General features: G+C 40.9%; 2 protein-coding genes and 2 pseudogenes across 3 annotated transcripts; 3 read left to right on the forward strand and 1 right to left on the reverse strand.

The window, feature by feature from the left end:
• Window positions 1-427: 427 nt before the first annotated feature.
• Ceacam11 (carcinoembryonic antigen-related cell adhesion molecule 11) lies at window positions 428-6,817 on the forward strand. The gene is made up of 4 exons (NM_023289.2): window positions 428-573; window positions 1,618-1,977; window positions 3,564-3,923; window positions 6,673-6,817. Exons 1-4 carry the CDS (start codon window positions 510-512, stop codon window positions 6,798-6,800), a joined length of 912 nt encoding a protein of 303 aa, NP_075778.2. The 5' UTR covers window positions 428-509; the 3' UTR covers window positions 6,801-6,817.
• On the reverse strand, window positions 18,066-18,595 carry Gm18125 (predicted gene, 18125; annotated as a pseudogene).
• On the forward strand, window positions 38,150-47,481 carry Ceacam13 (carcinoembryonic antigen-related cell adhesion molecule 13). 2 transcript variants are annotated; one of them, NM_027210.3, is made up of 4 exons: window positions 38,150-38,294; window positions 39,332-39,691; window positions 41,309-41,668; window positions 47,343-47,481. In NM_027210.3, exons 1-4 carry the CDS (start codon window positions 38,231-38,233, stop codon window positions 47,348-47,350), a joined length of 792 nt encoding a protein of 263 aa, NP_081486.1. In that variant the 5' UTR covers window positions 38,150-38,230; the 3' UTR covers window positions 47,351-47,481. The 2 variants fall into 2 exon arrangements, with proteins under 2 accessions (NP_081486.1, NP_082447.1); NM_028171.2 differs by lacking the exon at window positions 47,343-47,481 and having other exon boundaries at window positions 41,309-41,749.
• Window positions 66,737-67,441, forward strand: Gm5322 (predicted gene 5322; annotated as a pseudogene).

The raw sequence follows: 72,089 nt of genomic DNA on the forward strand, positions 1-72,089 counted from the left end.
TATCTTGACTTCCCTCAATGATGGATTTGACCTCTGAGACTGGCCTATAAATTCTTTGCTCTCTTAATCCGCTTTTGGTCAGTGTGTTCATCCTAGCAGCAGAAAACTTGAACAATAAGTTTCTGAGAATTGTATAAAACAGATTCATTTATATTCTACATAATTTTCTGTTTGTATGCAAATCAAATAGCACCATATGTCCATATAAGGCCATATAAGGGCCGGAGGAGACTTTATTGCTCAATGTGCAGTCTGGTGGACTGAGGCATAATGAGAGGAAAGAGGGGAAAGGTAGAGGACAGGAGACAGACGAAAGGGAACTGATGTGTTTTATACATAGGAAATGTTTTCAGTCCATATAATTCTAGGAGGGGCTCCAACCTGGGAGGAGACTGAGATAAAAGGGAGGAAGGACAACAGAACTGACAGGAGAGCAGAGCTTGGAAACGGCAAGGGAGCTAAAGCTTTTCGCAGAGGGAGCATAGAGCACGTGGCAGGTGGCAGAGGTCATGATGGACTCTCTTGCACTTTCCTGCAAAGACTCTACCTCCTGGCAGGGGATCCTGCTCACAGGTAAGGAGGCCATTCTTTGACACTGAGTGGGAGAAGGGAATCCCAGAGCCTTGCTGAAGTTCCTAAAGAAGACAAGACCCTTGGGTAGATTCAGGGATTTCTGGAGTAGACACAGAGAGGAACAGCCACTCCACAACAGGAAGTGACACATGATCATATCATGGAGAAATGGCATCATTGTTTTCTATTCCAAGTTAATCACATGGACAACTATATTCGGAGGTCTGATGTCCCCAACCATGAGTGGGTGAGTGATCAATTAAAAACCAAACTAGGGAGGGCCATTGAGATGATTGAATGGTCATGCTGCTTGCTGCCAAACCTAAGACATCAGTTCAATTCCCAGCAAAGTGTCTGGCTTCTCTATATATGTTGTGTATACATTTACCTATACACACATGCACGAAAGTGCACACATATATATGCATTCACCTTCCCCACACATGCAAACTATACTAAACTCTTGTACTAAAAGTGTCATTAGCATTGTATTTTAGGATATTTTAAGTATAATCCTATATTTGCATAGCCCTGACAAATGCATTCTCCCACTCATCCAAAGGTATCCAAGCCTTTATCAGTTCTGGGCCTTCCAAAGAAGACAGGCTCATCTTGGTTCTAATAACATCCTAGACTAATAAACTGTAAGTTAGACCAAAAAGACCATCTAGAAGTAGAATTGGAGTATTCAGGCCAAAGAGAGAACAGAGAAAAAGAAAAAAAGAAAAAAAAGCAAGCGAAGGTCTCTAGAATAAGAGGTAACAGGAGACATTATCTCAAGTACTCTGATTGTGAGCAGGAAGCTGAGGGCACTTTGCAGATTCCTTAAGATACCCAAGGAGTTAGTTCCATACTTAGATAGGAACATGTTCAGGGCCACTGATGGAGCACAGATTATGTTGCTTACCCCTTCCAAGTACAATGGTCTCTTAACTCCTTACCAGCTAGGCTGATTGATGAGCATATCCACTCTGGACACAGATCTAATCTTTTAATCAAATACAGAGGTCCCAATATTCATCAAATTCCTCTCTTTCCTTCTAGTCTCCCTTTTAACCTGCTGGCTGATTCCAACTACCACCCAGATCACCATTGAATCAGTGCCTCCCATTGCTGTTGAAGGGGAAAATGTTCTTCTGTTTGTGCATAACTTGCCAGAGAATGTTCAAACCCTTTCCTGGTACACAGGAGTTAAACCACTCAAGAATTGTGAAATTGCAAGTCATGTGACAGCTACCAATTCTACTGTGGTGGGACCTGCACACAGTGGTAGAGAGATTGTACTCAAAAATGGATCTCTGCTGATCAAGAGTACCACCAGAAAAGACTCAGGTTATTACACTCTACAAATACTTGATACAACCTCAAGACCTGAATTAATACGTGCAGAATTCTTTGTTCACAGTAAGTCAATATTTTGTGAACTCTGTTGTAGGGTGAGGTTCATTCCATTGTACAGAAGAGTGTCAAGTCTGACCTGGATCTACCTCCCCCCTGAATTGTTTATCCATGTCATTGTTTGAGGTTTAAATGGGAGACACATATTTTGAGGAAAACTGTCATAGACCAGAATCCCTTACTTGACTGCACACGCAGAGAGTTGGGAGTGTCAGCCTCAGCCCAAACCCTGGGGTCTCTCACCATAAACCTGTACCTGAGTTGAGGAAGAGATGAGGAAATTATGGGATCTTCAGTGAGCCTGGATCCAGACCTCTGCCCAAGACTCAGCTCAGAGTGAGGGAAGACAGCAGAGCTGATATTAGAGCAGGCTCAGGGGTACTGGGGGAGGTGAATGTGTTCTCCAAGAGGGAGAACTGAGCAGGCTTCAGAGGTTGTGGAGCTGCCTCCGTAATCTCCAAGCAAATGTACACACAGTGATAGAAAATCCTTCCTCAGGTGCCTATACAATTCTCTATCCATGTGTGGGAGGAGGTTAGCTGAGTGATTGTCTGGATTCTTGTGGAGAGGATAAAGGCTTCAGAAAAGACTCAGGATTTCTGTTTGCAACATGAGATGAGAAAACACAGCAAGGTAGACAGCTCCTCAGCATCTTGAAACTCTAGTGAACAGGAATTGGTAAGATGGGGGAGCAAAAAAAGTTGCATTGTTCATTTATCAAGTTCATTAACTACCTTGGCAAGTATAGTCCAAAGACTAATGTCCCCACCTATGACAAGATGACTCTTCAAATGAAAAGCAAATTATGAGATGACTCAGTGAATATGGGTACTTGCTGTCATCCCTGATGACTTGAGTTCAATCCTCTTATCTCAAATGGTGGAAGGAGAGAACTCAGTCACACAAGCTGTCCTCTGGCCTACACATAGATATTGTGGCATGCACCCACTAAACCATACACTGATATATGCTTGATGCATGTTCCCTTCCTTAATACAGCGTCAATAAAAATACATCAAATTGGGGTATGAAAATTGTAATTAGCTCAGAACCTGAAAATCTGATAACTTACTGCATGGACATAGAATGACCTGGAGCACACATCCATCTATCAATTCAATCCTTTATCCATTGAGCAGTTTCTATTAATTGAGTCTTTCAATATTATCACACTGATCCCAGGCCAAACAGTCTTCTATTGGATGGGAATAGACATGAGAAAGGGCATCAAGAATGCACCATAAAAGTTCCAGTGCAAAATTATGTCAGTGTGTAGACCTAGTTTCTATGGAGGAAGATGCTAGGGGTGTGTACTCTCCTTCACACACAGTGGGACTGAGCATAGATCTGAGGGCAGTGAAGGGTAAGCCATGAAGATAGAGGAGATAGAGCCCCATACAGACTTTCATTGGCACTTCGGGCATAGAATTTTTGTGACTGACCTACACAGAGTAGGATAGACACACCCTTACCCACACACAAAGGCTGAGTAATGGACACTCCTGCTCAGGACTCAGAGATCTTTCTTCCCACCTAATGCAGAGGAATCACTTTTAATGGTTTCCTTCTATTTCTTTTTTTTTTCCATCTAGGCCCACTTTTAGGCTACAAGAAGCATCTTGCCCCTTCTCAACTCACAATTAAGTTGGTGCCATCTAGGGTTGAAGAAAATGACAATATTCTCCTGCAGGTTTATCATCTGCCACAGAAGCTTCAAGGCTTTGCCTGGCACAAAGGAGTACTTCCACTTGACCATTTTAAGATAGCAAGCCATTCATTCCTCACCCATTCAACTATGCTGGGGAGTGCATATCAAGACAGAGTGATAATATGTAATGATGGAACCCTGGTGCTCTTGAATGTCACTCAGAATGACACAGGGCTTTACACCTTCCGAACCATATCTGTGGATTTGAAATCAGAATGGGACATTTTGGACCTCCAAGTAAATAGTAAGTGAATATTTGTGACTCCTGAGTGGTAGTGGAGTTTATTCTTCTCTTTATATGTAAAACATTGAGGCTTGCATTGTACCTTCATCCCATCTGTATTGTGTACACTCACTTAGGTTTGGGCATTTAGTAAAAGACACACATCATGGTGGTGAACTGAAATATATCAGAAACCTTTGACCTGAGTGGAACCTCCAAACAGTAGTATTATAACTCAGACCAAGGATTTCATTCTCAGCTCAGACTCTGGGTTCTCACCCTGAAAATAGTCTTGAGAAAGCTTCCTGACATTGCTTGAATTTTACTACCCAATAGAGCTGACTGGAAGCAATGTATCATTCTGCATCCAAGTCTTGTAGCATGTGGAACAACCCAGTATCTGTCATGACAATTGAGATTAGGCTAAGTCTTTTGGGCATCTCCCTTTCTTGAGATTCAGCATGGACAGACAGCTATACGGGTGACCATGCAACAAACTGACTGATCTGATAGTCCTGAGACTCCACAGGAAAGTTTGGATACCCAAGGAAACATAGATCCTCTTGACAACTGCTTGTCCTCAGGAGTTCAGCCTAGGGAAGTCTCTTCTTTAGACAAATGGTTATATGCACTCCTGATTTTACCAACTCTTCATTCTCAAGTTTAGGACATTAATAATATTCGAATTTCACTGATAGACAGGGAAATGATAATTAGCGTGTGTACTACTGTAGGGAATCTGAGAAACAGCAAATACACTGGTTGAACAAAGGTTACACAGCCCATGGGAGGCAGATCAGAAGCAGAAAATGACTATGGCCACAGCCCCACCTAATCTATCCTAGGAGTCTTTATCAAGTATCTGAGAGTCAGAGGAGTGCTGTGAAATTTTCAGAGGAAATTTTCATCTTAGGCATCAGTGTCTAACAGAGAAAGTCTGGTCAAGTGGAAGCAATAAATAGACAATCAGTTTTGACTTTGTAACAAAGCCTTAATTGAGTTCTGAACCCCCTTCCTGCCTAATTCTCCTACTCCAGTGCTCTGGGATTCAGATTATAATTTTTTTTATTGTGGTGGGTTTACTCCTCTTGAAGCATAGAGAGAAGGCTTTGCCTCATACCTCCATCAAGAGCTGACAAGACACAGTGTCCAGTGTGCAGCTTACTCAATACTTTTATAATAAAGGAAGAAAGGAATTAGTAATGAATGGACAAATGGGTGGTGGTAGATTGGTTTATGGATGAATGGTGGGGGTAGTTAAATGTTTTTATGAATGGATGTTTTAGAACTCTTTCAGAGATTAAAAATTACATGTAGAGTTCTAGTATGTCTGACAGTGCCCACACCCTACTCATCCTGGAGAGTATTACTTTTGACCCATCTCTCTGATCTACTCCTCAGCCAACTAGAAAGACAACTGCATGAGCATCCAAGGGAGAAAGACAAGTACATGAGCATCCTAGGGATGTTGCTGTATGTAGTATTTCTCAGACTGACACTCCTAATATAGTCATTTAGATCTTGCTCCCTGGAGTCTTGGAAGTTATTTTAACTTCTATTGATGCTGCCATTCACATTTCTGCTATTGTTACTCCTTTCCTGCCACTCATCCCCTGTCCATTCATTCAGGAAGTTATGTCCCTGCACTGCCTAGTTCACTGATCCCCTTACATTCCCACCTCAATTGCTGCCTTTCCTGGTTCCTGGTATAGAAATCAAAAGGAAAAAAAAAACACATTTTTCTTAGGCTCTATAAAACACCCACACTCTTTCCCAGATCACCCCACACATAGGCACTGTAAAAGAGAACCCCAAAGTCTTGCATGTTTCAACCTTTTCACTTTTGATGTCATCTTCCTCCTACTGTGGCTCATGCTCCTTCTGTGACTTATGGACCTTCCCAAGAATCCAGTGACACGATCTCTGCCATATAATCCCTTTATCATATGCAACTACATCTCATATTGTCACACGGCCTCAAGTTGACTCCCATGATCCATGATAAGTTCCACTAGCCTGTATAACATGGAAGCATTTGATGAAACTTGCTTTGTGATTCCTGGGTCTTAGGAAAAGGAAGAAAGAAAGCACCTCACACACTGGAGTTGGCTCGGTCCCTCTGTGCCTCACAGTTCATGGAGGCTGGGACAGATTTCTCCTAAATATACTCTATCCTTGGCATTTGACTCTGCTGAAAATTTTGGGTTGTTTCTTATTTTACACAGTAGAGGAACCTTACATTCCCATGCACCCTCTGGCCAGGGCTGTCCTCAACAGGACTCACACACAGGTCTCCCTCTGTTCATGGATTCACCAGCTTCAAGCCAATTTGTAATGTTTACATTTAATCAAATGGGACCCACAGTACTCAGAGATTGATCTAAAGCCTTTCTGTGCTCTCAAAAAATAATCCTTGCAGGAATTGGTCTTATACCCTTGCTGTACCTAACAATTTTTGCATATTATAGCCTACTCAGCAAAAAGGAAGTTATTTTAAGAACTATTTGTATCTCTCAGCACATTAGATGATTGAAACAATGAACGTCCTTCCAAAAAGAGTATCCCTCTAGGTGTCTTATGATGAGAAAAAGAAGAGGCCCTAGCCAAAGGGAAATTTCTCTTTGGAAAGAGAGTTTACTTACCACAGTAGAGGATGGGATTGAACTCAGATAATGATGGGGTTGGGTAGGTGAGTTTATTTATACCTTGGTTAGGACTGCTTAGATGTTCTTATCATTGATTTTCTATTTTAATGTTCATCTCAATTCAGAACCTGGAAATTGGGCTTCACCCAATCTCAGACCAACAAGTAAACCATGGACTTTCTCGAAGAGTCGAAGACGAGCGGCAGACATGTGCGATTCTTCCATTACTTCCGTTACTATTCAAAATAAATAACTTTCTGCTTATCAGTATTCTTTCAGTTACTTTTATTCCCTTATTAAGGATGGGTGACTAATTCCAGCTTGAGACTCATAATTAGAACCCAACCAAGTTCAGTGACAACATGGAGAAATTTCCTGCAACAAATTCCTATTGGTGGAAATAGCCATTTCTTCAAAGCTCCATAATGTGCCAGTGTCCTCCAGTGTGAAGGAGCACCCACTGTATCAATGTTAGGACTCCTGAATTCGACAGGGCTGACATGTCATTAAGTCAAGGATGTTCCAAGCTGGGGTTTCTGATAATTGATGTTTGTTTTGACTGAATGATGCAACTTCTCAATCTGGCCTTCAAGCCCTGATAACAAAATCCTATGCATGACGCATTTTATCCATAAGGCTTCCATAATGGTTTAGACTTGTAGAAATGTTCCTTTTCAGTAGCATTTTTATCAGTGATTCCCTTTTCATTGAATTCTCAAATATTTTCCTGTATTGATTCCTTGATTAGTTTATATTTTGTGCCTTCTTGCAATTATTTTATCAGTTAATCTGTCTCCCTTTTGGTTTGTTTGGATATTCCTATACTCATTCCTTATTTGTTGTAAGATCTCTCTCTCTCTCTCTCTCTCTCTCTCTCTCTCTCTCTCTCTCTCTCTCTTTCTCTCTCTTAGGCTGTCTTGGAATTCACTAGGCTGTCCTTGATATTATACAGATCTGTTTGCTGTTGCCTCCCCAGTGCTGTAGAGGAGGGCAAAGCATGATAGAGCACACTCTCTCTTTGATAACTTTCTGTAGGGTTGTGTCTACTTCCCTGTTATTGGAAGCCATTACTTGGGATAGGTGATTCTCAGAAGAGTCATTACTTTGGTTTTCATGTTCCTTGCTGGTTAAACTCTTTCTTATTTTTCCCTTATTATTGAGAACTTTATACCTGTGCATGATGATATGTGATCTTACATATCTCAATTTTCCTCAGTAAAATCTTCCTGAATCTCAGAAGTATATCTGTTTTCCAACTATATGCCTTTCCTTATACCACTAACACTTCCATCAAAAGAATGAAGATAAAGGATTTCTTCTTTATGAAGAATATAATATCTTCATAATATGATTTTGGTAGAAGAGTTTCTTGTTGTAGAATTGACAACAAATTTAATCTCTAGTGCTTTCATGACAGTATAATATCATCTGTTTAGTGATAGTATTGTTTTGAGTCCCTGCATCGTTCTGTCAGTTCCCAGGAGCCTCTTACTGGAACCTCTTGCAGCACTCTGTGATCCTTTGGGGTATTAGGTCATAGTTTGCACTGGGTTGTGCAATACAGATCATGCTTTGAGTATTGTTCTCATCTAATATAGAGACTTTTCTTGGTGACCTTGTATTCTAGACCCTGAGTGAATTTACTACCTTTAGGATGTTTGTTTCTCAGTGATAGAAGTTGGACAAGGCTAGGAGAGTCCTCTCCCAGCACTAACAGGACTTTTGAACTTTCTGCCTCAGCCTCACAGTCATGAAGACTCAGCTTACCTCTAATATTCTTTCTTTTATCCTTTAAACTTTGGGGATGGGCAGATAAAACGAGGTTTCACTGTGTAGCCCAGGCTGACCTGAAACTTGCTCTGAGACCAGGCTGGTCTTGAACTCAGAGATCTCCCTGACTCTTTCCTCCTTAATGCTTGTATTAAAAATATTCATAACCTTTGCCTGTATGTCCTCTATACATTTTATTTTATGTGTATAAATGTGTAAGAACATGATCTTGTGGATAGACAGGTAATAAGTCTAATGGGAAAACCTAGAACTATTACACTAAATGAACATAGTATTAAACCAACCCCGAATGATTTGTCATTATAACCATAGATCAATGATACCTCTTATTTAATTTATAACTAGGCCAGGCCCTTCTCAGCTTCTAAGATCAGACAAGAGTTGACATTTTCAGGGTAATGTAGCCATAGTAAGATTATTGTATCTCTCGATTCTCATCATTCTGCAGTAAATGGTGACTAAGACAGAAACCCATCCCTGGCCAATGTGTAGAAAATAAGAGACTGTGGAATGCTCAGTCTTAAATGGGACATCAAAATCATGACCCTCCTCCCAAGGCTGAGTGCCTGTTGGGAAATAGGGAATGGATGGATTCTAAGAAACAAAGATGATGGATGAATATCACAAAATGATATTTTCTAGACAAAACTAGAAAACTGCACATATGAACTTACAGTGGATTACAGAGTTTCACTTGCACAAGACTCATGTAAATTCAAGCCCGACAAAATTCCAGCATGGAGAGAGAATATGGGTGTCAAAATATGAAGCCCTACCATGAGTTGAGGATTTATTGATAACTGATAGATTCATGGAGAAGAATCACTTTATTTAAGGTTATGATACATTGACTATATTTCCATGGAAGGTCCCATATTGTTGAATATGTGGGCAGCACTTTGGACCTGATGATGTACACTCACCCTTATAGCCACTACTCACTATGCAAAAACCTTTGTTTTCCCCATCAAAATCGGCTGTCTCAATAAAGCAGCCAACCAAGTGTCTGTTCTCAAGGTGCTATCTTCTTTCTGAGGACACTTGGCTTGTGGACCATCATGCTTCACTTCCCCTTCCAGGATCCAAAAGGTGGGGCCATTGTGATGCTATGGGTGTGGAACTTGAATGGAAAGTACCCACATGGTGATTCACAACTGTCTGTAAAATAAGTACAATTGCAGGGTATCTTCTGCACATTTCCAGTCTCTGAGATTACTGCCTACAGTTACTGCATAGTCCTATCGGGATGCAAAACACCTAAACAGTGAAAAACAAAAAGCAAAGAACAGGCCAGAATCATCATTAATTCTTTCAGTAGGGGCTGCCTTACATCTGGCTCTTCCAGTTGCACAACTGGACCCAATTAATTACATATGGTCTCAAAATTGTGCCAATTGGTAGTACTCTCAATTTTCTCCTGTGCAATCTGTAAGCTTTCTACATGTGTGGAAACATCATTGAAGGGCAGTTTCCCAACAAATAAAAGGCCTTTTCATTATTCAGGATGTTTTAGAGAAGTATACACATGCATATATGCATGCTTGCATTAACACACACATGCACAACACCCCCTGCCACCCAATTGGACTCATAGATTTAAAATGATGAAGCCAAACTTGGGGGAGTATGAGGGAAAGGAAGTTTATTGGCTTAACATAAAAATGTACATAGCAGAACAGAAGCTGGCTGGCTGCCGTAGGCATGAATGTGACCTAACTATTGAAACACAAGGGTGGTGTTGGCCTCCACTTGTGGACCTCACTGTGAAAAAAGAACAGATGACAGAGAGATGGGAGTGATGGAGGAGCAGACTGGTATGTGTGTGTGCTATGGAGAGGTAGAGCTGGTGATGAGACAGCAGTGAAGGATATGAGAGAGGGGCCTGAGTTCAATGGTGGGTCAAGCATTTCCCAGTAAAGTTGACAGGATGATATGCAGGTACTGTCAACTCAGCCCCTGAACAGGCTGCCAGAATATGAGATCACCCTAGATCTTGACAATGAATGATTCCTGGGATGTGGAAATAATACACTATCCAGATTAAGCCACCCCAAAGGGCCACTGTGCCCCATGATGCTGCTGAGGGTCATGTGTGGTTCAGTGGCCCTGATGTGGCTGAGGTTTGGGTTGATACCTAAGAGTCATGTTGCCTCTAGAGATCACACTGGTGTGTGTGGCCTTGACTGCAATCTGAGACAATCATGGTGTCCTGGTCTGGGATCCTGCCAAGGGATATGTATACTTCCATGGTCACAATGTGGATGGGTCAGTGTTGACATGATAACCATGTTCTGAGCTACAGAAGTACATACAGATATACACCCATTTGGTTTGTTCTGCAGCCTGAAACTGTGTTGATGTCCATGAGCAATGCTGCCAGAGGGAGCCACATAGATGTGGATGGTTTCCATTGCCACCAGGGACCATGGTGATGTCTGGGCCAAGCTGTTCCAGAGGGTCATGTCTGGGTCTGTGGTCTTATTGTATCCAGGTTTATATTAATGTCCATTGTCTGTGCTATCACCAAAGGCTACATGGATATCAATGGTCTATTCAGCAACTTAAAGCCATGGTGATATGTGTTTGCAATGCTGCCACCTGAGGCCACATTAATGTAGGTAGCATAAACTGCCACCTGGGTCCATGGTGATGTCAAGGTCAATGCTGTTACTGATGGACATGTCTGTGACTGTGTTCCTTTGCATCCAGGGCTATGTCTTGTCCTGTACTACAAACAATGGCCACTTATATATCCATGGTCTTTTGTATCCATGCTGTGTTCATAAGTCAAGCTACAATTAGACTCTATACAGATTTGTGTGCCCTGCACTGAAATCCAAGGCCATGGTGATGTCTGTGTTTGTACTGTATCAGAGAGCCATCCATGAGTTCGTGCTCTTGTGTCAGCCAGGTTTCGGTGGAAGTCCATGGCCTGTGTTGCCACCGAATGCTAGGCAGATAACTGTGGTTTATATTGCAGCTAAAAAGCCATGCTAATGCCTGTGATCCCAGATGCAATGGAGGTCTTATCTGGGTCTGAGGCACTACTGCAATTGGGAGCCCTTTCAGAAGTCTATGTTGGCCAGAAACCATGTGGAAGCTCATAATCCGTGCTCCTGTGGTTTGGAAAGAACAAATAAGCCACTTTTACAGTAATATTGATCACTCACTCAGGGCGTATCATTGCCAACACACATCAACGTGGTTTTGAGTTGCAGAATAGACCATTGATATCCATGTAAAGGAAGAGGGACATGGAAGACTTCTGTGAACAACCCTACCTCCACCTCATTCCACCACCCTCAAAAAAGCTTCCCAGTAACAACCTAGACAGTAAGTCATTGGAGATAACTCTTAAAACTATCATCCTACCATCATAGGATGGTATGATGTTGAACTCCACAGTAAAGACTTGCATCAAGGATGCAGTAGGGGAAAGACTGAGCTTCATTTATGGGGGAGGCCATTGACCATTTGACCATGCTCCAGTAAATAGATATATAGATAATTCAAATTGGATTTTTTTCTGTGGTTAGGGAGCTAACAAAAGTAGAAGGAAAGGATTGGGAAGTGAATGTGATTGTGTATATGATATGAAATCCTTAAAGAATCTATAAAAGTATTATATTGGATAAAATGTACAAAGTTGATCAATCAGAGCTTCTCCATCAAACGAGTCTGACACCACTCTTTGGCTTTCAGTAGAAATTCCAGGCAGCAAGTCAAGGTGCTGGGCAGAGCTGAAATTCTATCTAAAGTTGTGTGTGTGTGTGTGTGTTGCTATGTCTTTTTGACTCCTCCTTCACCTGCTGTGACAGTGAGGACCCTCCTGAGGAGCAGACATTTGCCCTCAGCATACGTAGGGAGAAACTCAGGACACAGGAAATGGCATTTTATGAAGTTTAGGGGTTTCACACCCTCATTTCTGAGGTGACAGCTCCTCATTTTCTCATATCCCACCAGTTAAAATGATGTGTGCTGGCATACATCACATCAGCAAGATGTTGCTGAGGACAAGGAAAAAGAGGACTGGGAAGCACAAGAACTCAGTAAAATGTAAAAAGTAAATGAACAGACCCAGAATCAAATGCTAAACTTTACTAAAATACAAAAAAAATTAGTCAATATTCAGCATTAATAATGAGTGACAATAAGAAATAATAGAATATGGTACCAAGACATAAAAGCAGGGAATGTAGAAGAAGTGATGTCATTAGTATTTTGAAATTATACTAATATTACATTTGATGCTACTGTGAAAATTGTTATTTTCACTAATAAATTCAAATGATAATGCTAATGTAAATAAATAAGACTTTGGACAATCTCATCTCTCCTGAAGAATCCACTCAGCAGAGACTGATGGGCTGAGGAGTAGACTCCTTGACTAGAATCCCCCAGTGAGGGGCTGGGAGTTTGGCTACGTGGTAGAGCCCCTGCCTAGAATCCTCCAATGATGGGCTAGAGAGGTGACTCAGTAGTAAAGTGTTCACTGAGAAGTGTATCTCATGGGGTGGCAGGATAGATAGGGGTGAGTGTTTCTATTTTCAAGACAAATTTCTACAGTAGCATGAGTTTCTTTGCAGTTTTGTGACATGTCAGTTTTTGTATGTTAAAGTATGTCCCGAATGGGTAGTGCACTATCTGTGTTGGTTAACATAAATAACCTTCTATGGAGTTTCCATGTATGCAGTTCTCTACCATGTAAGTGAGGGCTGGAACAGTTTCTTGCTAATAAACTACACTTCCCAGCTTTTTGTGTAGTCAGACAAGGAAACTCTGGAAGGGTGGAAACATAAGATATATGTTGCAATCATTTCTAGTCATCTTTTGGACTCATTTATTCTCCTTTTACATATATGCTAATAAAATTGGTCCCACTGCTCTAAGGTTGGAAACCTATTTTTCTGTTTTCCATCTCTAAAAACCTCAGAAATATAACAGGCATTCCTCATTAATCAATTTTCAGTCCTAGGCAGAAGTTGCAATGCCCTTTCTCATTCTGGGCTACAGTCTGCTCAGGTCACTGCAGAGCATAACTAGAGGTTTCACAGTGGTGGAGTTTTCTCTCATTTGCAATTTTTAAAGCAAGTTTTGGGAAAATATTCAACAAAAAATGTATCTTTTGCTTTGCTTTGTTCTGGTTTCCATGAAATTCCTTTAAAATGAGTAAGAAATACTTCCATAAGGAGATGTTTTTTCCTCTTTTCAGCTAATTTTATCCCAGATGTTATAGGACAAGACAGTAAAAATGCTTCCATGTCCCTCTTCTTCTGTCTTATTTCTGGCCTGGAACTGATTGATCCAGCAAGCATGAAAAGAGTCCTCTACTGCACTGTGGCCCTTTCAAGAAAGAAGAGAGAGAGAGAAAAAAAAACAAAAGTGGCATCTAAGAATCACCAGAGGAAAATTATGTCTGTGTCCTGAATCATCCTTCTCATCCCCATAGACCTCTCACCTGGTATCTCTCCTTACTCCACCTTCTTGATGTAGACACAGACCAGCAGCTATGACAGGGAAATGAAACTTATCAAAGAAATACGAAACAGTCAGTGGAACAGTGTCATTGTTTGCACCACCAATATTCCTGGATGCTTGAACTATAGGTCCCCATAAAATGAGTTGTAATGGTGTCCTGTGTTCCCTTCCAAACCTGTTTCCATCTCTCAAGTGCTAAAAGTTTCCACATTTCCTCATCAAAGTTTGCAACGACCATGGTGTTCTGATTAAACTTATGTATAAGACAGGTAAACCTTAGCTCTTCTTCAGCCTGGATCACATCCAGGTCTGGTAGGATCAATCTCCACTAGAAAGGGGGTAACCGTGCCCAAAAGGTGGGCTTCTGAACAGCTTCTGCATCCCAAAGTAAGGTCAGGGTGGGATTGAAATGATATATGTTAAAAACAGAGTATTTCAAATTGTGACATGACACTATAGAACTCACCACTTGGAGACCTTGGGAAATATAAAGCAGAGCCCAGGAGCGTGATTACCTTGTATTCCTTGCCTGCTGAGAATTTAAAGGAAAAAGCAGTTATTAACTGTTATCCTGTGGCTGTTTGTTTCCTGACTCCTCTTTTTGGAAGCCAGTCCACCTGTGGTCAGGTGATTGTGTGAGATTTCAACACAGATCCATTGGCTACTGATAGTTTGTAGGTATTATTTAGTGAGATCCCAGTACCTCATAAGGACTGAAAGACGGTGAAAAACTCTGAAGAACTTGAGAGGACATGAAAATCACACTGTCAGAGGCAGAAGATCCAACCTGTTACACAGAAGAATCTGTAGGCACTGACAGAAGAAAAAGCTTCCCTGGTCTAAAGATGCTACACTCCTGACCTCATTGGTATGTAGCTCCTTTATTCCATAAAATATAAAGTCAGTTCTATATTCTGTAAGGTTCAGAGAGGAACCATCCTAAGACAGGGGCATGACTGCTGCCCTAATTCTTTCTCTAAGGCTCTGATTTTTTAACTCTTGAAGACCCCTAGGATATAAGTGACTCTTACATATTGACTTTCCCATCACCACATTGTTTTCTGAGGACACTCTTTGTGTGGTGTCTTTGCAAACACCACAGCCAGCAGTGGGTCAACCCATGAGAGACAAGAAGGAAATCTTGTTCACCATCACTTGCTAACTAGGTGTTGGTTTAAACTTTGAGAGTCTGATCCTGGGTACTTTATTTTAGGCATATTTAAACAGCACAATTTCAAATAAATAAATTTTCCTGGTGATGATTGACTTAATCTTGTATCCATAACAAAGCTGAATATTTGACTACACCAACAATCCTAGTAAAGGACAAATTACATCTTACATTATGATAAGTATTACAGATTAATTGAGAAAGCAACTCAAGGTAAATAAGTTCACAATAAAGGTCTGGGGGATCCAATGTAGGTTGGCCATACAGATAACACACAAATCACCAGGCTATTTTTCTTTTATTTTTAAGGCATTTTTATTAGATATTTTCTTCATTTACATTTCAAATGCTATCCCCAAAGCCCCCTATACCTTCCTCCTGCTCTGCTCCCCAACCCACCCACTTCCACTTCCTGGCCCTGGCATTGCTCTGTACTGGAACATATGGTCTTCGCAATACCAAGAGTCTCTCATCCCATTGATGACCAAATAGGCCATCCTCTGCTACATATGCAACTAGAGAAACAGCTTTGGGTGGTACTGGTTAGTTCATATTGTTGTTCCTCCTATTGGATTGCAGACCCCTTTAGCTCCTTGGGTACTTTCTCTAGCTCCTTCATTAGGGGCCTTGTGTTCCATCCAATAGCTGACTGTGAGCATCCACTTCTGTGTTTGCCAGGCATTGGCATAGCCTCACAAGAGAGAGCTATGTCAGGGTCCTGTCAGCAAAATCTTTCTGACATATGCAATAGTGTTTGGGTTTGGTGGTTGTATATGGGATGGATCCCCAGGTGGGGCAGTCTCTGGATGGTCTTTCCTTCCATATTAGCTCTGAACTTTGTCTCTGTAACTCCTTCCATGGGTATTTTGTTCCCCATTCTATAAAGGAGTGAGGTATCCACACTTTGGTCTTCCTTCTTCTTGAGTTTCATGTGTTTTGCAAATTGTATCTTGGATATTCTGAGTTTCTTGTCTAATATCTGCTTATCAGTGAGTGACCTGAAGAACTTGAGAGGATATGAAAATCTCACTGTCAGAATCAAGACGATCCAACCTGTTAAATAGAAGAATTTGTAGGCACTGATGGAAGAACGAGCTTCCCTGGTCTAAAGGGGCTGCACTCCTGACCACAGTGGGATGTAGATCTTTTATTCCATAAAAGAGAAATACAGTTTGGCATTTTCTAAGGCACAGAGAGGGACCATCCGAAAACAGGGACCTGACTTCAGGGACCTGAAATCAGTTATTTGTCTAGGACTCTGACTTTTTACTTTTGGAGACCTCCTAGGCTCCAAGTGGCACTTTCATGGTGATTCTCCCCTCACCACACTGTTTTCTGAGGACACTCTTTGTGTGGTGTCTTTGCAAACATTGAAGCCACTGAAAGTATAACAATGTAAAAACAGAATTCTAGGCCTTTAGGCCCAGGCTTGGGAATGTGGCCTTTGTAAAGGTATGCTAATCATAAAAGAGATAGCGACATTCCTCTACCCACCCGCTTCCTGGGTTCAAAGAGTGCTCATTCAAAGAAAGTCACCCTGGCCATTACCAGAACCTGCAATGCAAATGTGCTATTGTTAGGGGCTCTTAGAAGCTGTCTTGAGAGTTAACAATTACCAGGTATTCCTTGTGACTCTTGTAACTTTACACTTCCTTGTGACTCTTAACTGGTATCTTTGGTATCTTCCAACAAAGCCCTCCCCACTTCCTTGAGTTTCGGTTTCTTCCTTTAAATACCCCCTTACCCAGCTACTCGGGGCGCCACAGTCCTCTACCCCTGCGTGGTGTATGACCGTGGGCCCGAGAGCGCTCTTGAATAAAAATCCTCTTGCAATTTGCAACAAGACCGTTTTCTCGTTGGTGATTTTGGGGTGTCGCCTCTCCTGAGTCAGAACGTGGGGGAGTCCTCACGTTGTGGGTCTTTCAGCCACCAGTGGGTCAACCCATGAGAGACAAGAAGAAAATCTGGTTCCCCACTACCTTGAGAAAGCAACTCAAGGTAAACAAGTTCACTATAAAGTTCTGGGGGAACCAATGTAGCTTGGTCATACAATTAACGCACAAATCACTAGGCTATTAAGCATGTCCCTCTGCTCCTAGATTTCTGGACAATAAGTGTATAAGACACCACTCTCTTGAATATACAATACTGTGTTCTCAATATTGCTGTTTTACTTAGTGCTTATCTGTGAACACAAAGGCATATATTTCTCCTGCAACTCTCTGTGTATTCTCATAGACTTACCAAAAAAGAAGAAGAGGAAGAAAGAGGAGGAGGAGGAAGTGGAAGAGGAAGAAAGAAAGAAGTAGAAGGAGGGGGAGAAGAGAAAGAGGAAGAGGAAAAGGAAGAGGAAGATGAGGGAGGAGAAGAAGGAGGAGAAGGAGAAGAGGAAGAGGAAGAAGAAGAAGAAGAAGAAGAAGAAGAAGAAGAAGAAGAAGAAGAAGAAGAAGAAGAAGAAGAAAAGGAAGAAAGGAAGGAAGGAAGGAAGGAAGGAAGGAAGGAAGGAAGGAAAGAAGAATAACGATAAAGGTGGGCTTGAGGGGGATGAGAAGAGGAAGGGGAAGGAGAGGAAGGGGAAGAAGAAGCAGAAACACTGAACTTATAATTTTTAAATCAAGATCAGAACATTAGAAGAATGACCCTTGATCACTGACACAGAATGGGTTGTGATCCATCTCCAAGTTCAGAAGTCTTCTATATCAGCTTCCAGCAATAATGAAACTATCATAGGTACAGGACTACACACACACAGTTGTCTTGACTCCTAATAGCATGCATTTCAGAGAGTGAGACTGATGAAAAGAAATCTCACTTTCCTGACATTTTGGGACTTACATGTCAAAAAGATCTGTTTCTTCACTTTAGGTAGATAGCATTGACTTTGGAGGAGATGCCTCATACTTCATATGTGTGTTAACTTAAGCAGTGAGACACTTCTATAATTTAGCGAGACAACAACACTTTATAAGGCAAGAAGAAGCCATACACAGTAAATGGATCCTCTCACCAATAGTCAGTGTCAGTGTCCAAAATTTCATTCTGCATGGAAGTAAAATGTATCTAAAGATGGTCAGCATATATGTTATACAAGAGAGTCTTAATTTGATCTACCCCATGTTCATGCCTCTCCCAGAATATCTTTATTGAACAAGCTGAAGGCACAGACATTTTCCATGTGAGGATCTTCACAGGGTTAGGAAGTTTTGCCCACCATAGCCCAAGAGCCAGAAGCCTCTGGTATTGTGTCCTTGGATTTTCAAGCCCAAAGTTGCCTGAAGGATGTGAATGCCTGGCTTTACCAGGCAGAAACTTATCAGAAACATCACTGGTTTATTCAATCAGCCTAGCTCTGTCCAGCCCCCACCTTGTCTTCAATGACCTGAATCAAATTCTGTGCTTCTTCATCTCTCTACTCACCCTCAATCTGGCCCTTCTGATTCATGAATGTAACCAGTACCCCCCCACACACACACACTTTCTCCTCCTCCTCCTCCTGCCATCACTGTCTCTCTTTTCCAGGTCTCAGCTCCAACATGCTCTTTGATCCTGGGCCCCAGAACTCTGTTTCCATCATAGCAGAGAAAGAACTCATCATCAAGATGTCCCAGGGCCAGGAACCCTCCAGAACAAGACCCCTCTCAGTACAAAGATAGTAATTCATAGTACAAGAGTGTGGGTTCCTGAGGGAGTGGGAGACAGGGAACCCTCTTGAGAAGGTGATGGCTTTTACAGTCAGCTCTTCCTGGAGAAATTGAACTAACACTGTTTTGTGCTGTTGTATGAGTGTAAGAAGCCAAGTGGAATTTTTGTTGTTGTTGTTCTTATAGTATGAAAGAACAATGGAGAATAGAGTGAGAGACAAAGAGAGTGAAAGAGAGCAGAAATTTACTTAAAAGACACACAAGGAAAAGAGGAACAGGTGAATTTCTACAGAAATCAGCACAGTAATGACAGATCTCCAGAAGCTCTCTCTGAGCCTCTGCAAATGTGACTTCAGTAATGACACAGCTCCATCTTGAGTGTCTTGTGGTCAGGCTTTGTACTGAATTCTAAACAGAAGATATGAGCAAACCCATGGTGCACAAAACTACTGAGGCAAAGTGAGTTTCATGTAGTGTCTAGAATGCAGTATTAGTATTTTACCATATGTATGGATGCTACTCCATGGTTGGTAACCAAGAGAGTTATGAAGGGGATAGAGAGATATCTCAGAGGTTAAGAAAGCTTGCTGCTCTTGCAGAAGACAAGAGTTTGGTTTTGAGCACCCACATCAGGTAGCTCACAATCTCTTCTAACTCCAGCTCCAGGGTGTCTGATATATGCTCCTGGTTTCCACAAGGATCTTCACACGCATACCATACACTCACCATTTACACATACTCAGAAACAAAAATAAAAGGAAGTCTTAAAAGTGAACCTTATGATCTTCTTCCATTTTTGCCTATGTTCTAGGGGTTAAACTTGGATAGTAAGGCTATTCCAGAAGGTTCTTTATCTACTGAGCCATCTCATAGGCCCATGAAGTTTATGTTAGTCATCTGTCTATCACTCAAAAAAAACCCTTATATATTATATAATAGTATATAAAGATAAGAATTTTATCGGATAAGTTTGTATCATTGAAACTCAAGACTAATGACAGGATTTGGAGAATGTCAGGTAGAAATATTTTTTGATCCAGCTCAAATATACTTTGGGGGCTTACATTGTTGCACCATGGACTCCGAGTAACAAGGATGAGTTTACACAGTTCTCCAGGTGTAGTCCATACAGCACTTTGATGGGGGAATGTCTACTATATCTCAAAAGAAAGTAATCATGAAAACTGACATAGGCCCTTCTGCCCCTTGTGCTGCTCCTCTCTGCTGGAGCAGACTCTTGGATGGTCTGCTCTGGTGAAGACACCAAATCCTGATTCATCTTAGAAAACCAGCTGCACTCAGAGCATTTGGTAACAACTCCCCATCCTCCAGTCCCAGAGCTGCTGCTGGGAGCCCAGTGGACTCTGACCCATCATCCACCAAAACCCCTGCCCTCCTGAATAGCACTCCACTTCCATTCCTTCTACTCCTTCTACCTGGTCCTTTCTGCTGGGGCAGACTCTTAGCTGGTCTGTTCCAGTGAAGACACAATATTCTGACTCATACTTGAGTACCTGCTGCACTCAGAGCAGTAGAGGACCTGCTCACTCACAGCAGCTGAGGATCCACTGCACTCAGAGTAGTTGAGGATCAACTGCACCAGCTGCACTCAGAAAAGTTGGACAACAGCTTGACTGTTCCACTGATGACCTGTAACCTCCTTCAGTCTAGGCAGGTTGGTTCAGATCTTACCCACTGAGGCAGGGCCACCTGTGTTTCTCCAACTCAACTAGTTTCCTTTGATGTGACACTGCCTGCCACCTGCCGTGAGGCCAAACCAGTACTCCAAGATTTCCTGGAGTTAACTGCAACCTGTGAATTTGCCGAGTTTCTGCTAAAAGGCTATGCTGACAACTCAGCATCTCTACATCAAGAAATGTGGCAAGGCGGGGGATGGGCCTCCCCCTCTTCTTTATAAGCACAATCCCCATTAAACCTTTGAGCCTTGAACAGACTAGCATGTCTTGGTTTCCATTATTTCTCGACTTTTTCTCTTTCAGCTCCGGTTGCCTCTCAGGCTCCAACCTGGACATGAGAGCCACAGGCTAGCCCCAACAATGACCCCAAAATCTAAAGACCTCCCAGGAGATATACTGCAGCTAGGGCAACAGATCGGCAGCTTCTCTATCCCTGTGAAGAGCCCAGTTGGAAGATCCCACAGATGTTGTGCTACAGCCAAAGCTTCATGCCTACCAGGAGATATGAAGCAACACAGGGACAAAAGAGGCAGACCCCAGACAGTCACCCAGACCAACAATTTGGATATTGCCTCTCTGCCTTTTAGTTAGTTTGGCTAGGGATTTTTCTATCTTGTTAATTCTCTCAAGAACCAGCTTCTGGTTTAGTTGATCCTTTGTGTTTTTTCTTTGTTTCTATTTGTTTGATTTCAACCCTGAGTTTGACTATTTCCTGCCTTCTATTCCTCTAGGGTGTAGTTGCTTCTTTTTGTTCTAGAGCTCTCAGAAATTCTGTCAAATTGCACTCAGGAAAACCCAACAAGGAGCTGAAAAAGTCAGGTGCAGATATTTTCAGCCAACCAATGGAAAGAAGCAGCTGACTCCTGTTGTTTAATTAGGGAAGTCTGAACAAAGCTGGGGAGAAGGGAAATCCTGCAAGAGGACCAGCAGTCTCAATTATTCTGGACCCCCATCATCTCTCAAACACTAGACCACCAAACAGACAGCATACACCAGCTGATATAAGGACCCCAACACACAATATAGAACATCCAGGTTTGTGTTCATTCAGAGCTGATGTACCCAACTCTCACAAGTCTAGAGGGTACAGGGTGCTTACAGGTCCATTACGGTGGGGGGTGGGGTCATCCATGTGAAGACAGGAGTGTGGGGAGGACATATGGGATGTGGAACAATCAGAGGTTTGACGGGGGAAGAGGAATAAAATCTGGAGTGTAAAAAATTAATTAATTAGTTAGTTAATTAGTTAATTAATTAAAAGTGTTCATTCACCATGATCAAGTAGTCTTAATCTTAGGGATGTGGGGAATGATTCAAAATATGGAAAACCAACAATGTAATCCACTATATAAACAAACTCACAGGAAAAAAAAATCACAGAATCATGTCATTTGATGCTGAAAAAGCTTTTTAGAAAATACAACACCCCTTCCCAGGCAGAAATCAGGAATTCAAGATCAAAACCTAAACCTAGTAAAAGCAATATACAAACCTATAGCCAACATCACACTTAAGTGGAGAGAAATTTGAAGAAATCCCATTGTCTGTTCACAGCAGCAACAAGACAAGGTTGTGTACTCTTCCCTTATCTATTCAATATATTTCTCAAAGTTCTTGCCAGAGCAATTAGGCAACAAAAAGAAATCAAAAGGATACAAATCAGAAAGGAGGAAAGTAAAGATATCACTATTGGTGGATGATATAATATACACAAGTGACCCCCAAAAATCCATGTGAGATCTCCTACAACCGATAAATAACTTCAGGAAAGTGGCTAAATATAAAATAACTTAAAAAACAGTAGCTTTCCACTACATAAAGGATATATGGGCTGAGAAAGAAATCAGGGAAATAAGACACTTCACATAATCACGAATAATATAAAATATCTTGGTGTGACTCTAACCATGCAAATGGAAGATCTGTATGACAAGAACTTCCAGTCTCTCAAGAAAGAAATCAAAGACCTCAGAAGATTGAAGGATAAATCCTACTGGCCTAGATGCTGCTATACTACCACACTGATGATAATGGACTGAATCTCTGAACCTATAAGCCATTTCCAATTAAATGTTGTCCTTTATAAGACTTGCCTTAGTCACAGTGTCTGTTCACAACAGTAAAACCTAACTAAAACACTTATAAAAATCCCAACTTAATCCTTCAAAGAGATAGAAAGAGCATTTCTCAAATACATCTGGAACAACAAAAGTCCCAGGATAGCGAAAAACATTCTCAACAATAAAATGACTTCTGATGAAGTCACAATTTCTGACCTCAGGCAGTTCTACAAAGCAGTAGTGAAAGGAAACACATTGTATTGGTACAGGGACATGCAGTTCGATTGACTAATGGAATAGAATTGAAGACCCAGAAATGAACCCACACACCTATGGTCACTTGATCTTTGACAAAGAAGCCAAAACAATCCAGTGGAAAAAAAGACAGCATTTTCAACACATGGTGCTGATTCAACTGACAGTGTTCATGTAGAAGAATGCAAATTGATCCATTCTTATCTTCTTGTACAAAGTTCAAGCTCAAGTGGATCAAGGACCTCCACATAAAACTAGATACATGCCATCTAATAGAAGAGAATGTGGGAAAGAACCTTGAATACATTGTCACAGGGTGAAAGTTTCCTGAACAGAACACTAATGGCTCATGCTCTAACAACAATAATTGACAAATGGGACCTCATATAATTGAAAAGCTTCCATAAGAAAAAGGACCATGTCAATAGCACAAAACGGCAACCCACAGATTGGGAAAAGATCTTTTCCAACACTTCATCCAATGGAGAACTAATATCCAAAATATACAAACAACTCAAAAAGTTAGACTCCAGAGATCCAAATAACCCTATTAAAAATGGGGTAAAGAGCTAAACAAAGAATTCTCAACTGAGGAATCTCAAATGGCCATGAGACATCTAAAGACATATTCAACATCCTTACTTATTACAGAAATGCAAATCAAAATGACCCTGATATTCCACCTCACACCAGTCAGAATGACTATGATCAAAAACTAAGGTGACAGCAGATGCCAGCAAGGGTATAGAGAAAGACAAACACTCTTTCATGCTGCTTGGATTGCAAACACTCTGGAAAGAAGTCTGGTGGTTCCTCAGAAATCTGGACATAGTATTACCTGAAGACCCAACTATAACACTCATTGGCATACCCAAAAGATGATCTAACATATAACAAGGATGCATGCCCCAATATGTTATTTCAGCCTTATTTTGATAGTCAGAAGCTGGAAATATCCCACATGTCCTTCAGCACAGGAATGGATACAGAAAACATGGTACATTTACACAATGGAGTACTACTCAGCTACTAAAAATGATGTCTTCATAAAATTCGCAGCAAATGGATGGAACTAGTAGGTATCATTGTGAGGTAATCCAGTCACAAAAGAACACAGATGGTATTAATCACTGGTACGGGGATATTAGCTAAATAATCAAATGAAAAGACCTCTGGGTACTGATGATACAACTCACACACCATAGGAAACCCAAGAATAACAAAGACCAAAGTGTGTATACTTCACTCCTATTCAAATTGGGAAAGAGGTAGATAGAAGGAGGGTGGATTCTGGAAGTGAGAGAATGGGGAGGGGAAAGGGGGTGGGATGAGGTTTGGGAGGAGATGGGGGAAAAGTACAGTGGGTCAGGATATTGAGTAGAGCTGTATAGCAGTGGGGGATATGGAACTAGGGGTAGCCACTAGAAAGTCCCAGATTTCAGGGATCTAAGACGTTCTCAGGGCCCAACAGGAATGACATCAGCCAAGTACTCAACAAAGGGGAAGGAGAACCTGTAGAAACCATAGCCAGTGGCTAGGCATGTTCCCCAGTTGATGGATGGGGCCACCCACCCATCTCAAAAATATTAATCCAGAATTACTCCTGGCAAAAGGAAATGCAGAGACAAAGAATGGAGCAGAGACCGAAGGAAAGACCATCTATAGACTGCCCCACCTAGGGGTCGATCCCATCTGAAGACAACAAACCCAGTCACTATTGCTGACGCCCAGGAGCACTTGCTGACAGGAGCCTGGTATCATTGTTCCTTGAAAGGCTCTGCCAGAGCCTGACCAATACAGATATGGATGCACATAACAAAACATGGGAGTGAGCTCACATAGTTCAGTGGAGGAGTTAGGGGAAGGATTTAAGATGCTAAATGGCTTAGCAACCTCACAGGAAAAACAACACTATCAACCAAATAGACCAAAGTTCCCAGGGACTAAACCATCAATAAAAGAGTTCACATGGATGGACTCATGGCTCCAGCTTCATATGTAGCAGAAGATTGCCTTATCTGGCATCAATGGGAGGGGATCCCCTTTGTCCTGAGAAGGCTTGATGCTGCAGTGTCAGGGAATGCTAGGGTGATGAGGTGGGAGGGGTGGATGGGAGTGGTAGCATACTCATAGAAGAAGAGGGGATGGGGAATGTGATGAGGGTTAACAGAAGGTGGATAACATTTGAAATGCAAATAATTAAAATAACCAATAAAATAAGAAAGAAAGAAAGAAAGAAAGAAAGAAAGAAAGAAAGAAAGAAAGAAAGAAAGAAAGAAAGAAAGAGAACAATACAAAAAATCAACAAAACCAAGAGCTGGTTCTTTGAGAAAAATCAAGAAGAGATTTAAAACCATAGACAAACTAACTAAAGGTCACAGAGACAGTATCAAAACTAACAAAATCAGAAATGAAAAGGGAGACATAACAGAAACTGAGGAATTTTTAAAATCATCAGAAATTACTACAACTCTCTATACTCTACAAACCTGGAAAATCTAGATGAAATGGAAGATTTCCTAGAGAGATACCATCTAATAAATTTAAATTAAGATCAGGTAAACTATTTAAAGAGGCCTATAACCCCTAGGCAAATAGAAATTATCATCTGAACCCTCCCAACCAAAAAAAGCCCAGAGCCAGATGGTTTAAGTGTAGAATTCTACCAAACCTTCAAAGAGGCACTAGTAGCAATACTCCTCAAACTATTCCACAAAATAGAAACAGATGGAACACTACCTAATTCATTCTATGAAGTCTCAGTTTCTTGAGTACCTAATGCAAACAAACACCCAACAAAGAAAGAGCAGGACTTCAAAACAATCTTGTTTATGAATATAAATGCAAAAATACTCAGTAAAATTCTTGCACACCAAATCAAAGAACACATCAAAACCATCATTCACTATGATCAAGTAGGCTTCATCCCAGGCATGCAAGGGTGTTTCTGTATGTGAAAATTCATCATTGTAATACACTATATAAACAAACTCAAGGAAAATAAACTACATACTCATCTCAACAGAATGTGAAAACTCCTTCAACAAAATACAACAGCTCTTCATCTTAAAAGTCCTAGAAAGATCAGGAATTCAAGGCTTAAACCTAAACATTATAGAAACATATATAGCGGACCAACAGCCAACATCAAATCTAATGGAGAGAAGCCAGAAGCAATCACATTAAAATATTGGCAATCTCAGGTTTCCCACTGTCTCACTACCTATTCAGTATACTATTTTATGCTCCAGATAGAGCAACTAGACAACAAAAGTATAACACAGGGATTCAAATTGAGAAGGAAGAATTCAAAGTATCTCTATCTTCTGATGATATGTTAGTATACATAAATGGCCCCAAAAATTCGAGATGAGAACTCCTACACCTGATAAAGAAGTTTAGCAAAATGGCAGGATACAAAATTATCTCAAATCAGTAGCTTTCCTTTATATTAATGATAAACAGGCTGAGAAAGAATTTGGGGAAGTAACACTTTTCACAATGGCCCCAAATATTATAAAATATCATGATGTAACTCATACCAAGATAGTGAAAGATCTGATGGACAAGAACTTCACATCCCTGAAAAGAAGAAATGAAAAAGGTCTCAGAAAATGGAAAGATCTCCCATGCACATGGATAGGTAGGATTAATATAGTGAACACGACCATCTTCCGAAAGGTATCTATAGATTCAATGCAATCCCCATAAAAATTCCTACACAATTCTTCACAGACATAGAAAGAGCAATTCTAACTCTATATGGAAAAACAAAAATCCCAAGATAGACAAAACAATTCTGAGCACTAAAAGCACTTTCAAAAGGATCATCGTCCCTGACTTCAACTGCACTCCAATGCAATAGTGATAAAAACCACATGATATTGGTACAGAGACAGACACAACATTCAATGGAATAGAATCAAAGACCCAGAAGTAAACCCATACACCAATGGACACTTGATCTTTGACAAAGAATGCAAAAACAGGAAATATCTTCAAAAATGGTGCTGTGTTAACTGGTAGTGTGCATATAGGAGAATGAAAATAGGTATTTGTCATCTTGCACAAAACTCCAATACAAGGGGAATAAGGACCTCCACATAAAACCAGATACACTGAATCTAATAAAAGAGAAAGTGGGAAAGAACCTCAAACACAGCACGGGGAAAAATTTCCTGAACAGGCTACCATTTGCTCAGAGCCTCTAAGATCAACAATTGACAAATGGGATCTCATAAAATTGGAAAGCTTCTGTAAGGAAAAGGAAACTGTCAATAGGATAAAATAGCAACCTAACGATTGGGAATAAATCTTTACTAATCCTACATTTGACAGAAGACTATGATGCAAAATATATAAATAACTCAAAAAGTCAACCTCCCAAAATCATACACACCAATTTTAAAAAGAGGGTACTGAGTTAAACAGAGAATTCACAACAGAATAATCTCTAATGGCTGTGTAGCACTTAAAGAAAAGTTCAAACTCCTTACTTATCAAAGAAATGCAAATCAAAACAATCTTGAGATTCCAAGTCATACCAATCAGAATGGCTAAGATCAAAATGTAAAGTGACAGCACATGTGGCGAGGATGTAAAGAGAGAAAGACGAACACTCCTCCATTTCTGGTGGGATTGCAAACTTGTGTAACAACTCAGGAAATCAATCTGTAAGTTCCTCAGAAAATTGGAAATAGTTCTTCCTGAAGACCCAGCTTTAACACTCTTGAGCATACACCCAAAAGATGCCCCACCATACCACAAGAACATGTGTTCCACATTTTCATAGCAACTTTATTTGTAATAGTCAGAAGCTGGAAACAATCCAGATGTCCCTCAGCCGAAATGTGGATACAGAAAATGTGGTTCATTTACACAATGGAATACTATTCAACTCCTGAAAAAGATGATGATGATTTTTGCAGGCAAATGGATAGAACCAGAAAAGTCATCCTGAGTGAGGTAACTCAGACCCAAAAGGACATGCATGATATGTACTCACTGATAAATGGATATTAGCCAGAATGTAAAGAATATTTGGATACAACTTACAGACTGTAATAATTGTAACATACAGAAATGCCCAAGTGAGGAGGCTTCAACACCACTTAGAAAGTGGAAGAAAATAATCACAACAGGCTGAAGGAAGGAGGGACCTGGGTAAGAGAGGGGAGGGTGAGGAAAAAAAGAACAGAATCAGATATGGAGAGGAGGGGATAAGAGAGAAGCCCAGAGGCCCAAGAGAATTAATGAAAGTATGTAACCTTGGGGAGTGAGAGGTGGGAGGAACCTCTAGAGAGTACCAGAGACCCAAGAGAGAAGACACTCTCATTAGGGGTGACCTTAGCCAAAATGCTCAACACTGGGGAAAGGAATTTCAAAGGGTCTACCTCCAGGAGATAGACAGAACCTAAAATGGAGTGACAGGGTTACTAACCCACAGTTAAATTTCCTGATCCAGAATCATTCCTGTCTAAAAGAACTTCCAGGACAAAAATTCAGATGAGACTGTAGGAAAGGAGGTCCAATGACTGGCCCAACTTTCGATCTTACTTGGGCAGGTCAAAGGGGAGATGAAGGCCTGACAAAGAGACAGAGTCAGTTTACATCACTCACTGGGCATCTTCTGATTTGGCATGGAGAGCACTGCTGCACATGTGCCCAGTTCACCAGGCAACTATTTTGATGCACTTATAACACGTCACAGAATAGACAAGATTCCCAAGGGGAGGAACAGAGGACATAGATCCTCCTGCCATCTCAGTGTCTTCAGGGATTAAGGCTAGGGCTGTCTCTCCTTCAGGCAAATAAGAACAAATGCTGCTCATCTAGGCAGATGTCTGGTGCCAAGGTTAGGTGTTGTTCACATTTCAACCTATAGACATTGTAAAATTCACTAACCATGAATATCTGGGAAGGTGATATACAGAAAGAACTCCTATCTTTGCAAATTTCTGCAGAATTCCAGGACTTTCCATTACATCTACTACAGATGAAATCATGTGTTACCTAGTGTGCCACTGTCACTTCTCTTGGAATGTAAATGAGAAGGCTTTGTTGTGTCCCTTCTAATAAATCCTGAGTCTGGTACAGGGCTCTCTCTCTCTCTCTCTCTCTCTCTCTCTCTCTCTCTCTCTCTCTCTCTCTCTCTCTCTCTCTCTCTGCTTTGGCTCACACAGACCATGGGAAGCAGATGTGAAGCATGAGAAATCTGTTTACAGTCACATGTGACAGTCATATCTACTGATTTCTACCCTGAAGTCCTTTTTAGCTGTCTGTGGAGCAGGGAGGAGTTGATGTTGATCTTGGTAATCCACAGCTTAAGGGAACATCTTGTTCAAGAATAAAAAAAAAAAAAAATGGACATTAAGATTTGACTTTAGAATTAAGACACCGGTCTCTGGAGAATTACTGCAGAATTCCATGTACTAGATAGGAAATAATGATTTCTGATGTGCCACTGTCACTAATATGGAAGGTAAAATAACCCTGTTTTGCTTCATCCTCCAGTTTAGTAGATTCTACATATAACACAGGGCTCTCTCCACTCAGAGACTCCTTGATTACAAACAGCTTCAGCATCTTTCTTCCATTATGCCAAATTGTACTGTTCAGAGAAATAATTCTCACAGGTATTGGCTTTAGATATTGGATATTAGAAACAATGCTGTCATATGGAGATCATCTGAAACGCCTAACCTAGATCTAGTTATAACACCCATCTCTTCCTGTTTCGAGCTCACATCGACCGGGGTTACTCCTGGGAGGAAAACTGGGGCTGAAAAGACAGAAACTAGGCAGTTGAGAGAAAAATGGATGCCAAGTCAAGGTTCCTGATCAAGGCTCAAATGTTTAATGGCAATCTGTGCTTATAAAGTTGGGGGGAAGGCATTCCCACCAATCCATTCTTGGAGCCTGGAACCAGTTGCAGGTGACTATGACATGCAAGATAGAGTGTAGTCACCAGAATAGCTCAGGGGCCTTTCAGCAGGTAGCAGTGTCTTGGAGGAGCAGTGGCAGGTGGCAGAACAATAGAGCCATCTAGGCAGGAAGGCTCCACCCCAGGTGGTCTAATTCTCAGTGGCAGCAAGGTCAAAGTCTGGATCAGTCTGTTTCAGGCTGGAGGGTTACATCTTCCAGTCATAATTCTATCAACTTGTTATTCTCTACCTTCTACCAGTCAGATCTGCCTCTGAAAGCATCTGCCTAGGAATGCTGGAGATCTGTTTATATGTTTAAGATCACAGGACGCTCTTATAAAAGATCCAAGTTGACTTTCTAGCACTCCCATGGCAGCTTATAAAAATCTGTAAATCCAGTTCTACAGGATCCAGTTTGAAATGACTTTTGTGGGCATCAGGCATGCATATGGTGTAGACATAAACATGTAATCAAAATAACTAAATACAAAAAATTTAAAGACATATACACCGATCTGCATTTCCAAAAAGATGTCTCATGGTGCTTACCTTTTTGAGAAAAGGCATTATAGGACAGTGGTAAAATAGTGATCCTGTTTTAAGTTTGCATGTAGCCCTTACCCTTCATTCTCCTAGATCATTCTGAGACTTATCCCCTGAGCTTCATCCTTTGCCTTGGGGTCCTGTGTCTCATGTCAATCACCATCAGACACTTGGAAAGGTTGGTCCAACCTGCATAGTTAGCTGAATTCCAGTCATGTACCAGATTTGATGTGTGAAAATTCTGTTCACACATTAAATTCTGTTGACAGTTTATAGGTTCTGCTCAGGAAGCTTAATGGGAAGACAGCTTTGATCAGTAAAACTTTGTAGGGCACAGAACCTGGCTAATCAATAATCAGTGAAGCTAGAGGGACACATAATTGTAGTGCCACAGGAATTGAGAGACAATAGAACACCAATTTCAAATTCCATGTCTGTGCCATACATCTTTGCAGCTCAGCTCACATGTGACAAAAACTTATTGTCTCATCCAGCACAAGAGGCCCTTCATCTCTGGAAAATTAGCTCCTCCTTCATCTGCCTGACTCGCCTTCTGTCTAGTTTCCCAAGAGAATATATTGGGTATGGAGGTAAGAGAGAGCAATTCTAGATAAAAGAGGACTTTGCAAGTATCATAGGAATCCAGGGTAACATCATCTCCCTGTTGCCTACACAGCTCTTTTATCCAAGTTCTTCAAAGCATGTGCCAACTTCAACAAAGGGTAACATTAAATTGTGAGCCTAAAAGTCAATATAAAAACTCTTTGTCATAATCAAATCATCAAAGCCTCTCATATACACAGGTTGTTTGTATCTTATAGACTGTGAACATCACTCTCAATTCACTCAGTGTCACAATGAATGACTTAAAAATTTATGAGTATTGAAACTGGAACACAGAGAGTGCCAACAGAAATAACAGAACCAAACTGAGTGTTAGCTGAGAGATAATTTGGTACCTTCATGAATGTAACTACCTACATGCAAAGAGTAGACCATGAATTCCCAATTTATGTGCCATGAACATGTCTTGGGTTCATGGCCCAAAAGCTCTTACAGTCACAGGTTGGTTGAAATTGGCAGCCTTTGATATCTCAAGACAAATATTTCTTTTCCTGTATTGCAACAGGAATGAAGATGAGGGGCCATTAGTGTTTGCAATAGAACCAGTGATGGAGGAATAAGAGCATCTCAGACTCAGTCTTAGTGAACACATGACAGTATAGTTCACTCTTTTTGGTGTGTGCTGCCAGGGCATTGTGTATGGCAGCCAAGCAAACTCCCACTAAGCTAAACCCTGACCTGTCTCTAAAGGCAGTGAATTGGTATACTCATTCATTATTCACTCACTCATTCATTCACCCAAATATCTGATAATTTTCCAGGAACAAGATCTTCCCAGAAAGGCAGGCAAATTTCTGTCTTCAAAAACCTCTAATTACAATGAATTGTAGAACAATTGTCATCGAGAAGGTAAAGCCAAGGACTGACTGGAACCACAAAGGTGACAGAGTTCAGAAATGAGACAGAAGGGCTAGAGAGATAGCTCTATAGTTATGAGTACTTGTAGTCCTCCAACAAGTCCTGAGTTTAGTTTCCAGCAACTATCTTAGGAGAATTTGCAACCTCAACTATGTCCAGGTCCAAGAAATTCCACATAGTCCCTTGTTCTCAGAGGTCTAGAATTCACATGCTACTGAAGCACACACACACAATGGAATAATACAAAACTAATAATGTCAATGGGAAGAGAGACCCTGGGCCCTATGAAGGCCCAGTGCCCCTCTGTAGGGGAATGCCAGGACAGGGAAGCAGGAGTGGGTAGGTTGGTGAGCAAGGAGGGGGATTATTTATGGGATTTTTGGAGGAGAAACAAGGAGAGGTGTTGGGAGCTATTAAGACAACTCTATTGTCTTGATCTCTGAATTGGGCCTCCCCCCCCCCGAGAAGAAAAGGGGGTCAAAAGCGGGCCACCAACGCACTGCTCCGAGAACAACCACAGAATGTTCCAGCCCTAAGTCAGCGCCAGATGTCCTGACCTCAAGATGTACCCCAATATCACCAAGTTCCCATGTAGTTGCCAAAAGAAAAATTTCCACTGCCCCACCCCTCCTGCTGAGAAGTACTTGTACTTCCCCTTTTGCTTGTGCATTTAAGCCTTGAACCTTGCTGAATACAGTGACACCTTGATGCTAATCAGACTGGTTCCGTGTCGTTCCTCAAACTTGGTGTCTGTCTTTCTTCCCCCCATTTGGTTCTTAGAAGAAGGTCCCCTCGAGACCCTCGAATAACTGGACCTGCTGTACAGGTCAGAGAGGGCTAACATTTGAAATGTAAATAAAGAAAATATCTAATAAAAACGAGATGAGGGCCAGGTGGTGCATGCCTTTAATCCCAGCACTTGGGAGGCAGAGGCAGGTGGATTTCTGAGTTTGAGGCCAGCCTGGTCTACAAAGTGAGTTCCAGGACAGCCAGGGCTATACAGAGAAACCCTGTCTCAAAAAAACCAACCAACCAACCAACCAACCAACAAACAAACAAAAAACAAAAAACAAAATGAGGCAGGGATTCTAGAGGAGGAGTTATGGTAGGCATCCCTGTACCCTATAAATACTCTTGAGTGAGTATTTGTGAGTGAGCAAAGATCTGATTTGCCCCCTGGTATAGTCTATTCAGAAACCTGAGAACATACTTCAATACAAAGTAAAGGATATATTCAGAATCACTGATTGAAATGAGGTCATGTCATGTAGCCTTTGTCCAGTACTATAGATGCACCCAGATGCAAATATGAAGGCAGAGAAATGAACAAAATTGCAATGGACCTAGGCCCCTACTCTCTAACCAAATGTACAGGTCTTCAATATTCCACTCTCTTTCTAGGTTAACCTTCATTTTATATTTTAAAAGAAATGTTTAAAGGTTTATTTACACTTATGGCTGTGACACCTGCATGTGTTCTTTTGTGTTAATGGTATGTAGTGGCAGCAGAGCTTAGAAAAGAGTACAGGTTTCTTAGGACTGTAGTTACAGGCAGTGGTTACATGGCATGTATATGCTGGGAACCCATGCCCTTTGAAAGAGTCTCCAGTGCTCTCAACCAGAGAATATTGTAGACTTTTACTGACTCAAAGGGGAATGTGCAGTTGACAGAGATGAACTTGCACATTTTGTAATAGCCATCAGTTAGTGTTCTGGAGCCTATATACAGTGTCAGAGAGACAATGTACACCAAAGGGCGCCTAATGTTTCAGAATGCCACCCTGATGAAAACAGAAATTTTTACCATACAAATGTGGATTCTGTAGTAGAAACCAAAGAATCACATGCATTTCACCATGTAAACAAGCTGTGGCTCTTATTGATCTCTGGGTGTTACATGTGGGGTTTCTACTTAGTAAAACAAGGGAGACATATTTGGATTTGCTTACTACCTGTCATTTTTTATGTCCAAACTAGGTTTGAGTGTTTAGTGAGGACACATTTGGATAGGAAATTTTTAACATCATAATTTTTTTCTGAATTTGTCCTACTGACAGTAGGATGTTCAGTAATATATCCCAGCCAAAGAATTAGAATAAGCCTATATTTTATGTCTATCACCATAAAGATGGACCAATAAAATTCTTTGGGTTTCAAGTATAGTTTGGCTGAGGGAAATAACAAGTCATATTAGAAGGGAGACCACTAGGACATCCTGGCTCCTGATCAGTATCCCAGACTTCTGAGTTCAAGTTACTCTGGGAGAGTGTGGGCAGGAGTAGAATATGATCTGTTGGAGCTAACTGAATAGACTGATTTATTAGCTGTCTGAGTCTCCTAGCTCATAGAGTCATACAGTGCACTTCCATAAGTGCCTCAGGTAAGATCACCAGGGCATGTCCTTCTGAGTCTCATCAAAAGGAGCACATGTCATTGGTCAGTTGCACTGATGGCTTATGAGACTTCACAAAATATTCAATATTCCCAAAGGAGGAGCAGAAGAAATACAAACTCCTGACACTGCATTGTCTTCACTGATTAAGTCTAATGCAGTCTCTCCTTCAGGCAAATAGTAATGGATGCTGCTCATCTAGAAAGCTGTCCAGAACCAAGCTTATGTCTTGTTCACATTAAAGGTGACATATAGAGATTTCAACATTCACTAACTATGTATCTTCTACCTGGGAAACTGATATACAAAAAGAACTCCTGCCTCTGGAGAATTTCTGCAGAACTCCAGGACTCTCCATCCTACATCCTACACATGAAATTGAATGTTATCTGGTGTGCCACTGTCACTCCTCCTGGGATGTAAACAAAAAGGCTTAGTTGTGTCTTTTCCAATAAATCCTGAACATAACACTGGGCTTGCTCTGATCAGGCTCACACAGACCATGGGAAGCAGATGTGAGCATGAGTCATCTGTCTGCAGTCACATATCTACTGTCTCTACCCTGGAGGTGTTCTCAGCTGTCTGTGGAGCATGGAGAAGCTGATGCTAATCTTGGTCATTCAAAGATTGAGAGGTTACCTTGTTCAGGAACCAAAATCAGAGGGACAGTTAGATTTGACTCCAAAACTAAACACATTATTCTGGGGATTTTCTGCATCATTCTATATACTAGACTGTAAATAATTTGTTTTCTTGTGTGCTATTGTCACTTCTTCAACATAAAAGACTTGTCTTTGCTTTGTCCCTCCCAGTATATCTTTCATTTAACATAGGGCTCTCCCCGCTCAGAAACTCACTAATTTTAAACACCTGATGTTTGTTATGACCCATTCTGTGTAGTTACCTGAAGTCTAGTTTCATGTGGGATTTCTGTACACACATAAAGTCATGAGGACAGGTGTGGGTGCTGCTCAGGAGATTTAAAGGAAAGGTTTTTTTCAGTCCCACCTGTAAGAGAGAGTTTAACATTAAAATCTTGGAAGTTGCTGTCCTAAGTACAGACTGGAGATCAGTGCAGCTGGAAGGACACAGAATTCTCTTGCTCCAGACAGGCAGTGTGTCAGTAAGGATAAGGAGTGTCAATGGAGCTTTGCCTTCAGCTCCAAGGTCTATAAAATCAAACACTGATACTCAGCTTACATGTGACATGGACTGTTTCTGCCAAGCAGCACATGGGGTCATCATATTGTAGAACTCAGGTCCTCCTTCATCTGCCTTAGTCACCTCTGTTTAGTCTTCTAAGGGCATTTATTGGGGGTGGAGTTAAGAGAAACATCACTAGCTGAGAGAGGCCTTTGCAAGGATCAGAGATCCCACAGAGGGCTATCTTCTGTCTGTGTTGCCTTCAAAGTACTGCAATACAAGACCAACATGTGACAACTCTATTTCAAGGAAGGTGGAATACTAACCTGTGAGCCTGACCCTCATTTTTTTTTTTTTGATGTTCAACTAAGTGGCCCTGAACACCTCCAATCATCTTCATTTATACAATCATAAGACTGGTTGCCTGAACAGTGTTATTATCATTGATTTTTATTCAGTTATAGTATCAGCACTACAAAAGCCCCCTTTGTTCCCCTAGTAGTTTTCCCTCCACCATACCCTTCATCCCTTTTCCTCCCTCCCAATGAGCCTTGTTTATTCAACATGCATATGACAGTAAACCCATCAGAGCCTCTCACATGATCTAAAGCAAAGTCTACTTCATCCATTATCACAACTAATGACTTAGGACATTATCAGTGCTGAAACTGGAAACCAGTGAGTGCCCGCAGAAATGACAGAACCAACTGAAATGATAGCTTAGAGTAAATTTCATTCCTTCTGATTTTAACCACCTAAACACAAGAGTAGACCATGAACACCCAGTTCCTCTTGAATTCACGAATTAAAGCACCCACATGGACACCTAGGTTGATATTGACAACCTATCTTCTCCCAAGCCAAATCTTTCCAGCCCAGGGTTGCATCAGGAATGGTATTGAGGGCCCATTCCTGTTTACTGTACAATCAGGCTATGTCCAGTTATGGTAGGAATATAGGTATCTCAGACTCAGTCTTAGTAAACACATGAGAATAAAGTTTGTCTATTCTGTGGGTGCTGCCAGGGTCATGTGTACGGTATCCAAACACATTCCCTCTAAGCTACACTGTAACCTCTAATTGGGATCCATATGTGGTTTATCCTACCACAGAGAGAGACTGGCTTGCTCTTTAACAAACTATTCTCCTGCCCTCTATTGATTTCAGAAGTGGTTTTAGAAGTAGCTTTGTCCTGTTTGCATGACAGGCCCTAGTGCCCCATTAATAACATCTTAAACTCTTAATTCTGGCCAGGAGTCTCTGCCTACCCTCACCCATCTATATAGTTCTAATAGGCTTATTGATAGTGATCTCCAGGATCCTTATGATCCTTTACCTGCACATCATTATTAATAGCAGGGATCTCATGCCTACCTCCTCCATAGCTCTACCACCAGCATCAATAGGACTATATTGTTACAAACTCCATCTTCTGCTGAGTGGATTTGCATTAAGCTTTGTGGTAGAGTCTTTTGGTTTTCTGATTAGATGAAAAAAAAATATTTTCTAGTATGTGTGGGTGCAATCAAGGCTCAGTTTTCTCCTGAGACTTCTGGTGTAGCCTTCAGTTGTCCTCTCTGTTGTCTCTCTGATTCTTCCAGATTCAATCTAATGAGGGGAGTTACAGAATATCTCAGGCAGTCAGATGAACATTATAGGGGAAGGTAGAGACCATGAGAAAGCAAGTAGATTTCTTTCTGTCCGTAAGCCATGTCTTCCTGCCTCCTGCATTTCCTTTTAGGACTTCTTGATCTGGGAGGAATACCCACTGCTTTTAAACCTGATCATAGGCAGTCAAATGACAGATGAAAATGTACAGTTGTTTTGGGACAAAAAGCATCTCAGAGCTCTGCTCCTATGTCTGTTCCTGTCTCACTTGGTGACTGACTCACCTCTGATGCCATTTTGACTGGAAGGAGAAGAGATGGTGCCAAGCAAGCCTGTCCTGAGTCACAATAGACCATGTAACTAATTTCACTACATTTCTCATGAATTAAAATGTCACTGATTGACACCAAGAGTTCTGTGCTTGAGAATCAGGGAAGTGGGAAAGTGAACAACCGGGTGGGCTGCTTCTGAACTGAGTTCCATCTCTGAAGGTCAAGCTGTCTGAGGCTGTGGACAGGAGCACAAGTGATGGTCACAAACAACAGTGATGAGCACTTCCTTGGATAGCAGGGAGCTTCCAGTGGTAGTTAGCATTTACTGTGAAATGCATCCACCCTGAAGTCACCGGAGTAGGGCTAGAAGGGACTCAGTTGAGTCAGTGTCTTTCATAGATCACAGTGAAGGAATCTGTGGATTAATCTCTTGAGTGTCTTAATTGAAGTAGGAGGGCAGAGGCCACTGTGAATGGTGTTATCCCTATGCAGGTGGTTGTGTATTGTCTCAGAAATATAGTGAAACATGAGAGAGAGAGAGAGAGAGAGAGAGAGAGAGAGAGAGAGAGAGAGAGGACAAAAACAGACAGAAAGAGAAAGGCAGAGAAACACAGAGAAGGACATTTTTAAAAAGTGTCCCAGTGAATGACCAATTAAACAGCTCTCCTCCTCAGTTCTTCACTCCAGATTCTTGTCTTTTATCTGTACCTTGACTTCCCTCAATGATGGATTTGACCTCTGTTACTGGCCTGAAAATGCATTGCTCTCTTGAGCTGCTTTTGTTCAGGTTGTTTATCATAGCATCAGAAGGTTAGAACAATCAGTTTCCTGGGAAGTAAAGCAAGTAAAGCGTATTCATTTGTATCCTACTTGGTTTTCCGGTTGTATGCAAATCACACAGCACCATATCTCCATATAAGGCCAAATGAGGGCCCGAGGAGATTTATCTGCTTTATCGCTCAGTGTGCAGTCTGGTGGACTGAGACATTATGAGAGCAAAGGAGAAAGGTGTAGAGAACAGGAGATAGGGGAAGATGAACTGATGTGTTTTGTACACAGGAAATGTCCCCAGGCCATATAATTCTAGGAGGGACTCCTACCTGGGAGGAGACTACAATAAAAGAGAGGAAGGACAGTGGAACTGACAGGAGAGTTGAGTGTGGAAACAGCACTGGAGCTGAAGCTTTTCACAGATGTAGACAGAGCAGGTGGCAGGTGGCAGAGGTCATGATGAACTCTGCTGCACTTTCCTGTAAAGACTGCACCTCTTGGCAGGGGCTTCTGTTCACAGGTGAGGAGGCTACTCTTTGGCACTGAGTGGGAGAAGGGGAACACAGAGTCCTGCTTAAGTCCCTGAAGAATATAAGAACCTAGGAATAGAATCATGGTTTTGGGAAGAGGACACAGACAGGGGCAGGAACTCTGCAGCAGGAAGTGACACAAGATAGTACAATGGAGCAATAGCACTATTGTTTTCTTTCCCAACTCAATCACATGGACAACTGTATTCTAAGGACTGATGTCCCCAACCATGACAGTGTCTGTCCAATTAAAAAACAAAGTACAAAGAGCCATTGCAATGACTTAATGGTCATGCTGCTGGCTGCCAATCCTAAGATAGCAACTCAATTACCAACACATACAAGGTGTGTGATTTCTATGTATATGCTGTGTATACATTCACCCATACACAAATGAACACAGTGCAATTTATATAAGCATTCACCTTCCCCACACATACAAACTATACCAAACTCCTGTACTAAAGGTGTCAATAGTTTCAATTTTAGCATTTTGCAAATGTACTCCTGGATAGGCATATCCCTGACACATGCATTCTCCCACTCATCCAAAGGTATTCAAGCCTTTATCAGTTCTGGACATTCCAAAGATGTTAGGCTTATCTTGGTTCCAATAAAGCCCTAGACTAGGGGATAGTAGATTAGACCAGAAAGACATTATAGAAGTAGAATCAGAGAACTCAGACCAAAGAGATAACACAGGAAAAAAAAATCAAGTGAAGATCTCTAGATTAAGAGGTAACAGGAGCCATCATCTCAGCCCAAGTACTCTGAATATAGACAGGAGGCTGAGGGCAATGTGTGGAATCCTTAACAGAAAAGAGAGTTCCATACACAGAATGGAACAGGTTCAGGGCCACTGATGGTGTAGTGAAGGTTATGTTACCCAACCCTTCCAAATACAAAGGTGCCACTCTCACATGCCAACTTAGGCTGTGTCATGAGCTGTCCACTCAGGACACAGATCTCATTATTTCATCAAATACAGAGGTCCCAATGTTCATGGATTTTCTCTCCTCCCTTCTAGTCTCTCTTTTAACATGCTGGCTGCATCCCACTACTTCTCATCTCACCATTAAAGCAGTGCCTCCCATTGCTGTTGAAGGGGAAAACGTTCTTCTGTTTGTGCATAACCTGCCAAAGAATGTTAAAGCCTTTTCCTGGTACTCGGGAGCTGCACCGTTCAAGTGTTGTGAAATTGCAAGTCATGTGATAGCTACCAATTTTACTGCAGTGGGACTTGCACACAGTGGTAGAGAGACAGTACTCAACAATGGATCTCTGTTGATCAAGAGTGTTACCAGAAAAGACTCAGGATACTACACTCTACGAACACTTGATTCAACCTCAAGACCTGAAATAATACGTGCAGAATTCTTTGTACACCGTAAGTCAATTTTTTGTGAACTCTGTTGTTGGGTGGGTTCAGTCCATTGCACATTCAGAGGAGTGTTGAGCCTGAACTGGATCTACATTCTTTCTGCATTGTGTCTCCATGTTGTTGTAGGAGGATCTTGTACAGGATACACATTTTGGAGACAAACTTTCATAGATCAGAATCCCTCACTTGACTGCACATGCAGAGAGGTGGACTTGTACTGAGTAACTCAGACAATGATGTCAGCCTCAACTCAGACCCTTAGGCCTCTCACCATGAACCTACACCTGAGTTGAGGAAGAAATGAGGAAACGAGGGGATTTTCCATGACCTTGGATGCAGACCTCTGTGCCCGACTCAGCTCAGAGTGAGGGGGGACAGCAGGGCTGATATCAGAGCAACACAGCTCAGGGGCACTGTTAGAGGAAGAGGTGTTCTTAAAGGAGGGAGGACAGAGCAGACACCAGAGGCTGTAGTGATGCCTCCTTAATCTCTAAGCAAATGTACACAAGGTGGCAGGAAATCCTGCTACACATGCCTACATCAGTCCCTATCCCTGTGTGGGAGGAGGTTAGCTGAGGGAGTGTCTAGAGTCTCTTGGAGAGGATAACGGCTTCAGATGAGACTCAGAGTTTTTGTTTGCAACATGAGATGAGAAGACACAGCAAGGTAGACAAGCACCTCGGAATCTAAAAGCTCTAGTGAACATGAAATGGTAGGATGAGGAGATAAAAGTTGCATTGTTCATTTACCAAGTTCAATAATTATCTTGGCAAGTATGCTCTGAAGACTAATGTCCCTACCTATGACAATATGATGCTTCAAATGAAAAACAAATTATGAGATGACTCAGTGGGTATGGGTACTTGCTGTCATCCCTGATGACCTGAGTTCAATCTTCTTATCCCAAATGGTAGAAGGAGAGAACTCAGTCACAGAAACTGTCCTCTGGCCTACACATAGATACTGTGGCATGCACCCACTAACCCATACACTGATACATGCTTGAGTGCATGTTCCCTTCCCTAACAAAAGAGTCAATGAAAAACAATCATATTGTGGTATAAAACTTTTATTAGCTTAGAACCTGAGAATCTGGTAACTTCATTCATGGACATATAGTGACCTGGAATACACGTCCATCTATCCATTCATTTATCCATTGAGACCTTTCTAAGTGTTGGGTGTTCCAAGATTATCACACTAATCCCAGGCCACAAAGTCTTCTACTGGGTGGCAAGGGACATACATGAGCAAGGACATTGAGAATGCACCATAACAGGTCTAATGCAAAATATGTCAGTGTGTAGATCCAATTTCTATTGATGAAGATACTTGTGGAGGCACCCTCCTCCACACACTGTGGGTTGGAGCACAGATCTGAAGGCACTGAACAGTGAGTCATGCAGACAGATGATGGGAATGTCCCATACAGAAGTTCATGGACTCTGAAGGCATGAATGTGTGTGTGTCTATCCCATCAAGTAGGATAGACAGACCCTCACACACACAACAAGGAGGACTGATGGACACACCTGCTCATGACTCAGAGATATTTCTTTCTACCAAATGCAGGAGAACCACTTTTAAGGATTTCTTTCTATTTCTTTTTTTTTTTCCATCTAGGCCCACTATTAGGCTACAAGAAGCATCTTACCCCTTCTCAACTCACAATTCAGTTGGTGCCACTTAGGGTTGAAGAAAACATCAATATTTTTCTGTCGGTTTTTAATCTGCCAAAGAAGCTTCAAGTCTTTGCCTGGCACAAAGGAGTACTTCCACTTGAACATTTGAAGATAGCAAGCCATTCATTCCTCACCAATTCAACCACTCTGGGGTATGCATATTATGACAGAGTGAAAGTACGCAATGATGGGTCCTTGCTTCTCTTCAATGTCAAGAAGAAAGACGCAGGGCTTTATACCCTACGAACCGTATCTGTTGATTTGATATCAGAATGGGCCATTATTGACCTCCAAGTAAATAGTAAGTGACTCTTTGCGACTCCTGGGTGAAGGTGGGGTTTATTCTTCTCTGTATACCTAAGACAATGAGGATTGTACTGTGCCTTCCTCCCCTCTTTACTGTGTACTCTAACTTGGATTTGGGCATTTAGTAAAAGAGACACATCATGGGGGTAAACCAAAATACATCAGAAATATTGACCTAATGGAACCTGTAGACAGTAGTATGGTAACTCAGTCCAATGATGTCAAACTCAGCTCAGACTCTGGGGCCTCACGCTGAGTATGGCACCAAGCAAGCTTTGTGGCATTGCTTGAATTTGAGTACCTGCTAGAGCTGACTGAAACAATGTGTCACTCTGCATCCAGGTCTTGGATCATGTGGAATAACTCAGTATCTGTCATGGCAATCATGGTTAGGCCAGGTCTTGTGGGCATCTCCTTTTCCTGAGATTTGGCATGAATAGAACAGCTGTTAAGGGTGGCCATACAACATACTGTCTGTACTGATAATTCTGAGACTTTATAGGAAAGTTTGTATCCCCAAAGAAAAATACATCATTTTGGCAACTGCTTGTCCTCGGGAGTTCAGCCTAGGGAATTCCCTTCTTTTTTATTGGATTTTTTTTTTTAAATTTAGGTTTCAAATGTTATCCCCTTTCCTGGTTTCTCCTCTGAAAAGCACCCTCCCCCACCCTCTTCCCCCCTCCCCTTACTCACCAACCCACCCATTCTCAATTTCTGGCCCTGGCATTCCCCCCACATTGTGGCATACAGCCTTCCTAGTACAAAGGGCCTCTCCTCCCATTGATGTCCAATTAGGCCATCCTCTGCTGCATATGCAACTGGAGTTATGAGTCCCACCAGGTGTGCTCTTTGGTTGGTGGTTTAGTCCCTGGGAGCTCTGGGCATACTGATTACTTCGTATTATTGTTCCCCCTATGGGGCTGCAAATCCCTTCAGCTCCTTGGATCCTTTCTCTACCTCCTTCACTGGGGATGCTATGCTCAGTGTAATGGATGGCTGTGAGCATCTGCCTCTGTATTTGTAAGGCACTGGCAGAGCCTCTCAGGAAAGAGCTATATCAGGCTCCTGTCATCACGTACTTGTTGGCATCCACAACAGCATATGGGTTTGGTGATTGTAAATGGGATGGATCCCCAGATGAGGCAGTCTCTAGGTGGTCATGTCTTCAGTCTCCACTCCTCACTTGCTCTGTAACACTTTTCATTGCTGTTTTGTTCCTCCCTTCTAAGATGGATAGAAGTATCTACATTATGGCCTTCCTTCTTTAGTTTCATGTGGTTTGTAAATTGTATCTTGGTTATTCCAAGCTTCTGGGCTTCTGGGGTAATATCCACTTATCAGTGAGTGCATATCATGTGTGTTCTTTTGTGATTAGGTTACCTTACTCAGGATGATATACTCCAATTCCATCCATTTGCCTATGGATTTCATAAATTCATTGTTTTAAATAGCTGAGTAGTACTCCATTGTGTAAATGTACCACATTTTCTGTATCAATTCTTCTGTTGAGGGAATTGTCTTCTTTAGGCAAATAATAACATGCACTCCTGATTTTAACAGCTCTTCAGTCTCAAGTTTAGGACATTTATAATATTTGAATTTCACTTATAGACAGGAAAATGATAAGTTACCATGTGTACTACTGTAGGGAATCTCACAAACAGTAAAGACATTGGTTGAATAAAGGTTACACAGCCTATGGGTAGCATATCAGAAGTACAAGATGACAGTGTATATGCACATGTCCAACTTACCTACCCTATGAGGCCTTATAAAGTATATGTGGACCAGAAGAGTGCTGTGGGTTCAGAAAATTTCTCCTTAGGCATCACTGTCTCACAGGGAGAGTCTGGTCCAGGTGGTGGAAGCAAGAAATTGACAGTCACTTTTGACATTGTAATGAAGCCTAATTTAATTCTGAATGCCCGCTCTACCCTAATTCTCCTACTACAATGCTTTGGGCTTCAGATCATAGATTTCCTAGAGTGGTGGATTCACTCCTCTTGAATCATAGGGAGAAGGTTTTGCCTTATCCCTCCATCAAGATCCTGCAAAGCACAGGGTCTAGTGTGCAGCTAAAGCAATACTTTTATGATAAATGGAAAAAGAAATTAGTAATTGTCTTAGTCAGGGTTTCTATTACTGCACAAACATCATGACCAAGAAAGAAGTTGGGGAGGAAAGGGTTTATTCAGCTTATACTTCCATACTGCTGTTCATCACCAAGGAAGCCAGGACTGGAACTCAAGCAGGCCAGGAAGCAGGAGCTGATGCAGAAGCCATGGAGAGATGTTCTTTACTGGCTTGCTTCCCCTGGCTTGCTCAGCCTGCTTTCTTATAGAACCCAAGACTATCAGCCCAGAGATGGTCCCACCCACAAGGGGCCTTTCCCCCTTGATCACTAATTGAGAAAATGCCTTACAGTTGGATCTCATGGAGGAATTTCCTCAACTGAAGCTCTTTTCTCTGTGATAACTCCAGCTGTGTCAAGTTGACACAAAACTAGCCAGTACAATTGACCCCTTGTCAACTTGACACACAAACATATCACTAGTAAGCCTCAACCCTTACATTCTTATTTATCCCCAAGATCTAAATAACTTTAAAAGTCCCACAGTCTTTACATATTCTTAAAATTTCAATCTCTTTAAAATATCCATCTCTTTTAAAATTCAGTCTTTTTATATTAAAAGTCTCTTAACTGTGGGCTCCACTAAAACAGTTTCTTCCTTCAAGAGGGAAAATATCATGGCACAGTCACAGTCAAAAGCAAAAATCAATCTCCAACTGTCCAATGTCTGGGATCCAACTCACGATCTTCTGGGCTCCTCCAAGGGCTTGGGTCACTTCTCTAGCCATGCCCTTTGTAGCACACACGTCATCCTCTAGGCTCCAGATGTCTGTACTCCACTGCTGCTGCTGCTCTTGGTGGTCAACTCATGGTACTGGTGTCTCCAAAACACTGTGTGACCCCTTCAGTCCTGGGCCTTCAATTGCAACTGAGGCTGCACCTTCACCAATGGCCTTCCATGGCCTCTCACAGTGCCGAGCCTCAGCTGCTCTGCGTGACCCTTCATGCCTTCAAAACCAGTACCACCTGGGTGACCCTTACATATTACCAAGTCCCGCTGCAGCAGGAGTACAACCTTGGCTATCTCTGGAATACAGCCTCTTTGTGCTTTCATAAAACACTTCACAGAAGATGTCACCTCAATGATGCTGGTCTCTTCTTAATCACCGCTAGCTAATTTCTTAGCTCCAGCTAACCAGCATCAATAGTCCCAGTAATGCAAAGTTTTTGTTTTAGTAGTTCTGGTATCTTGTTAATCACAGCTGATTCTTCAGCCCCAGCTAACCAGAACTACAGAATCTTCACAATCAAAACAGCAATGGCCCTGAAAAAAGTCTTTTAATTTTCCCTCTGAAATTTCACAAGCCAGGCCTCCATCTTCTGCACTGTTCTCAACATTATCTTCCAAGCTCCTGCACAACATCCGACAGAGCTCTTAACAACGAATGGATCTTCAAGCTGAAAGTTCCAAAGTCCTTCCACAGTCCTCCTCAAAACATGGTCAGGTTGTCACAGGAATACCCCACTATGCTGGTACCAATTTGTCTTAGTCAGGGTTTCTATTACTTCACAAACATCATGACCAAGAAAGAAGTTGGGGAGGAAAGGATTTATTCAGCTTACACTTCCATACTGCTGTTCATCACCAAGGAAGCCAGGACTGGAACTCAAGCAGGCCAGGAAGCAGGAGCTGATGCAGAAGCCATGGAGGGATGTTCTTTACTGGCTTGCTTCTCCTGGCTTGCTCAGCCTGCTCTCTTATAGAACCCAAGACTACCAGCCCAGAGATGGTCCCACCCACAAGGGGCCTTTTCCCCTTGATCACTAATTGAGAAAATGCCTTACAGTTGGATCTCATGGAGGCATTTCCTCAACTGAAGCTCCTTTCTCTGTGATAACTCCAGCTGTGTTAAGTTGACACAAAACTAGCCAGTATAGTAATGAATGGACAAATGGTGGTGATAGATTGGTTGATGAGTGGATGGTGTGAGTAGATGGACATGTTTATGAACTGGATGTCTTAGAACCCTTTCAGAGATTAAAATTTACACGTAGAGTTCTAGTATGTCTGACAGTGCCCACACCCTACTCATCCTGGATGCTATGAACGCTGCCCCATTTCTCTGATGTATTCCTCATCCACTTGGAAAGACAACTGCATGAGCATCCTAGGGATGTTGTTGTATGTAGCAGTTCTGAGAGTGACACTCCTCATTGTAGTCATTTAGATCTTGCTCCTTGGAGGCTTGGAAGTCATTTTAACTCCCATTTTCATTCACATTTCTACTATTATTACTCCTTTCCTGCCACTCATCCCCTGTCCCTTCATTCAGGAAGGTATGTTCCCGAACTGCCCAGTTCACCAATCCCCTTACATCCCCACCTCAATTTCTGTCTTTCCTTGTTCCTGGTATAGAAATCAGAAGAAAAATCCTTTCCTACACACACACACACACACACACACACACACACACACACACACACACACACAGAATCAAGGAGTCTCCCTTGTGTTTCTCTATGTATCTTGACTTCTGTGGTTTTGGTGTGAGTAGTAAGCCAAGAGACAGAAAGAAAAGCATCTTCCAACTCTATATTGACTACTCATAGGCTACAGGGTAGAAGGATACGGCTGCCAGACCCCAAAGTCTTCATTGTTCCTCTGCTTCACATTTGATGACATCATCATAATGTGGCTAACAGTCCTCCCAAGAAGGAAATAACACAAACTGTGCTGTTTAATGGCTTTGTCATATGTACCTATACCTCATATTGTCACACTGACTCAAGATGACTCCTGTGATCCAGTGACATGATCTAAAACTCTAGACATGATTAGTTCTATTAGACTGTATAATCTGAAAATATTTGATGCAACTTGCTTTGTGATTCCTGCGTCTTAGGAACAGGATGAAAGAAAGCCTCTTGCACACTGCTCTTGGTCCTGTCCCTTTGTGCTTCAGTGCTCATGTAGGCCAGGTTATAATTCTTCTAAGTAGTCTCTAACCATGATATTTGACACTGTTGCAAAGTTTTGGTTGTTTCTAATTTTACACAGTAAAGAAACCTTACACTCACATGTACCCTCTGGCTAGTGCTGTCCCCACAAGACTCACACACAGGTTTCCCTCTGTTCATGGATTCACCAGCTTCAAGCCAATTTGTAATGTTTATATTTAATCAAAATGGAACCCCACAGCTCTAAGAGATTGGTCTAAGGCCTTTCTGTGCTCTCAAAAAATAATCTTTGCAGAAATTTGTCTTATATCCTTGTTGTACCTAACAATTTTTGCATATTATAGCCTGCTTGGCATAAAGGAAGACAATGTAAGAGCTATTCATATCTATCAGTGCATTAGATGGTTGAAACAATGAACTCCCATATAAAAAGGGAATCTCCCCAGGATTTCATAATGAGAGAAGGAAGATGCCCTAGTCAAAGGAGAACTATCTCTTTGGAGAGAGATTTTACCTTATTGCATGACAGTGTAGGATGGGATTGAACCCAGACAAAAATGGATTTGGGTAAGTGGGTTTATCTCTTGGTTGAGACTTATTAGATCTACTTATCATTGGTTTTCTATTCATCTCAATTTAGCACCTTGAAGTCAGGCTTCAGACAATCAAGGAAGAAGATGTAAACCATGGCCCTTGAAGAATCAAAGAAGAAAGGCAAATATGTGCATTACTTCTACCCTTACTCTCTACTCTGAATAAATAGCTTTCTGCTTACCTGCATTTTTTTCAGTTCTTCTAATTGCCTTATTAAGGATTGGTGGCTGATATAAGCTTGAGATTCATGGTTAGAACCCAGTCACGTTCAGTTACAACATGGAGAAATTTCCTGTAGCAATTTCCTATTGGTAGAAATAGCCATTTCTTTAAAGCTCTATAATGTGCCAGTGTCTCCCAATGTAAAGGACCTCCCACTCTATCACTGTCTAAGGCTCCTGATTTCTGCAGGGCTGATATGTAGTTAAGCCAAGGATGTTTCAAGCTTGTGTTTCTGCTAAATGATGTTTGTTCCTGACTGAATGATACAACTTCTCTGTCTTGTCTTCAAGCACTGATGACACAGTCCTAGGCATGACACACTTTAGTCATAAGGCTTCCATAAGGTTTTAGACTTACACAAATATCCATTTTCAGTAGCATATAGATTTTCATCAGTGTTTCTGTCTTTATTAAATTCTCAAATCTTATCCTGTTTTGATTCCTTAATTCATTTACATTTTATGCTTTCTTGCAGTTAATTTATCAGTTAATCTGTTTCTCTTTTTATTTATTTGGATATTCATAGTCATTCCTTATTTGTTTTGAGATGGTCTCTCTCTCTCTCTCTCTCTCCACACAAACATACATACACACCATCCTCCTCCTCCTCCTCCTCCTCCTCCTCCTCCTCCTCCTCATCATCATCATCATCATCATCATCTTGGGCTGTCTTTGAATTCACCGGGTTGGCCTTGAAATTACAGAGATGTGTTTGCCTCTGTCTCCCCAGTGCTGCAGGGAAGGGCAAAGCCTGATAGAACATGCACAATTGTGTCCAGCTCACTTTGATATTTTTATGTTGAATTGTGTCTGCTTCCCTGTTGTTGGAAGGCATGACTTTGAAATAGGTGATTCTGGGATGGCTCATTACTTTGTTTTTTCATGTTCCCTGCTGGTTAATTTTTTTCTGATTTTTTCCCTTATTATTGAGAACTTTATACCTGTGCATGATGATATGTGATCTTACATATCTCAATTTTTCTCATGAAAATCTTCCCATATTTCCCTATTATGCCTCTTTTCCAACTATATGTCTTTACCTTGTACAACAAACACTTGCATCAAAAGAATGAAGATAAAATATTTCTTCTTTATGAAGAAGATATTACCTTATTGTTATGATTTTGGTGGAATAGTGTGTTGTTGTAGAATTGACAACAATTTTAATCCCTAGCATTTCCCTGACAGTATGTGTTTACTGATAGTGTTGTTTTGAGTTTCAGCATCCTTCCATAAGTTCCCAGGAGCCTCTTCTTGGAGCCTCTTACAACACTCTGTGATCCTTTGGGATATTAGTCTGTAGTTCCTGGATGCACTGAATTTCCTACCACAGATCATGCTTTGAGTGTTATTCTCACATAATACAGAGATTTTTATTTGACCTTGTATCCCTTATCCTGAGGGAATTTGTTACCTTTAAGATGTTTGTTTCTCAATGATAGGAGAACACTGACATTTTCAGGGTACTATGGCCATAGCAAGATTAATGCATCACTCAACCCTCATCTTTCTGCAGTAAATGGTGATTAACACAGAAACCCATACCTGGCCAATGTGTAGAAAATAAGAGACTGCAGGATGCTCAGTCTTAAATAGGACATCAATTGACTGGGTTTGAAGAAAGGGTGGGTCTGGGAGGCATGGGAGGGGATGAATGCAAAGTATAAATCATAAAATTCTAAAGAAATAATAAGAATATTCTCTATGTCCTAAAATAAAAAATTATGCCTGTAATGCAAAGGTAACTGTGATTCTAACATTGCCATTTTCTAAAAATTTTAAATAAGTTTGCACATAGAATCACAATTTTTCATGGTATGGATGCAGTCACTTTTATGTGCCAAACACAAAATTCTTTCTTATAAACACTTATATTTCATTTTGTAAAAATGCAATTAACTGTTTCACTTGTCTATTGATTTAGATTGCTCCTGGTTTATAACTATTGCTCTAAAATACTGATTTACACACTGTAAGTTACACACACACACACAAGATCATATACAAAGGGACACAAATGAGGACATAGCATACAAATACAATAAAACTATAATTAGAGAAAAAATAAAGCAATGTACTTTTTGGCTTTTAAGCCTTCTCTCACATCTCTTATGACTTGGAAGAATTTTGATGGCTAATTACTGTTATGAACATGCCTTGGTTTAGAAGTGTAAGAAATGGTATTGACTCAGGAGCCCCAAGACCAAGTTCTAAGCCCAAAGATTTATTTGCCCCAGAGGTCAAAGAGCAGGGCATAAGAGACAAACAAAGGAAACAGAGAATGAGGGAAAAGAGGATGGGAACAAGGGATAGGGAGGAGAAAGGACAAATGACTACCTCTGCATAAAAAGAGATATTGAAATCTATAAAGCTATAATGAAAAACTGTGTTATAATGTGGTGCTTATTTGGTCAGGTTAATTAGGAAAGGTAAGTGGGGGAGTTTGATTGCTGGATTTCAAGACTTTAATAGCTGGTCTTTTGAAGTCAGCTTCGGGAAGAGGATGTGGCCAAATAAGGGAACAGATCCTGGTGGCTAACTTTAGAAATGTAATATAACTATTTTTAGTAAGGCACAGGGAAATGGGAAGAATAGTAATGCCTGATAGAGCCTTTTTTGCCATGCTTTACCTGGCCAAGGTCCCAGGAAATTGGGGCACACTTCATATGTATCTATGAAAAAAATTCAGCAGATAATTAATTGAGAGGACTGACATACCATGAACATAATTATCCCATGGGGCAAGGAATAAGACTGAATAAGAGTATGGTGGTTTAAATAAATATGGCGGCCATAGACTTATGTATTGCTCATAGGGAGTGGCACTATTGGAGGGCTTGGCCTTGTTGGAGTGGGTGTGACCTTGTACAAAGTGTGTCACTGTGGAGGCAGGTCTGAGGTCTCATATATGTTCAAGCTGTTCCCAGTGCTATGGTCAATTCATGCTGCCTGTGGATCAACTGTAGAACTCTCAGTCCTTTCCTCAGCATCATGTCTGCCTGAATGGTGCAATGCTTCCCAACATGATGATCATAAACCTCTGGAACTTCAAGTCAGTCCCAGTGAAGTGTTTTTCCTTCATAAGAGTTGCCATGGTTGGTGCTCCTTTCCTGCCAGGGAAGAACTTGTCTCCAGGGAGTGCTCTGACACCGGGACTCACATGACATCACCATTTTCTCTCTGGTGACTCTCTAAGGCAGGACCAGCCAGGAGTGCACAGGACACAGAAGAGGCAGAGCAGCTGGGACAGGGTTCCTACTACCTCCATCTAAACCTAGGAGATGGGAATGTTCCACAGACCTCTGTGCACTGGTCTGCCAGGAGACAGCTGTTCTCCTAGGAGGGCAGGCACAGGCTTACAGAACCGCAAGAAGAACAAGCTCTAGTCAGAGACAGCAAGAACATCTAACACCAGAGATTACCACATGGCAAAAGGCAAACACAAGATTATTAACAACAGAAACCAAGACTACTTGCCATCATCAGAAACCAGTACTCCCACAACAGCAATTTCTGGATACCCCAACACATCAGAAAAGCAAACTTCAGATTTATAATCATATCTCATAATGCTGATAGATGATTTTAAGAAGGACAATTTTAACTCTTTTAAAGAAATGCAGGAGACCACAGGTAAACAGGTAGAAGTCCTTAAAGAGGATACACAAAAATCCCTTAAAGAATTACAGGAAAACACAACCAAATGGGTGAAGGAATTGTAAAAAACCATCCAGGATCTAAAAATGGAAGTAGAAAAAATAAAGAAATCACAAAGGAAGACAACTCTGGAGATAGAGAACCTAGGACAGAAGTCAGGAACTATAGATGCAGGAATCACCAACAGAATAAAAGAGATAAAAGAGAGAATCTCAGGGGCAAAAGATACCATAGAAGACACTGACAAAACAACCAAAGAAAATTCAAAATGCAAAAATATCCTAACCCCAAAACATCCAGGGAATCCAGGACACAATGAGAAGACCAAACCTAAGGATAATAGGTATAGAAGAGAGTGAAGATTTCCAACTTAAAGGACCAGTAAATATCTTCAACAAAATTATAGATGAAAACTTCCCTAACCTAAAGAAAGAGATGCCCATGAACAAACAAGAAGCCTACAGAACTCCAAATAGTTTGGACCAGAAAAGAAATTCCTACCATCACATAATAATCAAAACACCAAATGCACTAAACAAAGATAGAATACTGAAAGAAGTAAGAGAAAAAGGTCAAGTAACACATAAAGGCAGACCTATTAGAATTATGCCAGACTTCTCACCAAAGACTATGAAAGCCAGAAGATCCTGGACAGATGTCATACAGTCCCTAAGAGAATACAAATGCCAGCCCAGAATACTATACCCAGCAAAACTCTCAGTTACCACACATGGAGTAAGCAAAGTATTCCATTACAAAACCAATTTAACACAATATCTTTCCATGAATCCAGCCCTTCAAATGATAATAAAGGGAAAACATCAACACTAGGAGGGAACTACACGCTAAGGAAAGGCAAGAAAAGCAAGAAAGGATTCTTTCAACAAACCTAAAAGAAGATAGCCACATGAACAGAATCCCAAATCTAACAACCAAAAATAACATGAAGCAACAATTACTTTTCCTTAATACCTCTTAATATCAATGGATTCAATTCCCCAATAAGAAGATATAGACTAACAGACTGGCTATATAAACAAGACCTAACAGTTTGCTGCATACAGGAAACCTACCTCAGGGACAAAGGCAGACACTACCTCAGAGAGAAAGGCTGTAAAACAATTTTTCCAAGCAAATGGTTCCAAGAAATAAACTGGCATAGCCATTCTGATATCGATTAAAATTAACTTTTAACCTATAATTATCAAAAAAGAGAAGGAGGGGCACTTTATACTCACCAAAGGTAAAAATCTACCAAGATGAACTCTCAATTCTGACCATCTATGCTCCAAATGCAAGGGCATTCATATTCATTAAAGAAATTTTAGTAACACTCAAAGCACACATTGCAACACACACAATAAACAGGACAAAGTATTTTCCTGAATACAGGAAACCCAGAAAAAGACAGACACTATCTCAGAGTAAAAGGCTGGAAAACAATTTCCCAAGCAAATAGTCCAAACAAACAAGCTGGAGTAGCCATTCTAATATCGAATAAAATAGACGTTAAACCTAAAGTTGTCAAAAAAAGATAAGGAGGGACACTTCATACTCATCAAACCTAAAATCTACCAAGAAGAACTCTCAATTCTGAACATCTATGATCCAAATTCAACGGCATTCAAATTCATAAATGAAACTTTAAAGCTCAAAGCACACATTGTACCTCACACTATAATATTGGAAAACTTCAACACTCTCAGTATTCATGGAAAGAGAAATTAAACAGAGACACAGTGGAACTAACAGAAGTATGAAACAAATGGATTTAACAGGTATCTATAGAACATTTTATCCTAAAACTAAAGAATATACATTTTTCTCAGCACATCATGGTACCTTCTCATCAATTGACCATATAATTGGTAACAAAGCATGTCTCAACAAATAAAAGAAGATTGAAATCATCCCATGCGTCATATCAGATCACCACGGACTAAAGCTCATCTTCAATAACAACATAAGCATAGAAATCCCACATACAATTGGAAGCTAAGAAACTCAATGATAACTTGGTCAAGGAATAAATTAAGAAATAAATTAAAGGCTTTTTAGATTTTAATGAAAATGAAGCCACATCATACCCAAACTTCTGACATACAATATATAAACAGGCTGAGAAAGAAATTAGGGAGAAAACCCCCCTCACAATAGTGAAAAATATTATAAAAATACATTGGTGTGACTCTAACTAAGCAAGTGAAAGATCTATATGGTAAGAACTTCAAGTCTCTGAAGAAAGAATCCGAAGAATTCAGAAGGTGGAAAGATCTCCCATGCTCATGGATTGGCAGGATTGATATAGTAAAAATGGCCATTTTGCTGAAAGCAATCTACAGATTCAATGCAATCTCCATCAAAATTACAAAACAATTCTTCACTGAGTTAGAAAGGGCAATTTGCAAATTCATCTGCAATTAAAAAAAAAACTAGGACAGCAAAAACTATTCCCAACAATAAAAGAATTTCTGGTGGATTCACCATCCTTGACCTTAAGCTGTACTACAGAGCAATTGTGATAAAAAAAAAAAAAAAAAAAAAAAAAAAAAAAAAAAAAAAAACTGCATGGTACTGGTACAATGACAGACAGGTAGATCAATAGAATAGAGAAGACCCAGAAATGAACCCATACACCGTTTGTCACTTGATCTTTGACAAAGGAGCTAAAACCATACAGTGAAGAAAAGACAGCATTTTCAAAAAATATTGATGGCCCAACTGGAAGTCAGCATGCAGAAGAATGTGAATTGATCCTTTCATTTCCCTGTACAAAGCACAAGTCCAGATGGACCAAGAGCCTCTACATAAAATAAGAGACACTGAAACTCATAGAGGAGAAAGTGGAGAAGAGCCTTGAACATATGGGCACAGGGGGAAAATTACTGAAAATGAACACCAATGGGTTGTACTGTAAGATCAAGAATTGACAAATGGTACCTCAAAAAATTGCAAAACATATCTAATGCAAAGGAAACTCTCAATAAGACAAAAAGGCAACCAACAGATTGGGAAAAGATCTTTACCAGTCCATTGCCAGTGGTATTGCAAGATGGTACAATCACTCTGGAAATCAGTTTGGCGGTTCCTCCGAAAATTGGACAAGATACTATAGGAGGATCCAGCAATACCACTCCTGGGCATATACCCAGAAGATGCGCCAACATATAATAAGGACACATGCTCCACTATGTTCATAGCAGCCTTATGTATAGTAGTCAGAAACTGGAAAGAACCTAGACGTCCCTCAACAGAGGAATGGATATAGAAAATGAGGTACATTTACACAATAAAGTACTATGCAGCTATTAAAAACAATGAATTTATGAAATTCTTAAGCAAATGTATAGATCTGGAAGATGGCATCCTGAGTGAGGTAACCCAATCACAAAAGGACACACATGATATAAACTCACTGATAAGTGAATATTAGACCAGAAGCTTGGAATACCCAAGATACAATTTGCAAAATACATGAAACTCAAGAACAAGAAGGCCAAAGGTTCATACTTTGATCCTTCTTAGAATGGGGACCAAAACAAACATGGAAGGAGTTACAGAGACAAAGTGTGGAGTAGAGACTGAAGTAATGACCATCCAGAGACTGCCCTACCTGGGGAACCATCCCATATACAACCATCAAACCCAGAAACTATTTTGGATGTCAACAAGAGCTTGATGATAGGGTCCTGATATAGTTGTCTCCTGAGAGACTCTGTCAGTACTTGCCAAATACAGAAGTGGATGCTCACAGCCATCCATTGGACTGAGGACAAGATACCCAATTGAGGAGCTAGATGAAGGACACAAGGATCTGAAGGGGTTTGCCACCTCATAGGAGGAGCAACAATATAAACCAACCAGTACCCCCAGAGCACCCAGGGACTAAACCACCAACCAAAGGGTACACATGGAGGGACCCATATCTCTAGATACATATGTAGCAGAGAATGGCTTTATGGTACATCAATGAGAGGAGAGGCCCTTGGTCTTGTGAAAGCTCAGTACCCCAGTGTAGAGGAATGCCAGGACAGGGAAGTAGGAGTGGGTGGGTTAGTGGGCAAAGGGAGAGGTTTTGGGATAGGGAGTGTTTTGGAGGGGAAATGAGGAAAGGGCATAATATTTGCAATGTAAATAAAGAAAACATCTCATAAAAATGATTACATAAAAGAATGGAAAGAAACTTTAATCAGAAAAAAAATTAAATAAATCCCTTCCAGTCGGGGCCATCACCGGGTCACTGTGCATGGAGCCAGCGGACACCCCCAAGATCCCTAGAGGACTCTCCACACGATCTTAGGACCTCTGGTAAGTGAAACACAACTTCGGTTCCAATACAATCGCACAAGACCTGAGACAGCATTAGAGAAGCAGAAAACTGACCTGACCAGGGTCACAAGTCCCTTCCGGTTGGTGCCAGCACCGGGTCACCTTGTGTGATGAGTCAGCAGACACCCCCAAGGTCCCTAGAGGACTCTCCACACAATCTTAGGACCACTGACCAGACAGCTCCATGCTCCTCAAAGGAGACACCATTTCCAGGATCTTTGACAACAGGATCCCAGGATAAAAGAAGTTTGGTCATACCAGTATTTCAGGGTCTCAGAGGAACTTGACTGCCAAGAACTCCGACACACCCATGATCTCAGGTTCACAGGAGCCCACAAGCAAAGGATCACAGAGAAAGCTGGACTCTGAGGAGTCCTGAATTAACTGGGATTATAGGAAGGACAGTCTCCAATCAGACATATTGAGGACAGCAAATACTTGAGATAATCAGGAGGCAAGCATAAGAACAGAAACAACAGAAACCAAGGTCACTTGGCATCATCAGAACCAAACTCTCCCACCATAGCAAGTGCTGGATACACCATCACATCAGAAAAGCAAGAAATGGATCTAAAGACACTTCTTCTTATAATGATGGAGAACTTTAAGAAAGAAATACGGGAAAACACAGGTAAAAAGCTAGAAGCCTTTAGAGAGGAAACACAAAAATGCCTTATAGAGTTACAGGAAAACACTACCAAACAGGTGATGGAGTTGAACAAAACCATCCAGGATCTAAAAATGGAAGTAGAAAGAATAAAGAAAACCCAAAGGTAGACAACTCTGGAGATAGAAACCCTAGGAAAGAAATCAGAAACCATAGATACGTGCATCAGCAACAGAATACAAGAGATGGACAAGAGAATCTCAGGTGCAGAAGATTCCATAGGGAACATGGACACAACAATCAAAGAAAATGCAAAATGCAAAAAGATCCTAACTCAAAACATGCAGGAAATCCAGGACACAATGAGAAGACCAAACCTACGGATAATAGAAGTAGATGAGAATGAAGATTTTCAACTTAAAGGGCCAGCAAATATCCTCAAAATATTATAGAAGAAAACTTTCCATACCTAAAGAAAGAGATGCCCATGAACATACAAGAAGCCTACAGAACTCCAAATAGACTGGACCAGAAAAGAAATTCCTCCTGACACATAATAATCAGAAGAACAAATGCACTAAATAAAGACAAAATATTAAGAGCAGCAAGGGAAAAAGGTCAAGTAACATACAAAGGCAGGTCTATTAGAATTATTCCAGACTTCTCACCAGAGACTATGGAAACCAGAAGATCCTGGACAGATGTTATACAGACACTAAGAGAACACAAATGCCAGCCCAGGCTACTATACGCAGCCAAACTCTCAATTACCATAGATGGAGAAAGCAAAGTATTCCATGACAAAAACAAATTCACACAATATCTTTCCAAAATTCCAGCCCTTCAAAGGATAATAACAGAAAGAAAAAAAAAAGAAGGACTGAAACTATGCCCTAGAAAAAGCAAGAAAGTAATCTTTCCACAAACCTAAAAGAAGACAGCCACAAGAACAGAATGCCAACTATAACAACAAAAATAATAGGAAGCAACAATAACTTTTCCTTAATATCTCTTAATATCAATGGACTCAGTTTCCCAATAAAAAGACATAGATTAACAGACTGGCTACATAAACAGGACCCAACATTTTACTGCTTACAGGAAACACATCTCAGGGAAAAAGACAGAGTGAAAGACTGGAAAACAATTTTGCAAGGAAACAGCCTGAAAAAAACAAGCTGGAGTAGCCATTCTAATATCTAATAAATCTAATAAAATCAATTTCCAACCCAAAGTTATCAAAAAAGACAAGGAGGGGCACTTCATACTCATGAAAGGTAAAGTCTTCTAAGAGGAACTCTCAATTCTGAATATCTATGCTCCAAATGCAAGGGCAGCAACATTCATTAAAGAAACTTTAGTAAAGCTCAAACCACACATTGCACCTCATACAATAATAGTGGGAGACTTCAATACCCAACTTTCATCAGTGGACAGATCCTGGAAACAGAAACTAAACAGGGACACAAGGAAACTAACAGATCTTATGAAACAAATGGATTTAACAGATATCTACAGAACATTTTATCCTAAAACAAAAATATATACCTTTTTTTCAGCACCTCATAATATCTTCTGCAAAATTGACCATATAATTTGTCACAAAACAGGCCGCAACAGATAAAAAAATATTCAAATTGTCCCATGCATCCTATCAGATCACCATGGGCTAAGGCTAATCTTCAATAACAACATAAATAATAGAAAGCCAATATTCATGTGGAAACTGAACAACACTCTCCTCAATGATACCTTGATCAAGGAAGAAATAAAGAAAGAAATTAAAGACTTTTTAGAGGTTAATGAAAATGAAGCCACAACATACCCAAACTTATGGGATACAATGAAAGCATTCCTAAGAGGAAAACACATAGCTCTGGGTGCCTCCAAAAAGAAACTAGAGAGAGCACACATTAGCAGCTTGACAACACACCTAAAAGCTCTAGAACAAAAGGAAGCAAATTCACCCAAGAGGAGTACACAGCAGGAAATAATCAAACTCAGGGGCTAAATCAACCAAGTGGAAACAAGAAGAACTATTCATTCTTATCTCCTTGTACTAAGGTCAAATCTAAGTGGATCAAGGAACTCCACATAAAACAGGAGACACTGGAACTTATAGAGGAGAAAGTGGGGGAAAGCCTCAAAGATATGGGCACAGGAGAAAAATTCCTGAACAGAACAGCAATGGCTTGTGCTATAAGATCAAGAATCAACAAATGGGACCTCATGAAATTGCAAAGCTCCTGTAGGGCAAAAGACACCATCAATAAGACAAAAAAGGCCACCAACAGATTGGGAAAGAATCTTTACCAATCCTAAAACAGATAGGGGACTAATATCCATTATATATAAAGAACTCAAGAAGGTGGACTCCAGAAAATCAAATAACCCTATTAAAACATGGTGCTCAGATCTAAACAAAGAATTCTCACCTGAGGACTACCGAATGGCTGAGAAGCACCTGAAAAAATGTTCAACAGCCTTAATCTTCAGGGAAATGCAAATCAAAACAACCCTGAGACTCCACCTCACACCAGTCATAATGGCTAAGATCAAAAATTCAGGTGACAGCAGATGTTGGTGAGAATGTGAAGAAAGAGGAAGACTCCTCCCTATTTGGTGGGTGTGAAAGCTTGTACAACCATTCTGGAAATCAGTCTGGCGGTTCCTCAGAAAATTGGGCACAGTACTACTGGAGGATCCTGCAATACCTCTCCTGGGCATATATCCAGAAGATGTTCCAACTGGTAAGAAGGACACATGCTCCACTATGCTCATAGCAGCCTTATTTATAATCGCCAGAAGCTGGAAAGAACCCAGATGTCCCTCAGCAGAGGAATGGATACAGAAAATGTAGTACATTTACACAATGGAGTACTACTCAGCTATTAAAAAGAATGAATTTATGAAATTCCTAGGCAAATGAATGGACCTGGAAGGTATCATCCTGAGTGAGGTAACCCAATCACAAAAGAACTCACATAACATGTACTCACTGATAAGTTGATATTAGTCCAGAAACTTAGAATACCCAAGAAACAATGTGTAAAACACATGAAACTCAAGAAGAATGAAGACCAAAGTGTGGACACTTTGTCCCTTCTTAGAACTGGGAGCAAAACTCCCATGGAAGGAGTTACAGAGACAAAGTTTGGACCTGAGACAAAAGGATGGACCATCTAGAGACTGCTGCACCCAGGGATCCATCCCATAAGCCTCCAAACGCAGACACCATTGCAAATGCCAGCAAGTGTTTGCTGAAAGGACCCTGATATAGCTGTCTCTTGTGAGACTCTGCCACTGCCTGGCAAACACAGAAGTGGATGTTCACAGTCAGCTATTGGATGGAACACAGGGCCCCCAATGGAGGAGTTAGAGAAAGTACCCAAGAAGCTAAAGGGGTCTGCAACCCTATAGGTGGAACAACAATATGAACTAACCAGTACCCCCCAGAGTTCATGTCTCTAGCTGCATATGTACCAGAAGAGGGCCTAGTTGGCCATCATTAGTAAGAGAGGCCCCTTCATCTTGCAAACTTGATATGCCCTAGTACAGGGGAACACCAGGGCCAAGAAGTGGGAGTGGGTGTGTAGGGGAGCGGGGGATTGAAGGTATAGGGAACATTTGGGATAGCATTTGAAATGTATATAAAAAAATAATAAAATAAAAATATTTTAAAAAAGAAAAAAATAGTTGCCATGATCATGGTGTCCTTTCACAGCAGTGAAACTTGAATTAAGACATTGAAAGGAGAGAGCTAAAGGAAGGCATCTTTCATGACCTAATTTCTATCCCGTGATTTCCTGGCTTTTACATCATTTTTTCAGTATATCAAGAGCCATGATACTTATGAGACCTAGGGTGCCTGTTCTTACTGTTCCTGTTCTGCAAATATACTTGTACTAAAATTCATTTTATTAAACAAAACAAATATTCAAATATAGTGTCCACACATACACATCAATCAGTTTTCATGTCTAACACCTTATTCCTCTTCTAGTATCCACATCTAAGATAAGTTGTTTCTTTGGGTATTTTTATTTTTGCTGTAAAGAGACACCATGACCATGGTAGCCCTTATAAAGGAATACATTTAATTGTGGATGGCTTATTGATTAAGAGTTTTAGTCAATTATCATCATGAAAGGAAGCATGGCAGCACGTAGGCAGACCTGGTGCTGGCGAAGGAACTGAGAGTTCTACATCTTGATCTTAGGCAGTGGGGAGAGAATGTCACACTGAGCACACCTTGAACATATATGAAACCTCAAAGCCCACCTCCACCATCACATACTTCCTCCCCACCTACTCCAACAAGGCCACACCTCTAAATAATGCTACTCTCTGAGGGTCATTCAAACACATGAGTTTCTGGGAGGCATTTTTATTCAAACCACTATGACAAGTTTAAGTGTTGTTGCATGAGTGACTTTTCTATCCATGTAATAAGACACCATGGCCATGGCAACTCAGAAGGTAAAGTATTTAACTGGGTTCCTGAAGGTTAGAGTTTATGATGGTGGGGTATAATCATGGCAACAGGAACAACTCACATCACGAACTATAAGAAGAGAGCATATAGCACACTGGCAATAGCACAAGTTTTCTGAAACTTCAAAGCCCATCCCCAGTGACAACCTTGTCCAAGACCACACCTCCTAACCCTTGCCAAACTGTTTAGCAACTGGAGATCAAATATTTAAATTGGAGAGGCATCTCATTCAAGCTACCACAGTTGCCAACATACATTTTTTTTCATTCCCAGGTTTAATGAATGCTAAAATATAAAATAATTGGTTCTGGAGAGATGGCTTAGTGTTTATGAGCACTGGATGCTATTGCAGAAAACCAGGGTTCAATTGCCAGTGCCTGAAGATCTGGGGAGTTGTGGAGCCATGGGGAGCAGGTCTGGAGTAAGAGTGGGGTCAACACATGTCAAAAACATGTATAGTTTGTCCTTTGTTCTGAAGGAGTAGGATCAGTTCCCCCACAGCCCCAGGCATGCATATCCTGGTGCATATAGGCCTGTGCTCTCACCTTTTCCCATGGGAGGGGATCATGCAGCCAATAGCCAGGTTAAACTTCTTTTTACATTATAAGGTAATGTCCAATGGTACCTGGAATTCCTCCTTATGCAAATAAGGCACCCCCAGCAACCCAGCCCCAGAAAAGGATGTACAATAACTCCAGTAGCCACATCTCACCCTCTAAAGGTTTAAAATAGCATTTTATCTCCACTAAAATAAGCTGTCATACTGAAGCTGCCTCTGAGAGTTTTTCTCACCATGCTCATTGCTGCCTGAGGTTGCCCAACTTCCAGCTGTCACACAATTCTCTTTGCAGGATCCATCAGTTGTGGTTGGAGGTGATCACACCATGAAGGGAAGAGAAGCAGAGCCTGAATGACAGATAGTGTCCAACAATGGGCAGAGACTGCCAAGATTCACAAAATAAAGATGAGTGATTCCTGCCCACCCCACCCCAACACACAATAGTTCATCCATTGACCCTGCCTGTTCACACCTCCCTATCAAGGTGACTGGCAGTCTTTTTTATTGTCTCTCTCACTTATGGTTTCACCATTGTGTCAGACAGAGTATGGTGAAAGACAACTGATACCTGCTGGTCAAGGTATCCCTTGGCATTAGTAGATGATCACAGTGCTCTGTCTAGACACTGATATCACACTTGGACATTGGACATAGTCATCTATCTTTTTCACTCCTTGAAAAAAAAATCTAGTAATGTAATGACCAGCCAAGAGTTCTTAGGGGTGTTTCGCATTTCTCTGAAATTTGTGGACAGGCTCACATCTGTGACTTTGGGGAACCCACCTAAGAGGAGCTTCATGGACTCCTGGAAAAGTTCCTGTCTGACCTCAGTGTTCCCAAACATTCTCTATTATGGGAAGTACCTCATTACATTAAAAGGAGTTCCAAATTACAGGGCTGTGAGCCTTGTGCAAGACCTGTGTCATGAAATTACCTAAAGGGAACCCACCTCTTTCTCAAAAGAGTTCCTTGAGCCAGCACCTTGGATCGCAGTGTGTGATTTCTATGACTTCAATACATGGATTCAGGTTGAGTATCTCACCCAGAACTGAGAGAGTCAGGAAATAATGCCTCACTCCCTCTGTGTTTTTCCCATTATAACTCCCATCCACCAACGTGTGAATCCCTCTAAGCCAGAGTCCACCAAAGACAACTCATACCTCTTGCCCTATAAGATGACTCTGAGGTTGATGAATATCCAGAGGGCCATCCCATTGCAGAGTTGGCAGATTTAGAAAACTTCATAGAGGGGATTCACAAAATAATGACTTCCTCAGCCACAGTAGCACACTCTGGCCCCACCCAATCACTCCTGTACATTTCATTGCCTTCATAAGCTGCACCATAGTACACTCCTTCATCCACCCTTCCTTCCACCACCCAGTAGTTCCATGACCTCAGGAACTCAACTGTGTATCTGGAGGTCATGGCATCTCCAGTTAATAACCACCCCTCCTAGGCTAAGCCTATAAATTGGTACCCTTATCAGTTATCAGGCTGGACACATAAAAGAGATCAAAAAGGAGGATTGCATCCATACCGTTTGGACTAAATCCTTCCTCCTAAGTCAAATCAACACTTTAAACAAACCCAAAGATTAGTGAGATATCTGCTGTTCCTATCTAGACAGCCAAATTTCCCTGTAGTGGGAGGCCTTCCACAGAAATGAATGCCTTCAATAGGACATGGAATCATGGCTTGAATGATATCAAATGGGCTGATGATGAGTTTTTGGCCAAGGAATCATTTCCACATGAGCAAAACAAGCAGCCTAGGCAACAGAATTCAAGCAGGTGCATTTCTGCATGCTTCAAGTCTGGGACAGAATCACCCTACCATCTGGCTCACATGATCCTGCCTCCTCCTTGCTTTTCCTCTGTCAAAAGCTGGAAGAGACTTGCTCTAACTTTATTTTTAGAGAAAAAACAAGCTTAGAAAGAAAACTTTCTGACCCTTCAGCCAGAAACATCCTTTAAAACACCTATTTCCATTGTGAAGGTCTTTACAACAGTAATAAAAACAGAAAGGGCTTGTTTTAAATGTGCTAAAAAGGAAGACTAGAAAGAAAAGTGCCCTAAAAGTGGACTGCTCCACCAGAAATGCCACCACCACCAAGACAGTCTGTCTCTGAAGCCATAGGGACTTTCACTGGAGATTCTCACCACAATTATGAAAAAGATGGCAAACTAGTAGCTAACTCCCAGACCTCAACTTCTACACATAGGATGATGCTCCTATGCCTTTACTACCAAATAAGCCTATAAATGGGAAGACACTGAAGTATCTACAGGCATGATGCACCCTCTTGGGGCCAGCATCAGCACCATTCTTCTAGGAAGAGATGTACTGGAGGCTCTGGAAGTTTCTCTCACTAGTCAACCAAAATGTTACAGTAGAGAAAATGATCATAGTAATAATCATATTTATGAAGACTTTAAAAACACTCACCTTGGTTACTCCGAAATCTACAGACTGCTGTTAGTACAATATTCCCTGCCTCAACTGACTCTACAAGAGTTTATTTGGGTTGAACAATGGTCTCTATTAGGGAGAAACATAAAGTGCTCACACAGTTATTAAAACAAACAAAAACATAATCCACTTCATTATATTCACCCTTTCCATAGTACATGAAACACCCTTGTGTATTCTATTTTAAAAAACATAAGACTGTGACAAGGTTTAAGGGCAATTAGTAAAACCATGTGCTTCTTAGAGTCACCCCACTTCCACTTATCACCACCATTCCTGCCAATGTCCCTTCTTAGAAGCAGACATTTAAAGATTTTTTTCTCTATCCATCTACAACTGTAGGATTGACTGTGGTTCTTCCTGCCCTTGTATATTGTCAGCCAATATGGTCCACACAGGTAGAAGGAGCAAAGAAAATGAATGGGGGTTTCAGCATGGTGAAAGATCACACTGGGGCCAGCTGTGGGGAATCATATAAACTTTACTTGGGGTGATTCAAGGCTTGTAAAATTTGGGGGACTGGGAGTAGGAACATCCAGCATGGGCAGAGTTCATTGGCTGAAGGCTTAGGGTACAGAAATGCTTCAGAATTATGGGGAAGCTTTTCAGGATTCTGAGGTGCTACCTGAACATGTTCTTACTAGGAGAAAGGAAGTTAAGTTTGTAATATAACTAGGGCTCTATGACATTTTTTTAGGTTGAGCATTTTGAATTTCCCAGCCAAGGTCAAAGAAGAAAATTCCTCCATATTGCACCAAGCCCAGAAGCTATTGGTGGGCTCAGACCTGAATTAACAGTTTTCCCTGATTGCCGATGCTTTGCATTATCAATACCCCCCCCCCCCATTAACAACTCTGGGTGTGCTTTATGACATAAGTGGACAGTCCTCCCACAAATGATGGGAAATAATTCCACCATCTGACAGTAGGCCACTGCCACAACATTAAGGCTCTACTTACAGAAATATTTCCACATTTATCATTATATAGTTGATATCTTAAAGGATGGAAGGGAAACTCTTCCATCCCTCCTCCCAATTTAAGAATCCATTAATACCTTCCCTACCTCCCATAGGATTTAAAATAGCTCTTCATAAAGTACAGCTTATACAGCCCATCACATTCTTGGGAATTGAGGTCTGGGTTGATGTTCATGGCCCATGTTGCCACTGAATGCTGGACTGTGGTTTATGCTGCAGCCAAAGCCATTTTAATGTCTGTGATCCCAGAAGCAATGGAGGGTCTTATCTGAGTCTATGGAGCTACTTCACCTGGGAGCCCTGTTGGCAGTCTGTGCTGTCCAGAAACCATGAGGAAGCCCATAACCCATGCTCCTGTTGTTTGTAAAGAACAAATGAGCCACTTTCACGGTGATATTGATAACTGCAGAGGCACAGTTGAAAAGAGGGATATGGAACATTTCTGTGACAAACCCTGCCTCCAACTTATACCACACATCCACCCCCCCCAAAAAAGAAACACCAGTAACACCCTACACTGGAAGCCATTGGAGATAACTCTTAAAAGCTATAATATGATGGTGTGAAGTTGCCCTCCACAGTAGAGACTTGCAGCAAGGATATGATAGGGGAAGGACTCAGCTTCATTTATGGGGCAGGCCATTGACCGTTTGACCACATTCCAGTGAACATATAGATAACACAAATTGGATGTTTTTTTCCTGGGATTGGAGACCTAACAAAAGTTGGTATGAAGGACTGGGAAGTGAATGTTATTGGGTGTATGATGTGAAATTCTCAAAGAATCTATAAAAGTATTATGGTGGAAAAATACAAAGTTGATCAATCTGAGTTTCTCCAGCAAATGAAACAGACACCATCCTTTGAATTCCAGGAGAAATTCCAGGCAGGGCTGTAATTCTATCTAAGTTTGTGTGTGTGTGTGTGTGTGTGTGTGTGTGTGTGTGTGTGTGTGTGTGTGTGTTGCTGTGTGTTGTTGTGTCTTTCTGGTTTCTCCTTTACCTCCTGTGATGGTGAGGACCCTCCTGAGCAGCAGACATTTGCCCTCAGCACAGCTGGGGAGAAACTTGGGACTCAGGACAATGGTGTTTTATGAGGTGTAGGGATTTTATAGCCTCATTTACGAGGTAACAGCTCCTCATTTTGTCATATCCCATCAGTTAAAATTATGTCTCTTGACATACATCACGTCATTGGAATGTCCCTGTGAACGAGGAAAAAGAAGGACTGAAAGGCACTGGAATTCAATAAAGTTTAAAAAGAAAAGGAACAGACCCAGAATCAAATGCTAAATTTATTGAAATATTAAAATTAGTCAATATCCAGCATTAATAATGAGTGACAATGAGAAACTATAAAATATGGTTTGAAGGTCTAAAAGTAGAGAATGTAGAAAAGGTGAAGACATTATTATTATTTTGAAATTATACTAATATTAAATTGATGATACTGTGTAAATTGTCATTTTCCCTAAGAAATACAAATGACATGGATGATATGAATAAATAAGACTTTGAACAACCTCATCTCTCCTGAAGAATCCACTCAGCAGTGTGTACTGAGGAGTAGACTCCCTGCCTTGAATCTCTCAGTGAGGGGCTGGGAGTTTGGCTCAGTGGTAGAGCCCCAGCCTAGAATCCTCCAGTGATGGGCTATGGGTATGATTCAGCAGTAAAGTGTTCACCAAGAAGTATATCTCAAGATTGTGGCAGAATAGACAGGGCGTGGTTTTTTGTTGTTGTTGTTGTTTTGTTTTGTTTTGTTTTAATTTGGAAGACATATGCTTTCAGTTGCACGAGTTTATTTGGTGTTTTGTGACATGTCACTTTCTGCATGTTAACATACATCCTGACTGGCTGTGACACTATCTGTATTGGTTAACATAATTGACCTTTGTAGAGTTTCCATGTATGCTGTCTATGCCATGTAATTGAGGGCTGGAACAGTTTCTTGCTAATAGACTACACTTCCCATCTTCATTTGTAGTGAGGCAAGGAATCTCTTGAAGGGTGAAAACATAAGATACATGTTGCAATCATTTCCAGTCATCTTTTGGACTTATTTATTCTCCCTTTACATACATGCCAATAAAGATGGTCCCACTGGTCTAAGGTTGGACCAGTCCTCCATATTCTGTGGAAAAAGAGGAAGATGATGATTGGGGGAGGATACAACTGAGGAAGATCAAAGGGACAGAATGGATGAAATCAGTGACCATGCAAAAGGTCTGACACTTAGTGATGATTTGGAAAGAACTGTAGAAGAATGTGTTAACATCTTGTTTGATTTTGTTAAGAAAAAGAAAGAAGAGGGCATTATTGATTCACCTGATAAAGAAATTGTGGCTGAGTCAGAAAAGCTGGATGTAAAAGCCATAGATCCTCTTGTTTTAACAGAAGTTCCCTTTGATGAGAAGAGAGCAAATTAAGAAATACAGGCACCATTTTCTAAGATTTTGTCATAACAACAAAAAGGCTCAGAGGTACCTTCTTCATGGTTTGGAATGTTTGGTGGCAATGCATCAAGCTCAACTGATATCCAAAATTCCATATATCTTGAAGGAAATGTATGATGCAGATCTTTTAGAAGAGGAGATCATTACCAGCTGGTCAGAAAAGGTCTCGAAGAAATATGTCTCAAAAGAACTTGCCAAAGAAATGTATGTCAAAGCAGAGCCATTTATTAAATGGTTGAAGTAATGAGAGGAAGGTGGTGAGGAAGAAGATGAAGATGAAAATATTGAGGTGGTATATTTGAAGACTGCCAGTGTACCCAAAGTTGAAACTGTGAAGTCTGACAATAAGGATGATGACATTTAAAAGGATAGATGCCACTTAGCTTAAGAGTGTAATGCTCCAAATTTTTCTCCTTTATCAACCAGAAGTGCAACATGTATGTGCAGCACCTAAAGTGTCTTAACCTCATGCTACACTTGATACTAAAAAGCTTACTGTGAGTGGTCTATATCTAAGTCCAAGGGGACATTTAGGGAGTCCATACATATCAGTGAGCAGTTTTAATTTGCTTATTTATAGCATGTTTCTTTCAGAAACTGGTGGTGGACACATCTGGATCACATTTATGCAGTTATAAAAAATAAAGATTTGATTTTGGTCATTCTTCAGACTTTGGGCTATGAATGGCTTATACTGAAGTAATTGGCTACTTTTAGAATGTTACACCATTTACTATAGGGTCCTTGAGTCTGATAGGTTGTTAGGTAATGAAAACTTGAAGAATGCAAACAAATATAATGACCATACTCAGCCATTAAGAAATGAAGTATTTTGAAAGTTGAATCTCCAGTCCCAGTTCATTCAGATTGGCGACTGACAATTCTTCTCGCTCTAAGGAAATTTGATGATTAAATGACAGTGTGACATCCTCATGAGAAGTAGAAATGACCTGTGTATCCTATGGTTTAAGAGCAAATTTTAAAACTTGGGAGTTGTGGTTTTTCAGTTTGTGTACACTTAGTCCAAATTGTAGTCTTTCAAGTTGCATGAATTGCACATTGGGTAAGCCAGGCAAACTATTAACAAATAAGTATTTTGTGAGTATTTAGTGGTTGCTTTGTATTAAGAGAAAAGCTTTGAGGTGTGATTAAATTGTAAACTCTGATTCTATTTGGGAGAAACAAGAAAAATGGTGCAGTTAATCTCTAGCTAAAACGATATAATTTTTCAACTGTTACCCTTAAATTATAATTTCAAGATGTTTAGACATACTGTATCTTGTGTTTGTGTACTCCCTCACCAATACTATGGTTTATTCTTTAGTGCCTGCTAATTTGGATATAATAGCTTGTACTTTATATTTTGGTTGCTATCTTGCCAAAATAAGAGTTACTGTTTTTCAAGCTTGATCCCCTTCCCCATTTGTCTTATTTATAGAGAAAGTTAAACTCATACTTCTGAGTGATAACCTGTATTTTGGTGTAAAACTTGGGGTATTTTTTACTTCACATTGAATATATCAGGATACATGAGAAGTCTGGTGATGGCCATTGGGTAGATGCAGCTAGCTAAGGCCTGACAAGCCCATTCAGAGCCTTGAACTTCAGACACAAAAGTGAGTTCTTACAAACTTGTTGGTGTAAGCTCTATCTGGGTTCCTGGCTATATTTGAATACTTGTCTTCAATATTAGAAACATAGCCTACATTTCTTTCACAAAAGTGCATTATTGGAGTTAAAAACCCATGTAGTTAATTTGTGTGTGGTGTGCTAGCTTTTACATTAGTTTGATTTTATTCTTTGTGTCATCCATATCACAGATTATAAGATTTTAATAAACATGTAAAAATTGTAGATCAATATCATACAAATATTTGGTAAAGTTAAAACCTTGATAAGAGTCTGAGTGTGGAACAGGAGCCATATACCTGGGATAGTAACAAGGGAATATGCTGTGTTACACCAAAGAAGTGGTACTAGGAACGATACTTGTTTCAGATTCTTTGCATGGCCAGCCCATCCATTTGTCATCATTTTTTTTGAGATTCTAAAGTAGATCATAAGTACTTCCATGTCTCCCTCTTCCTCTGTCTTATTTCTGGCCTGGAACTGATTGATCCAGCAAGCAGGAAAAGTTTTGTCTATTTCACTCTGACCCTTTAGAGGAAGAAGAGAAAAAACAAAAGTGACATCTAATAATCACCAGAGGAAAAGTATGTCTGTGTCCTGGATCATCCATTTTCTCCCCATAGACCTTTCACCTGGTATCTCTCCTTCCTCCATGTTCTTGATATAGACACAGACCAGCAGCCATGACAGGGAAATAAGACATCATAAAACCAAGACAAATTCAGTGGAACGGTGGCATTGTTTGCACCACCAATATTTTGGCTGCTTGAACTATAGGTCTCCATAAAATGATTTGTATATGTGTCCCATGTACTCATTCCAACCTGCTCAAAGTTTCCACATTTCCTCATTAAAGTCTGTAGGGACCATGGTGTTCTGATTAAACGTATAAGACAGGTAAACCTTGGCTCTTCTTCAGCCAGGATCACTGTTGACATCCAGGTCTGGAAGGATCAATCTCCACTAGAAAGGGGGTACCTGGGCCAAAAGGTGGGCTTCTGAATAGGTTCTCCATCCCAAAGTAAGGTCGGGATGAGATTGAAAAGATATATATTAAAAACAGAGTATTTCAAATTGTGACACCCCACTGTAGAACTATGTTGGATCACACTCACCACTTTGGAAAACCTTGGGAAATGTAGAGGAAATGCCCAATGAGAGTGATTACCCTGTACCCCTTGCCTGCTGAGAATTCAAGGGAAGAAAAAAACAGTTAATTGTTATACTGTTACTGTTTGTTTCCTGCCTCTTCTCTCTGGAAGCCAGTCCTCCTGTGGTCAGGTGATTGTGTGAGATTTGAATACAGCTCTACTGGCTACCGATAGTCTGGAGGTATTGTTTAGTAAGAGCCCAATACCTCATAAGTACTGAAGGACTATGGAAAGCCCTGGAGAACTTGAGAAGATATGAAAATCACACTGTCAGAGGCAAGAAGATCCAAACTGTTAAATAGAAGAATTTGTAGGTACTGATGGAAGAAAGAGCTCCCCTGGTCTAAAGGGACTCCACTCCTGACCACAGTGGGATGTAGATATTTTATTTCATAAAAGAGAAAGCCAGATTGGCATTGTCTAAGGCACAGAGAGGGAGCATCCAAAGAGAAGGACCTGAATTCAGGAACCTGAAATCAGTTATTTGTCTAAGACTCTGACTTTTTGATCCCCTAGGCTATAAGTGGCTCTTTCATGCTGAATCTCCCATCACCACACTGTTTTCTGAGGATACCCTTTGTGTGGTGTCTTTGCAAACATTGAAGCCAGCAGTGGGTCAACCCATGAGAGACAAGAAGGAAATCTGGTTCACCACAACTTGCTATCTAGTATTGGTTTACACTTTAAGAGTCTGACCCTGGCTACTTTATTTCAGGCATATTGAAATAGCACAATTTCAAATAAAGTTCACTGGTGATAATTGACTTAATCTTGTGTCCACAACAAAGCTACACCAACAATCCTAGTAAAGGACAGTGACATCTTCCATGAAGATAATATTACAGATTAACTGAGAAAGCAACTCAAGGTAAAACAAGTTCACAATAAAGGTCTGGGGGAACCAAAGCAGCTTGGTCATACACATAATACACAAATTACTAGACTATTAAGCATGTTCCTCTGATCCTAGATTTCTGGGCAGAAACTGGGTTACACACCACATTCTTGAAGATACAACACTCTGTGCTCAATATTGCCATTATCCCCAGTGCTCATATGTGAGTACAAGGGCATATATTCTTCCTGCAACTCTCCCTTTTTTTCAGAGTCTTAGAGGAGGAGGAGGAAGAGGCTTGAGGGGGAGGAGAAAAGGAAGTAGGAGAGGAAGAGAAAAAAGCAGAAGCATTGAATTTGTAATTTTTAAATCAAGATTATAACAATAGAAGAATGTCTCTTGACCCCTGACACAGAATAGGTTGATCCAGATCCAAGTGCAGAGATCTTTTGCCTCAACGCCCAGCAATAATGACATTATCATAGGTACAGGACTGTACATATACAGTTGTCTTGACTCCTCATAACATACATTTCAGAGATTGAGGCTGATGAAAATAAATCTCACTTTCCTGACATTTTGGGACTTGGATGTCAAAGAGATCTATGCTTCCTCACTTGAGTTGGATAACACTGACTTTGGAGGAGATGCCTCATACTCCACCTGCATGTTAACTTAAGCAGTGAGACACTTCTGTAATTTAGTGAGACCCCAACACTTTATAAGGCAAGATGCAGCCAGACACAGTAAATGCATCCACCCACCAATAGTCAGTACCAGTGTCCAAATTTCACTCTGCATGGAAGCAAAATATATCTGGAGATAGTCAGGATATATATTATACAGGAGAGTCTTAATTTGATCAAACCTGTGGTCATGCCTCTCCCATAATACATTGGTTGAGCAGGCTAAAGGTACAGACATTTTCCATGTGAGGTTTGTCTTGCCAGGTTAAGGAAGTCTTGCCTATCATAGCCCAAGAGCCAGAAGACTGTTATTGCTTCCTTGGATTTTCCAGTCCAAAGTTGCCTGAAGGGTGTGAATGCCTGGCTGTATAAGGCAGAGACTTATCAGAAACATCATTGGTTTATTCAATCAGCCTAGCTGTGTTCAGCCCCCACCTTGACTTCAGGGACCTGAATCTGATTCTGTGTTTCTTTCTCTCTCTACTTACCCCCAACCTAGCCCTTCTGATTCATGAACTTAGCCAGTATCCCCCTCAGTTTCTCCTCCTCTCCTACCATTCCTCAATTTCTCTTTTCCATGTCCCAGCCCCAACATGCTCTTTGATCCTGGGCCCCAGGATACTCTCTCCATCATAGCACAGAAAGAACTCATCATCTAGATGTTCCAGGACCAGGAACCCTCCAGACCAAGACCCCTCTCAGTACAAAGATATTAGT

The sequence above is a fragment of the Mus musculus genome, chromosome 7 (genome assembly GCF_000001635.26).
Source record: "Mus musculus strain C57BL/6J chromosome 7, GRCm38.p6 C57BL/6J".
Taxonomy (NCBI): Eukaryota; Metazoa; Chordata; class Mammalia; order Rodentia; family Muridae; genus Mus; species Mus musculus.

Bases quoted from the DNA above. Each gene is read 5' to 3' on its own strand.
- Ceacam11 (NM_023289.2), top strand. From the start codon at position 510: ATGATGGACTCTCTTGCACTTTCCTGCAAAGACTCTACCTCCTGGCAG. The intron at 574-1,617 runs GTAAGGAGGCCA...CTTTCCTTCTAG, and splicing joins GCAGGGGATCCTGCTCACAG to TCTCCCTTTTAACCTGCTGG. The intron at 1,978-3,563 runs GTAAGTCAATAT...TTTTCCATCTAG, and splicing joins TGCAGAATTCTTTGTTCACA to GCCCACTTTTAGGCTACAAG.
- Ceacam13 (NM_027210.3), top strand. From the start codon at position 38,231: ATGATGAACTCTGCTGCACTTTCCTGTAAAGACTGCACCTCTTGGCAG. The intron at 38,295-39,331 runs GTGAGGAGGCTA...CCTCCCTTCTAG, and splicing joins GCAGGGGCTTCTGTTCACAG to TCTCTCTTTTAACATGCTGG. The intron at 39,692-41,308 runs GTAAGTCAATTT...TTTTCCATCTAG, and splicing joins TGCAGAATTCTTTGTACACC to GCCCACTATTAGGCTACAAG.